The sequence below is a fragment of the Lissotriton vulgaris genome, chromosome 9 (assembly GCF_964263255.1).
Source record: "Lissotriton vulgaris chromosome 9, aLisVul1.2, whole genome shotgun sequence".
NCBI lineage: Eukaryota > Metazoa > Chordata > Amphibia > Caudata > Salamandridae > Lissotriton > Lissotriton vulgaris.
In genome coordinates, this window is record NC_141697.1 from 930665051 (window position 1) to 930737139 (window position 72089).

Genomic DNA, 72089 nt, shown 5'->3' on the forward strand with positions numbered 1-72089 from the left:
GCCGCTAACGCTCATGTCAACACCCGCTACAGTTACTGCATCTAACTAACGTGGCATTGTCAGGCATGACTCAAGGTGCTCTGTGTGATTAATCAGCTATCCTGTGATTATTTCTCCTCGGCGAAGAATTTTTAAAAAAACAGTTCCGTTTTGTAGCATTGTATGGAGAAAAAAAAGGGAAAACAACAAAGGGAAGCTGCTGTTCTCTACAACTGCTCTCCATGATATAGTGACGTCCGCAAGTGCTCCTCCACATTTATTTCAATGCCTGCTCCAGACATTGTGACTAATTTGTCGCTGCTGATCTGTGCAGTAACCCATTACTCTGACTTTCATTCAGTATCGTGCACCGACAGAGGTTGGCAGTTCTTTTGTCTGAATGTAAAGAACCTTGAACAGTAATGCTGGCTTTGTTTCCTCCACGTCTGGCACCGCAAACAAACAGCACTCATCACACGTTTTACAATCAGCACAATAGCAAAGCTCTTGCTTGTGCATCCAGATACTTGACTGTTTTTTCTATATTCATAACCTCCTAACGTGTGTGTAGTCTTGGATACAGACCAGACCCCATGTTTGAACAGTGCTCTAGTCTTAACCCATCAGTGTAATATCCTCAGTGGTCGCTTGCAAGATTTTACAATACCAGGTTTTCAATCTACTAATTTAGATAGTGATCTGTCTCCAATATCACCCCAGAAGTTATGTAGAATTTTTCCAGATTTATAGTGGAGAAGTGTGGCTCAATGGTTAGAGAGGCAGACCCTGATGCAGAAGTCTAGCCCCGGACCAGGGTTCAATTCCCCTCCTCGGCGGGTCTTGGGCTCAAAAATTCCACGGACCTGATAATTCTCGTCTCGGTGCCTATTCAAATCACGGAGTCCCGCTCTGCAACTCTAGGCAATAGCTTGCTTAATCTCCACAACGGCCCCCACAGCGCTAAGAATGCCTGGCCTCCACCTTGGGGGTGCTGCAACTCTAGGCAATAGCTTGCTTAATCTCCACAACGGCCCCCACAGCGCTAAGAATGCCTGGCCTCCACCTTGGGGGTGCCCAGGAGTGGACGCCTCACAGGGAAAGCCAGGACGGGTTCCACAGCGGTATTCGTACAAGCACCTTGAGACCCTTGCGGGTGAGTAGTGCGCTATACAAGTATCAATTTACAATTTACATAGTGCCACAACCCTACACATCAAAGTTCTCTAGACAGCAAGTGGACCATCAACAAGAGACCTCTCAACGTGCAGGGCCTCATGAACATGGCAGACAGAAGAGAAAAAGATCATAGAGTTGAACCAGGAGGGGCCATGGATCAGAAAGACCACAAGGAACAAAAATCAGGCCAAAAAAGAACCATGTAGGATCTGCTGACAGCAGACTCCTCAATAAAGGGGAAACAAGACTTCTTGAATGGACTGGGTACCATATTATTGAAGTTCAGAATCTCCATGACTTAACTCAGTCAACAAATATTAATGCTAAGAACCTTCAGTCGGAAATAGGCGGCTTCAGGCAAGATGTACGGGCACTGGCAGACCGGTTGGAGGAAGCAGAATCTCACATCAGTAAAGTCGAAGACAAACAGTGCTTCATCTCAAAATCCACTCAAATAGTGTAACAGAATATAATCTCAAAGAAATATCAGCCTTGGAAGATAGGAACAGAAGAGGCAACCTTTGAATATTCTGTTTACCAGTAAAAACAGAAGACAACAACCAATCTTATGCCTCCTCCTCCTAGAATCGGGGATCCATCAGGTTCTTGAACTAACCTTCGACCGAAGTTTTGAAATTGAAAGGGCCCACAGGATCCCAACACACGCCACCTCTATTTTCTCCAAGGGCCCTCGTTTTCAGACCGCTAAGATGCCAATAGACTGAAATGATCCTAGACCGTCTGAATAAAATAAGAGCCCTCTTCTGGAAAGACCACAAAATTGGCATTGCAGAAGACTATGCAAAACCTACAGTGGAACAAAGAAAGAAGTTTCTACTCTTTGCTCAGATCTATGATCTCTAAACATAACTCTCATAAGAGGCTGCTTACTGGCACCTCTTCTAGATCCTCAGCCAAACCTGCACTCAGAACCCTTCATTGGCTGCCAATACGGGAGAGGATCAAATTCAAGTCCTCTTGCCTTGTTCATAAGTCCTTACAAGGGAAGGGGCCCCCTATCTTAGGGAGTCTTATCTATCCTTATAAAGCCACTAGAACTCTTCGCTCCGATCATGGTAATCTAGCCAAAGTCCAGAGAGTTATGAGGGCCCGAACAGGGGGACGCCAATTCTCAGTTAATGCGGCCACTCTGTGGAATGCTCTCCCTATCAGGCTTCAAACTGAACCTAGCTATTCTAGATGCCGAAAGCTTCTCAAGACTTTTCTGTTTCCCCAGGACCCCTAATTAGCGGTGCTCTCCTCAGTTGTTCCCTGTTCTATAGCGCTGGGACGCTCCCGGGCAGCCATGCGCTTTATAAGTTCATTTTCATTTCATTTCATTTCTCTTTTAATGGACCAGCAAAGCTGAGGATCATCTTTGAAGGTACTCCACATATTTTTGATGACCCAAAGGATCTGGAAACCTTCACACACCAAATAACTGACACTCATAGGACACACTAACTGCTGGTTAAAATTGTATGATGATGCCCCTTACCTCTCTGTAATATCACCCCTCTGATGTAAAAAATATCTACAGATATGCTCGCTTGGCTCAGACAAATATGTTTCTTTCATAGTTTCTCTGTATACTAAGAGCAAGCTACTTCAAAAACCAAAAGCTAAACCAATCAGTGTTTTCAGTGCTTGTTTGTTAAAGAGTTATGCAAGAGCACTTCCCGTAAATGGGACAACTTAGGCTTTGTTCATAGAACACAGAAATGAAAGTTTGCAGTAGCATAAAATAACTTCCCCTTGTGTATTGAGTTATTCAGTGTATGTTGTTGAGGAAAGCTCCTTGCGGTCTTGATACTGAATGTGAAAGGAGGGTTAGTGCTAAGAGGCCAGCCCGCGGGGTCGGTGACACTAGAGGTCGTGGGGAGTGCTCTGTCCTCCGCACAGACTCCACACAGCCCAGCTGCAGAGGTTCAGGAAGCGTCTTGTGCAGCACTGACACACCATGGTAAGCGCTGTGATGTCTCACTTTGTTACTTATTCATTTTTTATCACTCGGGCATAAAGACAGATGTAGTAGGTGCACAGCCATATAGACAAATTGTATGCATTAGACCTCAAACGCCGCATATGCGTGTCTGAGGTGAGTGACTTTAGTTCTCTGGTGTGCATTTTTACACCTCGATATTTTAAAATGCCATAGCAGGACTGCTACTTGTTCTGTTAAAATGTGCTCTCAAATTCAAAACCTTTGAATCTCCCCAAGCAGCCAGGCAGCCAGGTCGGAAAATAATTATTTTTTAAATCAGTATGTCCTTTGTGCAAAAACTTTCTTAAACGGGAAAGCTTGCTTTTTCACAATGGCTTCAAACCTATGTTTGTTTCAGATTTCCATTGGTATCCGGGAAAACGCTTGTGAATGCCTACTTCCGTTCAGGAGAAGGTTTTTCTGCATGTCCAGCTCTACAAAGTGTACCGTTGCACATGCGAAAATACCTTTGCATTTGTGTAATAATCATTTTCCCCCCACTGGGAAAACATTTTTCACATTCTGATGAAACCCCTTCCACAGTACCCCCAACTATTTTGGGAGTTCCCCCTTCCCATTTAATTTACTCCTGTAAAACGAGTAAATCTTCGGCCACTTTCACTGTTGGACTCAGTTGGAAATAAGACTGTGAATGCTCTCAAACTCATTTGTTTGTGATTTTTTTCCCAATATTGTCAAGGCACCCTTCATGTGGTCAATAATATGTATGTGTAAATCCCTTTCTGAGTGTAAATTCAGGGTTTGTAGATCCCAGACCTAGACTTTGCAGCCGTAAAACAAGCTACTTGCGCGTGTGAGAGTTGCAGAAACATTTCTTATCATCAGTTAACTGAACAGGCCATGGGAGACCCATGAAGTCAGTGAAGATTTGAGCAAAACCCCAAATACTCTTCAATATTACTTCCACACTCTCAAGTAGCATTGTAGCATATATTATGTGTCTCTTTTGCTCCTCACAAGTTCTAACAAAATGAGGTAAATCTCGCTTTGGAGATGGGAACCCTGTAGATATGGAACCGGTCTAGGCAGGAGAAACACACAGGCTACCCTGTTAGAAGCCACAGGGTACTTGGGAAGGCTGTCAAAAAGCGTCTGCTTGCCTTCAACCATAACAAGTTTAGAGCCTGCAAACTGTAGAAAAGTTATTTGGTTGGAGGATATAATATATCTGAACAGTAGAACCGCTGCTCGGGTGATCCAACGCCAGCCTTTATATGAAAGTGGAATCTAAGACCAGTCACAGAAGTTAAACTTGTGCCAGATTCCCCCGGCACACAGCTAGAGGGGCGAGTCAGAATTGCATGCTGGCAAACACTATAAGCAGAAATACATTCTTGTCCTAGTTTAATTTAATAAGATGGCGGGACATCCATTTCTCAATGGATTGTGGAGGTGGACAAGTCAAATTCATGGGGGACGTTGGAGTGCAAACCACAGGTCCCGCTTGGCACTAAGAGCCAAAACATGTGCCGAACAATTGAACAATCAACCATGTTCACAAAGACTAGATGACCTGTGAACAAAGCACTGAAATAGCCAATAGGTCTGGGTTTAATGCACTTACCCTAGTAGCCTTAGCATATCAGATCAAAACACAGAGGAGCAAGCCAGCAGGAGTGACAGAGAGAGCAATAGTTGTAAAGTAGTCCCTCATGGAATTCCATTTAAGCTTTCTAGTGAAGGTAGATAGATACACGTAAACAGCCAGTAGCATTAGATGAGAGATGAGTACTTCTCTGGGCTGAGAAAATATGTGATTGAGAAAGAAATCCAGTAGTGGAAAGAGTGGACCCAAAGCAAGTATCTGAATGGGTGGACCCAAAGCCAGTAGTTGAAAGAGTGGGCCCAAAGCAAGTAGCTGAATGGGTGGATCCAAAGCCAGTAGTAGAAAGAGTGGACCCAAAGCAAGTATTTAAATGGGTGGACCCAAAGCCAGTATCTGAATGGGTGGACCCAAAGCAAGTAGTTGAAAGAGTGGACCGAAAGCCAGTATCTGAATGGGTGGACCCTGAGCCAGTAGTTGAATGGTTGGACCCAAAGCCAGTATCTGAATGGGTGGACCCTGAGCCAGTAGTTGAATGGTTGGACCCAAAGCCAGTATCTGAATGGGTGGACCCAAAGCCATAGGATAGCATTGGGTTACCTTATTGCTTTTGATAAGTGATAACTTTTGTTTGATAAAAGGTAGAAATGTCATGTCCTGACTCCAAAAAATGTTAAATCCGCTTTAATGGTAAACTTGGATTTTTAGTCACAATTCTAAAAGTGTCACTTTTAGGAAGTTCTTCATTTTCTTGTTCTAACCATTTGAAAGAAACAGTTAGTTATAGATTCCTTACCTTAGAATTACCTCCAGGCATCAGACAGGATCCGGAAAGTTTTTGGTCAGTAGTTCCCCTGCGCGTCGGAAGGTGGCGGTGGTCGACGCCACATCTGTCATCGATGTTGTGATCGCCGGGATGACGTCGTGTAGCTACATAGACGTGCCCCCGCACGCTGACGCTGACTTTTGTCGACTTCATTTTTGAGTGTTACATCGACTCTTGATGCACGAGGGATACCCAGTTTCAAGGCATGCCATTCCTGTTCCCGACTGTTGTTGGTGACGGATCCGCACAGCATGTGCCTCTTCTGCCTGGAGCGCGACCATGACCCCAAGTCGTGCTCCGACTGTCGAACCATGGTCCGAAGTCTTTGCGCTAAACGGAGTAGTCAGCTCCGCGTAGCGCAAAGGTCTCGGTTGCGTGGGAGATCGAAGGATCGATCGCAGAGTCATTATCACTCCTCTTCTAAGTCTTCGCACTCGGGGTCAGGTAAGTCGAAGCACAAGAAGAAGTCGAAGAAGCATTGTCGCTCTTCGACTTCCCCTCGTTCGTCGGCCGACGCAGGGTGCGGGTCGTGCTCCTCCCGCGACTCAGCGTGTGGAGTCTTCAGGGTCGACTCCGGCCTTCCCTTCCTTCCCGTGACTGGGAGCGACCCCTGCCCAGCTTTTTCAATTTTAAGAAGCGATGTATGCCATCTTTTTGCAACCCAACTCCGCCAGCGCGTCTTCAGGCCCCGCGGACTCAGCTGGGGGCCCTAGGCCTTTGACGGCGGCAGCTCCGCCCTCGGCACTGCAAGGCCACCTTGGATCCAGTCCTGGCTCCGGGTCAGTGCCGGTCGACCTCATTACGCCTTCACCAGCGCCGCCTCCACCGGCACCACGCCCGCTACCGACGATGACTGGCCCCCAGCTGGCGTCGACCCCGGCATCCGCCCTGATGTGGACACAGAGCCGGACTGGCGTCGGCCGACGCCAGGTCCGGCGCTGATGGGAACCTTTGTCCCTGTGTTCCACCATGGCCATTTTCTGCCAAATTGGCAGCCAGAGGAGGGTGAAGAAGACTGGGAGGAGTCTGGTGACCCTTTGACAGAGCAGTCGAAGTACGATCCGGACCGGAGACAGGAACTGGGGCATGCCTGTGGTCTGGATACCTCCACAGACCTAGGCATGTTGTCTCTTCCTACCGTGGCTGTGGAGGAGGGAGCGTCATACGCAGTGGTGTTGCAAAGGGCGGCCGAGGCTCTCCACCTCGAGCTACCTACGGTGGCAGTCAGGACTAACCTCCCGATAGAGGTCTTTCAGCCAGCAGTGAGTTCTTCGGAGCTCTTGCTGCCATTTAATGAACACCTCACGGACATCCTTTTAGGCACCTGGTCCAGGCCCAACACAGGGGATCCTGTGGACAGGATGATTGCCCAATGCCACCGCCCGGCCCCGGGCGACCCCACTTTCCTCTCCCAACATCCCACTCCTGTGAGCTTGGTGGTCCAAGCCTCTACTTCCAAAGGCGCCTTCCCTACCGCACCACCAGAAAGGGAATCCAAAAAGCTGGACCACCTTGGGAAGAAAATGTTTTCTTCGGTCAGCTTGGGACTGCGGTCGGTAAACACTGCATGTAGGTTGGCCCGTTACACCCACTCTGTGTGGGATACGGTGGTGCAGGTGCTACCTCAGTGCCCGGCGGAGGCCCGGGCCATACTCTCCTGTGCAGTTGCAGAGGGGAGAGACACAGCAGAGTTTACCATCTGCTTTGGGCTGGATATCGCCGCAGCACTTGGCAGCACGTTTCAAGGTCAGTAGCCCTTCGACGCTACGCCTGGTTGCTTTCGACTGGTTTTTCCAGGGATGTCTGATCCACACTTATGGACATGCCCTTTGATGGTTGTCAGCTTTTTGGCGAAAAGGCAGACAACGAGCTAGAGCGCTTTAAGGACTCTCGGGCTACGGCCAGGTCCTTGGGCCTCTCTACCACCCACCCTGCTAAGTCTGCCTTTCGCCCCTTTTGTGGCTACGGAAGGAGTGCCTCACTAAATCCTACCCAGGACCACAGGCTGGCGCAAGCTGTTCAGCCCCAGCGTGGCCGGGGACATGGGAACCACTGATGTGGTTCTGGAGGCCAATGGGTGGACCAGTCCACCACAGCCCCCTCTGCAGCAGCCTCAAAACCTTCCTAGTCCGACCTTTCAGGGCCACCAAACGCCAATGGGCGGCACGTTACGCCATCACATCCCCTACTAGCGCACCATTGGACAGGTAGGTTTTGCAAATAGTCCAAAGGGGTTACTCCCCCCCCCCCCCTTCGAGACTACCCCTCCCTCCATGCCACCTCAGTACCATTGCATGTCGAAGGAGCACCTGGCCCTTCTCCAACAGAAAGTTTCGGCACTCTTGGCCAAGGGTGCCATTGAGCGTGTTCCTGTCCCAGAAGTAGGTTGTGGTTGCTATACCCACTTCTTTCTGTTGATGCTCGCTCAAGTCTTGTCTGCCCTTGACCCTGGAGACTGGATGGTAGCGTTGGACTTGTAGGATGCTTACTTTCACATCCCTGTCCTGCCGGCCCACCGGCATTCCCTGCAGTTCACAGTAGGCCAACAGCACTTTAAGTTTACTGTGCTCCCCTTTGGCCTTACCAGCGCCCCTCAGTTGTTCACAAAAGTGATGGCTGTGGTCGCAGATCATCTGCGCAGATCAAGGGTTCCAGTCTTCCCCTATCTCGCTGACTGGCTGTTGAAGGTGGGTTCGCTCCAGGCTGTCATTTCCCACCTCCAGACTATGACTGACCTCCTGCATGCGCTGGGGTTCTCCATCAATATGCCCAAGTCACATCTGACCCCCTCTCAGAAGCTCCTCTTCATCGGAGCGGTTCTGGACACAACGCAGTTTCGGGTTTATCATCTGTTATGGCAGAGTTTTTGGCTTTATTTAGCAGTAATATAGATCATTAATCTTGCTCGCATCTAGTATAGGTATTCATAGCCTGTGTTGGCCCTTTTAAGCCCTTTTTTCCAGATCTAGAAGAGGATAGCTGCTTAATATGCCTTTATTCTTGACTTTCACCTGTCTATTGCCTATTGGCTTTGACATATTAGACACATTGGTATGGTTTATGTAGGTATTCTGACAGAGCTAAGGAGCATTTCACCCTTTTCAGGCCTACAGGCCTAGAGCTAGAGGGACTCCATCTTGATGAAGCTGAGAGGCTTTTCAGGGCAAAGGCAAAGTTTATAGTTAAGGCTGTTTTTCACTTGGAGAGAACCGGTCTGGGCCAGCCCTTATCGGTAGGCTGTATTATTCTCTGTGTTGAAGACACCACAAAAGGCTGGCCAGCTGGGTGTGTGTCCTTGATGCGAAGTGGTGCAGAGATCTGGTGGGCGGCAGGCTGATGGCTGGAACTTTCCTTGAGGAAACAGCATTCTATATCAGTGAAGTGCAGAGGCGGAGTCAGTCAGTCAAGCAGAGAGTCAGTCAAGCAGAGAGTCAAGCAGAGGGTCAGTCCAGCAGAGAGTCCAGCAGTGGAGTGGAGTTGGCAGAGAGAGAGAGAGGGTTCAAGCTGGAGAAGAGCTGAGTTGAATAGTGAGCTGGAACTGAAGGAAGCAGTCAGAAGCAGTTGCTTATCAGGAGGAGGTGTGAATAGCTGGAGTCTGAAGTAATGCCTTTTAGAAGAGACAGAGGAGAGATCGTGGACTAACCTATGGGAGCAGATGGAGTTAATTGGACATTGGCGCAGAGACAGAGTGAATAAGCTAGTGGAATGAACGGTGATCAGAGCGGCAGGAACCATTAAGATTGAAGATAGAAGGTGGAGACAGTCCGTGTGGGGGAGAGGAGTCCAGAGACAGAGCGATCAGCGCAGAGGTGTACCCAAGAGTGCAGGAGAGAGAGAGAGTCTGAGATGAGCCAAGGCACAGACGAGAGAGGAACCCAGATGACAGCTAGAACAAGACTTCACACTAATCAGGTGATATTGTTTTCATCACATTAGTTACACTTACACTTTATGTCTAATCTTTTCCCTTTCAGCGGAGTGTTCCTGTTATGTTTATTCTTTTCTCTTTCAAGCGGTGTGTTCTACCTATAGTCTTTGTCAGTTCTGTGTAAAGGTTTATATTGTACTAATAATAAATGACCCCATTAATTAGTGAATTAGTGTGCATGAGTTCTTTTATGATAAAGTTATCCTGGCTTCAAGCCAGTTGCTGTTGAGCCACTGATGGATTAAAAAGGGGGGTAGGAGCGCTTAAATCAAGAAATAACTCAGTCACATAGTGTGTATATCTTTATCCCCATACAGTGAGGTTACTCACTCCTGGTAAGTATTACTGTTTGAACAGATGCTACCCCTGATCAGGTAAGTAATAGTGAGGGAGAGAGGAGACTTGCAACCAAGGGACTAAGTTAGTACACCATCCCATAATATTATTGTAGTAGCAGACCCTTAGTGAAGAGACTTCCCAATATATATATATATGTATAGGTGTTCATAGGAATGTGGTCGTCGTTGATATGCGGCGTTAGTGAGAGCATTGAATATGAGATCAGTGTGGATACCCACTGGATTGTGGCTTGAATAAGTGAGAGCGTTAGGAGGTCGAACTAACGTGTAGTTTCGCAGGATTGCGAACAGTTTGGAAAAGGGAGCATTGGGTTCTGCAGGCCCGTGTGTAGACGCACCGGATTGTGTGTCATATCTGCCCTAGGGTAGAACGGTCTGGGTCAGGGTGGCTGCGAGACCAACTGATGTGAATAAGTGTGGTGTAGGGTATGGATATCCCTAGTAATCAGTGAGTATTCTTAGTATCCCTATAGATTTAGTGGTGTTCTTAATAATATGAGCTTGTATATTGCGAGTTCCCCATCCTCAGGTAGGTACCAGGTGCCTGGATAGAGGAGTCCTGAGGAGGGAAGGTGAGTACGTTCTGGCTGGGTTGGAGGGGCCCCTGGGGGCTGATCCCACCTACTCAGAAAATCCAGCCATAACATCATCCCGAACAGTGAGTCTGGGGTATTCGGGCTAAGAATCCGCTCTTTCAGCCCCTAACCCGGGTTTTGGTCTGGATGACCCTGAGGCTGCTGGGTCTCATGGTCTCCTGCATTCTGCTGGTCGATCCTGCCAGGTGGCATATGCGGGCCCTGCAATGGGACCTGAAGTTCCATATGGCGCAGCATCAGGGGAATCTGTCCGATTGCGTCCAGATCCCGGAGGGCACTACACGACAATTGCAGTGGTGGATCACGAACCAGGAGTGGGTCAACGGCAGGTCCCGCTCCCGTCCCCAACCAGAAAATACATTGGTGACAGGCGCATCGCTTTTGAGATGTGGCAGCCACATGGGAGAGGCGGAGATCAGAGGCCTCTGGTCTCCGGTGGAGTTCGGGCTCCACATCAACCTTCTGGAGCTTGGGTCGATCCCTCTTGCACTGAAAACCTTCCTTCCCTCTGTCCGGGGAAGAGTAGTGCAGGTGTTCACGGACAACACCACCGCCATGTGGTACCGCAACAGACAAGGTGGGGTGGGGTCGTGTACCCTACGTCAAGAGGCCCTCCGCCTCTGGACATGGCTGGAACATCAGGGCATATCCCTGGTGGTTCAACACTTAGCAGGTTCACTGAACGCCAGGGCGTACAAACTCAGCCGCAGGTGCATGATGGATCACAAATGGCATCTTCACTCAAAGGAGGTGCAAGGTCTCTTTCAACAGTGGGGAGAGCCTTGGTTTGATCTATTCGCCACAGAAGGGAATACGCAATGTCAGCAATTCTGCACGCTGGAATTTCCAAGGCGGAACTCGCTAGGCGACGCTTTTCGTCATGAGTGGAGTTGCAGTCTTCTATACACCTATTCCACTTTTGCCCAGAGTGCTGAAGAAGATCAAGCGCAACCCGGCCTAAGTAATTCTTGTGGCCCTGGATTGGGCATGATGAGTCTGGTATCCCGAGCTGCTCAACATGGCAATTGATCCTTCGATCAGACTGCCTCTTCAGGAGGGTCTTCTGTCACAGCAGCAGGGGACGGTCCTCCACCGAACCTGTCCAGTCTCCACCTCCCTGCTCGGAGCTTCAGCGGCGGCCGTTGTTGTCATTTGACCTGCCTCCCGAAGATGGTGATGTAATCTTAGCAACCAGGCGTCCCTCCACTAAGATGGTATAAGCCTGCAGATGGAATAAGTTTGTGGCATGGTGCACAGCAAAGTCTGTGGATCCCCTTTCTGCCCCTCTTTCTGAAGTTCTCTTGTTCCTCCTTTCTTTGGCCCAGCTCAACTCTGTTCTGGGCACTATTAAGGGCTACCTCTCGGCCATTTCAGCCTTTCTCAGGCTCCCTGATCAGCCTTCTCTTTTCAAGTCCCCTGTTGTAAATAGATTTGTTAAGGGCATTACTCATCTTTTTCCTCCTGTTCCCTTCATAATACCCTGGTGGGACTTGAACTTGGATCTGACATTTCATTATGTGCGCTCCCTTTGAGCCACTACATAACTGTCCACTATGTCTTCTCACTTTGAAAACTGCTTTTCTGGTGGCCATAACCTCTGCGCGCAGGTTGAGTGAGCTACAAGCTCTGTTTTCCAAGCCTCCCTTTCAAGCTGTTCATCCGGACAAGGTCATCCTTAGAACTAGACCTTCCTTTCTTCCCAAGGTGGTTACTTCTCTCCACATTGGCGAAACCATCACTTTGCCCACTTTCTTTCCGCCTCCGCATCCTTCGAAAGAGGAAGAAAGGCTCCACCGTATGGATCCAAAGTGTGCGCTTTTTTCTACTTAGATTGCACAAAACAATTCCGGGTGGACGACCAGCTCTTTGTTGGTTAAGTGGGCGCTAAGAAAAGTCGGGCCGGGCACAAACGGACCATCTCCAGGTGGGTGGTTCTGTGCATCAAAGCTATTCTTTGGCTAAGAAGAAGCCTGCAGTGGGGATGCGCGCCCATTCCACCAGGGCAATGGCAGCTACTACTGTTTTGGGATGAGGAGTCCCCTAAATTACATCTGTCAGGCAGCTACGTGGGCATCGCTACACACATTTACGAAACACTACTTCCTGGACAGCCAAGTGCGGAGAGGCGGCTTCTTTGGCCGTTCTGTTCTCTAGGACTTTCTGGTGTAAACTTGGTTTGCAGACCCACCTATGGGGTTGGTATTGCTGGGGTATCTATTATAAGGTAAGGAATCTATAACTAACTGTTTCTTTCAGATGAACAAGTTACTTACCTTCAGTAACAATATATCTGTAAGAAACATAAGTTAGTTATAGATTCCTTACACCCCCACCAATCCTCCCCGTTCTGCAAACTGAATCCTAAGGTTAAGGACATCATTTCAGGGCCCTAGTTTTGTGCACCAGTGGTCAGTGTCCTGTATGGCTCAGCACTTCTGGTGTGGAAAGTCATGTACAGAACTGACGTCAGCTCGCGAGTGCAGCGTCTCTGTAGCTACCGCAGTGTCATCCCGGTAACTGCGACGACGGACGCGAAGTCGACCGATGCCACCTTCTGACACGCAGGGGTACTGCTGATGAAAAACTTTCCAGATCCAGTCTGACACCTGGGGGTAATTCTAAGGTAAGGAATCTATAACTGACCTATGTTTCTTACAGAGATATTTTTTTTTATTTTTTTTATTTTTTTGAAAACCTTTATTGTGCATCAAATCAGAACAAATACGGGCCTACAACCATCTGGCCGGCCACGATAACAGTCGAGCATCAATGCAACTTTACGGCGACACAGTAATATCCTTCGTTATAGGCAAGCATTAAATGTGTTACACTGTAATGACCATATTACCATGTCTCAGGATCGGTGAAGGTTAATTTTAAGGTTTTCATCGCGACAATTAAGATCAGGTCGTACTACTCCGCACTAATACAAGCAAGAAAAAGAAAACTAGGTCCATGTAGGTGGGACTCGACAACCGACACCCGTATCAATCAGTGCGGCTAGCAACATGCAAGTTCCAGCCAGAGGATGGCCACTCAGTATGCATACCCCTAGAGGGGACGCAACATCCCAACTAACACCGCGCCACCACCCATCCCCCAGTCTGCCTAACACGGGCCTAGGAAAGAAAAAATTATATAATAACAAAAGGCACCATAGAAAATAAACACCAACTAAAATGTACCCCCCCACCCTACACACATGCAGAGGCTACGGCCTACCCCCCCCCCCTAGCAGAGTGTTTCATCTCCCCAAAAACCCGAAATGTAGTAAGAGAAGAGAAAATGAGAAGAAGAAAGAAAAGGGAAAAGGAAAGAGAAAAAGAAATACAATTCACATAAGACCGGAGGAGGGTCAATCAAGTATATCCAATTCGATTAACATACGATTAGCAACGGTACCCACGGCCGCCCAACCCCAGGCCCCGACCTAGTACCTAATCAACCCGTACCTCCAACAAGCGTCATCCACAGTCCCGGCCATACACATAGAAAATAGCAGCATGAGCGAACACATCATCAACCCTGTCCCCTTCGAACCGGCATGTCAACAGAGTCCAAGTCCAGATCAGCCAACGTGGATGGGGAGGGCCCCCGTGAAATCCAGTGCAGAAGTCGAGGTGCTCGCGACGGGGCAAACTGGCTTGGAGCTCGATGGCATGGGGCACAAGAATTCTCCACTGCCAAACCGAATACCGCACAACTGGGCGCAAGACCAGATGAAAGTTCCAGCGTAGCAGCCCGACGGAGCCCAAACAACAAGTCCAGAATGATGCGAGGTAGCAAGTCTCCAGAGAACAAAGGAGAAGGGCAACATGGCGTCTGAGACTTGAGCAACGGCCCTAGCGAAGAAGCAATGCCGCCGGACCCTCCCGAGGTGGAGCCGAGGGGCACTACAGCAGTCACGGAGGCGCGCCCATCCGTCGCCCCCGTACGCTCCAGAGCGGGTGATCCACCGTCGACCGATGGAGGATGTGGCGTAGTGCGCAGAGCTGAGGGGCCATCGTGACCAGCTGGAAGGATCTCAGTGAGCCGGGCCCCCAAATCATTAGTGATGACACGAAAGGTCATACGCAGATCCACAATTGCATCCAGGACATCCCGCAGCCCCAGCGGAGGATCCGGAATGGGAGATGCACAACTGGCCACCATCTTGTGCGCACGGCTGTAGAGCGCCCTGGAAAGCAAGCCTCACTCGTCAGCGAGCCGCCCCCGAAAATCTGTGCAATGTCAGCAGGGCACAGCTGGCACTGTGATGGGAAGGCAGCCGGTCGAAAGGGAACTTCTTTGATCAGAAAGCCGGCAAAGCAGGGAAACCCACTGGCAGGCTCAGGATTGCAGACGCGGAAAATGGCGTCCGCCGCGGGGGAGTGCAACAATGAAGCAATCCCGGCCCTCTTCCAGCGAGGCCGGGATACAGTGTGTGGGAGCCGACACAATGTTGCAGGGAAGGCGCGCTGGGCAGCCAAGCCGAGGAAAGCTGCAGTGAAGAAGCCCAGCGCCAGCCCGTAGAGTCAGTCCACCGGCTCCTCCCCCTCCGCAGCGGCCGCCGCTGTTGTTGTCGCCGCCGGCCGTCTCCGTACTCAATGTCCCTGCTGTGGCCACTCGAGAGGCCGGGGTGGAAGCGGAGGCTCTACACCCCCGGGATCGCTCCGCTTTCACCGGAGTTCGTCGCAGCGGGAGTAGGAGCGTCTCCGAGGTAAGTGGGGTTCACGGAGGTGCAGGATTTAAGTCAGGATTTCGAAAAAAGGCACACGGGTCGGCGGAGCCGAGGTGCTAGGCGGCCATCTCGGCTGCTGGCTAGGCTCCTCCCCCCCTACAGAGATATTGTTACCGAAGGTAAGTAACTTGTTCATTTCAATCAATCAATCAATCAAGGACATTTATAGAGCGCACTACCTACCCGTAGGGTCTCGAGGCGCTTGGGGGGGGGGGTGCCGCTACTGCTCGAACAGCCAGGTCTTGAGCTTCTTCCTGAAGGAGAGGTGGTCTTGGGTCAGGCGCAGGTCGGCCGGTAGGGAGTTCCAGGTCTTGGCGGCCAGGTAGGAGAAGGACCTTCCTCCTGCGGTGGCTCTGCGGATGTGTGGGACGGCGGCGAGGGCGTGGCTGGCGGATCGGAGGTGGCGTTTGGGAGCGTAGAAGTTGATTCGGTTGTTGAGGTAGCTCGGGCCTTGGTCGTGGAGAGCTTTGTGTGCGTGGGTAAGGAGGCGGAAGGTGATTCTCTTGTTGACCGGGAGCCAGTGCAGGTCTCTTAGGTGTCCGGAGATGTGGCTGTGTCGTGGGATGTCGAGGATGAGTCTGGCTGAGGCGTTCTGGATGCGCTGGAGTCTCTTCTGGATCTTGGCGGTGGTTCCGGCGTAGAGTGCGTTGCCGTAGTCCAGTCGGCTGGTGACGAGGGCTTGGGTGACGGTCTTCCTGGTCTCTGTGGGGATCCACCAGAAGATCTTCCGAAGCATGCGCAGGATGTTGAAGCACGACGAGGAGACGGCGTTGACTTGCCTGGTCATGGAGAGGGAGGAGTCCAGGATGAAACCCAGGTTGCGTGCGTGGTCCGTTGGTTTGGGTGCGGTGCCCAGGGCGGGGGGCCACCAGGTGTCGTCCCAGGCGGAGGGTGAAGAGCCCAGGATGAGGACCTCCGTCTTATCTGTGTTCAGCTTCAGGCGGCTCGTCGTCATCCACTCGGCTACTTCTCTCACCCCTTCGTGCAGGTTGGCTCTGGCGGCGGCGGGGTCGTTGGTCAGGGAGAGGATCAGCTGGGTGTCGTCGGCGTAGGAGATTATGTTGAGGTTGTGTTGGCGTGCGATGGCCGCGAGGGGGCTCATGTAGATGTTGAAGAGAGTCGGGCTCAGTGAGGATCCTTGAGGGACGCCGCAGATGACTTTGGTGGCCTCTGACTTGTACGGTGGTAGGCAGACTCTTTGTGTTCTTCCGTCGAGAAAGGATACGATCCATTCCAGCGCCTTCTCCTGGATTCCGACGTTGCTGAGGCGCTGCACTAGGGTGCGGTGGCAGACCGTGTCGAAAGCCGCGGAGAGGTCTAGGAGGATGAGGGCGACTGTTTCCCCGTTGTCCATCAGGGCTCGGATGTCGTCAGTGGCGGCAATGAGGGCGGTCTCGGTGCTGTGGTTGGCCCGGAATCCGGACTGCGATGGGTCGAGGGATCCATTCGTCTCGAGGAAGGTGGCCAGCTGTTTGTTGACGGTCTTCTCGATGACTTTGGCTGGAAATGGGAGTAGAGAGATGGGGCGGTAATTCTTGAGTTCGGTGGGGTCTGCTGTAGGTTTCTTGAGTAGAGCGCTGAGTTCGGCGTGCTTCCAGCTCTCAGGGAAGGTGGCGGTGTCGAATGAGGTGTTGATGATGTCCCGCAGGTGGGGTGCGATGATAGCGTCGGCCTTGTTGAAGACGTGGTGAGGGCAGGGGTCGGTCGGAGATCCGGAGTGGACGGAGTTCATCGCGTGGACGGTGTCTTCGGTGTTGACCGGGGTCCAGGCGCGGAGGGTGGTGGTGGGTGGTGTTGCTGCGGTCGTGTCGTGCGTCGGTTGAGTGCTGAAGCTGTGGTGTATGTCCGCGATCTTGTTGTGGAAGTAGGAGGCGAGGGAGTTGCAGAGGTCTTGCGAAGGGGTGATGTCGTTGTTTCCGGCGTTGGGGTTGGAGAGCTCTTTCACGATGTTGAAGAGTTCCTTGCAGTTGTGTGCGTTGTTGTCCAGTCGGTTTTTGAAAGCCGTTTTCTTGGCGATGCGGATCAGTTGGTGGTGTTTCCGGGTGGCGAGCTTGAGGGTGGTCCTGTTGTCCGGCGTGGGTTCCCTTCTCCAGGCTTTCTCGAGGGCTCGGCAGTCCTTCTTGGAGCTCTTGAGTTCGTCGGTGAACCATGGGGCCTTCTTGCTGCCGGGTCTGCTGGGCGGGGTCCTCAGTGGGGCGAGTTTGTCCGCGCAGTTGATGATCCACTTCGTGAGGTTGTCGGCGGCCTGGCTGGGGTTCGCTGAGCTGGCCGGAGGGTGCTGGCTCAGGGAGGCGGCGAGCTGGTCGGCCGTGATCTTGTTCCAGCTTCTTCGGGCAACCTGTTGCTGGTGGTGGTGGGTCGTCATTCTTTTGAAGGTGAAGTGGATGCATCTGTGATCTGTCCAGTGGAGTTCTGTGGCGTGGCTGAAGGCGATGTCTTTGCTGGATGAGAAGATGGCGTCGAGAGTGTGTCCGGCGAGGTGGGTGGGGGTGGACACCAGCTGCTTGAGTCCAAGGTTGGCGAGGTTGTCGAGCAGGGTGCTGGTGTTGTAGTCGTTGTTGTTCTCCAGGTGGAAGTTGAAGTCCCCCAGGAGGATGTAGTCAGCGGAGGGGAGGGCGTGCGGGCTGACGAAGTCGGCGATGTCCTCGCTGAATTGAGTGCGTGGTCCCGGAGGTCGGTAGATCAGGGTGCCTCTGAGGGTGGTCTTCGGGTCGGTGTGGATCTGGAAGTGCAGGTGTTCGGCGGAGGGTGGGGTGTTGTCGGTGCTGGTCGTGATGCGGATGGTGTTCCTGTGGATGATGGCGATGCCTCCTCCCACCTGGTTGGCGTTGCGGTCCTTCCGGGTGATCTTGTATCCTTCTGGGATGGCGATGGCGATGTCGGGCGCTGAGGAGGCGTTCATCCAGGTCTCCGTGATGAAGGCAACGTCAGGGGCTGTGGTGTCGAGGAGGTTCCAGAGTTCGATGGCGTGTCTGTGGACGGAGCGGGTGTTGAGCAGGATGCACTTGAGGTGGGTGCTGCTGGTTTTCGACTTGGCGGGAGCTGGTGCGAGGCAGGTCCGGATGCAGGTGAACTTGCAGGCGTGGCAGCTGAAGGGTCCGTGGGTGCGTCGTGGTGTGGCTTGGTGGCATCCTGGGAGTCGGCCGGTGTTGAGTGCGATGAGGGTGGCGGCGGAGTACGTCAGGCGGGTCGGTTGGGGTCTCCGAGGGCCAGGGGTCCTGGCACTGGGCGCGGTCCATTTGGTTCCTGCAGCCTGTGTCCTGAGTCACATGACTGTGATTAGAGTGGCAGTTGGCCTTTGTGTATTCCTCCAAGACATTGAGACAAAGGGGGACAAGTTGTGGATTGATGGGCCATCCTGTCAGTATGGGAGGTTCAGAGTTGCTCTCAGCCCCACTTACATTTCAAAGGAGATGCATCAGCACGCTCACAAACAACTTGAGGCCAGTGTTTTGTTACCTTAGACTTCTTGAAGCCTGTGTAGAGGAAGAGTGGGGAAAATTCCAGTACCAGATGGCTAACGACCTAGAAGTTTCGCCCACTTCAAAGGCTGGCATGGCGCCAGGTATAAATAGTGGACCTGCAGAGCTGCTCTACTGTATACTCCAGGGCCCACTGAGGCCACTCAGAAAATCTACCTTGTACTTGAGAGAACTGGCCTGATCCTACCAGAGGACTGCCCTGCTGCTTGAAGCCTGCCTTGTCCCCTCAGAGGATGGCTATGCTGTTTGAGGCTTACCTTAATGGCTGGCCTCCCATTCTGAGTTACAGAGACACAACAAGCTTCAACAACTTGAACCCTGCACCTAGATCCTGCCTTAAGTGAGTTCTACCCTCCAAGTTATCCCTAACGAGACCTGGACCCTTGGAAGTGCACAAACAGCCAGAAACCAAAACTTGGGAGTTAATATATGTTCAGCTTAAAAGTGCTCTGAAGAGGAGGGCGTGGCCAAGATGGCGGGAGTAGGAAGACGCTGCTGCTCGAGGCTCCCGAACCCGTCCAGGCCCCAGGCCTTTGAACCAGCTTGTTCTCCCCCCGCTGGTGCTAAACAGCGACGGGAGAGGTGACGAACTCCGTAGAGCTGAGTCCGGAGCAGGAATTGGCCCCGGAAACGCCCCGGACACATCTGCCCTGGTGTGGTGCGGAACGAGCCCTGGAGTCAGGGACGGTGAGGGCCTGTAGCCAAGATATGGCTCGGAGCGAACCAGGACCCAGAGGCAGAGGGATCCTCTAGCCGCGACGTGCGGTGCGGAGGAGCGGAGGTCCGGGAATGGCGAATACAGCTGGAGGTAGCCCGAGAGACACTGGTCGACCCTACGGGAGGCCTTCCTCCTGGAAATCGGCCCGACCCAAATCGAGGCCGCGGCTGTGGCCTACCCCGGAGGGGACTCCGCAGGAGCGCGAAAAGGAGCCGCCGGAGTGCAGGACGAGACCGAGGGGCCGCTGCTGCCGAGCCCGAAATTGGAACCGACCCAGGGGACACTCTGGACACGTCTGTCCGAGTGCGGTGGACGGCGAGCTCTGGAGCCGGGAGCGGCAAGGGACCGGAACCAGGAATCGGCTGGGAGTGACGAGGGAACCCGCAGCGGTGCCGACCTCTGCCAGGAGTGCTCCGAGAAGTGAGGAGGTGCCCCCCGAGACAAGGAGGTGAACCGGGACCCCCGGACGGCGCTGTGAGACCCGGCGGGAAGTACCGCTTGCGGAGGCCAGTAGCGGTCTAAATCGAGGCCGCGGCTGCGGCCTATAGCAGGAGAGACCGGCGAGGGAGCAGAGACTCGGCAGAAGAGCGGAGCCTGGTTGCCCAGCTCGGAGGTAGGAGCATGACCACTCATAAGAGCCGCCGCAGTGTTAGAGGGAGGCAAAGGCAAACGGGCATCGAGAGGCAATTCCCTGGGTTTGGGGGGCCTGAAGAGGACGCCAGCCGGCAGAGCTTGAGAGAGGACATTGCACTGAGGGGCCGCTACCGCTTGCTCCCCGCAACCGATCGGGCCAGAGAGATTGTCAGCAGCCTCCCCGGGAGCGGAGTTTGGGAGTAGCAAGGGGGACCCGAGGAGGACGCTGCCTAAGTGGGCCACCAGAGACAGGAGGTGAAAACACGTGGAGATTGGCGTGAGAGAACGCACGGACCACCCCGCGGCGAAGTCCCGGTGAACCCACGTACTGTGCAAGCCCAGGGGGACGAGGGGTCAAAGGGACTTCCCTCAGACATAGCGGGGGAGGAGAGGACTCAAAGCGAATCCGCCACGATTGGGACTCACGGCGAGGAGGGCTGGACACTCCAGGGGCACTGAAATAGCCAGAACAATTAGCAACCCCGGCAAGGACTGACGCATGGACACTGCTGCGGCCTAATTGAAGGGAGGAAACAACGAACCAGCACAGCTGGAGCACACCGGTTCCCACTGGGACGAAGGGAGTAGAGCGGAAACCTGCGGAGAAGCATTCGCTCAGCGGCCTGAATCAATAGGTGGTAAAGGAGAGGTGTGGTGGCCCTGCAGCCAGGATGGCGGGACAGAAAGGCAGTAAGAGGGTGGAACGCACACTCCCTGAGATGCTCAGCAGAAATCAAACCAGAGGAGAAAGGAATCAGCCTTCTCCAAGCTCTGTGGGAGGCTCACAGGCAGCAGGTGGCGGGGAGCCTCCGGTCACCAGGTCCTTTTTGGAATCCCTTTTTGGCACTCTGAGGGACGATTTTCAGGCCCTGAAACAGGAGGTGGCAGGAAAAGTGCGCAAAGTGCGTAGGGAAGTGGACGGCCTGGGGGAGAGAGTGGCCACGGTGGAAAGCACTACGCAGCGGCAAGACGAGGAACTTGTGCAACTACAGCAAGAAGTGCTGCGCCTTAGAGACCAACAATTGGACCTTCAAGCACACAATGAGGACTTGGAAAATAGGTCTCGGCGAAACAACGTAAGGGTTCAAGGAATTCCATCAACAGAGGAGGGCTCAGATGTGGCGGGCTATCTACGGGACCTCTTCAGAGACATACTGGGAGAAGCTGAAGACTTTCCCATACGTATAGATGAGCGCACAGAGTGGGACCCCGAGGCGCACATCGGCCCCGCCACCGGACATTCTGGCCTTCCTCCCTGACTTCCCGTTGAAGGAACGGATTATGGCTGAGGCACGGAGGAAGCCCTCGTTAGCTTTTCGTGGTCATCCTGTGGAGCTATATCAGGACCTGTCCGCTATCACTCTCCAGAAACGTAAAGCATTTAAAATAGCGACGGATTTCCTGAGACAGCACGAGACGGCCTACTCATGGGGCCACCCTTTCCGCCTCATCTTCAAATGGAACGGCACGATGCACCAACTGCGATCACTGCAAGAGACATGTGAAGTATTGGGGATCACCGCGGAGGAGGAAGGTTCCGCCACGCCAAGACGGAGGCGCTCCACAGGCGAAGGCTGGCACAGGGTGTCGAGGCGCAGGCCGTCGGCTACATCCCGGAGGCCGGACTCACCCACCATCAGAGCCGACATGGCAAGCGCCATCCTAGAAGCTTCCAGAGACTCAGCTGCTAATGGTGACATCGCACTGACAGCGTAAGATTGCTCCGGGGGGAGAACTACATAGCATTGCTGTTGCTGCAGGCTTTGGGACGAAGGGGGGGGGAGGAGCTGAGGGGTGAAGTATGTGGCCGGACGTCCACTCAGATACTACACCACAGACTTGCCCACTTGGGGCATGACTGGGACAATACATTCAGGGGTTTCGGAGGGTTGGGAGAGAGAAGTGGGAAGGGGGAGTTTGGAGGGGGGTTGGTGGAGAGGGAGGGAGTTGTTGAGGAGTTGCAGGGGGGCGGGGTTGGGAGTTGGTTGCGGGAAGGGAAGGGGGGGGTCCATCCAGTGCTCTTGATGTGCTCGCGCTGCCCCAAAGGGGGCATTTATGTCCGTTTGGCCCATGAACTGTCACTCACTGATACTGCCTCATTGCTTCTAACATATTGGTTAATCACTCATGGCGACACTTAAAGTAGTGACCCTTAATGTCAAAGGGCTCAACAACCTAGTTAAGAGGAGAGCCACCTGTCTCTATTGGAGAATACGCAAGCAGATATATGTCTCCTACAGTAGACTCACCTACTAACGCGTGATTGCCATAGGTTGCGATCGCGCAAGTTCCCCACACAGTTCTTTTCCTCGAACACTTCCAAAACAGCAGGGGTGGCAATCCTGGTATCTGGGTCCTTCCGGGGGGAGATCCTACACAAATTCGCAGAGCAAAAAGGGAGACTTTTGGTATACAGGTTCAAACTGGGGTCCCTGGCGTTTACCATTGGGACGATATACAGCCCGAACGAGCATCAGGAACGCTTCCTTAACTCTGCACTGGTGGATATAACAGCGTCCCCAGACAGACACATCATTCTAGGGGGAGACCTGAACATGGTGCTCGATTCAACTATGGACAGATCAACTCAACGTTATCCACAGACTGGGGAACTGTCGCAGGCAGGGAAGACCCAACTAGTGGACCTGGATCTCCACGATCTTTGGCGCCAACTTCACCCCACAGATAGGGACTACTCTTACTATTCACATGCACACAAGACATACGCAAGACTAGACCATAATATAGTCACCGGACCGGTCCGTGACCTAGCCACGGCGTCTGAGATTGGAGTCCTTTCTCTGTCGGACCATGCGCCGTACTCAGGGGTCTTCACTCTGCCGCCGGTTCAAGCTTCTCGCGGGGTATGGAGTCTCAGGGACACTCTCTTGCACAAAAAAACAGTGGTGAAACACATTACAGAGTCAATCAGGGAATACCAGTCTCACAACGATAACGCGGATACCTCGCTAGCGATTCAGTGGGCAGCACTCAAGGCAGTCTTGAGAGGAGAATTCATTGCCGTCTCCTCGGCAGAGAATAGGGAACGGCGACAAAAGCGAGACGACCTCACGCAAAAGGTCCGGGAACTTGAACAAGTGCATCACTGCACAGGGGCCCCCAGGATCTGGAGACAGTTGAAGGAAGCGAGGAAACTCCTGTTGGCACTGGACATGGACAGGGCGGAATATGCGGCGTTGCGTCTGAAGCACGCGTATTATACGGGAGGAGATAGGTGTGGTCGACTTTTAGCAAACAAACTCTGAGTGGCACACCAATGTCGCCGGGTAAAAGAGAATGTGGCTAGTGATGGAGGTTCAAACACGCGTTGCTTGGACCCCAAGCTTCACTTTCACACAGCACTCTCTGGTTCTTCATTCAATGTAAAATGAATTTCGTCACATATTATTAATGGGATTGTCTTTTATTGTTTCTCTTTTGATTTATCATCTTTAGGTAATTATTTCATCATTACCCTCGTTTTTTCATGTAGTCATTTCATATTTAAATGTACATTTGCCCAATGCATTTCAAGCAATAAATGCCCTTCCTCAGGGGACTTCGTTCTGAAAGAATAACAATATGTCGGTACATTCTCACAACCATATTTTCAAAAGCATACACAATTAATATAAACAATTTATGTCTGTCTTTGATTTATCAACCTTATACCCCTGTGATAAAAACCGTGATTTTTGTCTGTTGGTACATGTTTTACTTTTTACAGAATTAAGATGCATGCATACGTGAACTACCCTTCACTAGGATTTGTCACTGACCTTCTCTCTAATGTTCTTGAGACGTGTGCATCTGAAAAGTAAATGAACCAAATGTTCAAGATAACCCACACTGTCAGAAGTTTACACTAACGCGTTTAAAAATCCGCGTTCACAAACTATGCGTCTACATCTCCTATTTGCTTCTTACCGGGTGTTTTCGCTGTTCCGCGTTTACCGCGATTCCTTCTCCCTTCCGGGTTCGTGTGTGTTTCGGCGTGCGTCGCTCTATCCTTAATACTCTATGGTCGCGTAATCACGTGACATGTGCCTCAGTGGGTGAGCAAGCTAGAAAACGGACGTGGTTTGTTTATGTCTAATACTATCTTGGCTGACGTGTATGTAAAACCTCGGTTTTAATGTCAAACTGTGCAATGTGGCTAATATCGTTCACTGTGTTTAAATCAGGTGAAAAATATAAGTGATGATAAAAATCGAATTGTGAACACTAATGATAATTAATGACAGCATAATACAAATATTCTTAATGAAAGTGCATATATCTACTCCATGTCTTCCAGTCACATCAACCTATATTTACATCTTATGTTCATCTTTAACAGTCTATATGAAGCAACTCAGTTCCATCCGTTCATTTAGTCCTTTCGGATGTAATGTACATAGAAAATTCATCCAAAATGTTTCTCTTCTTAACAGTACATTACTTGTGTCTGTACCCGCTTGTGGTTTTATCATCTCCAATATACAGAATTTGAGTTGCGAAGGATTGTGCCTTGCTTCATTAAAATGCACTGCCACTGTGGACTTGGGGTTCTTCAGTCTGATATTACTCTTGTGCTCCGTGAGCCTGATTTTTATCTTTCTCTGGGTTTTGCCAACATAGGACAATCCACATGGGCATCTTAGCATGTATATTAGATTGCTGCTGTCACATGTTCCTGTTACTTTTAGTTTAACCGGTGTTCCTCTTGTAGGATGGTTGATAACATTCCCTTTAATTATGGCTGTACAATTCCCGCAATTGTGGCATGGCACTGTTCCTTTGTGGTTCTCTGTTTGTAATGTTTTTGGGTGTTTAATGAGCTCTTTGATATTCTTGGTTCTCTCATATGCAAATATCGGAGAATTTGAGAAAATCCCTTTAAAATCTTCTTCCAACGCGAGTAATGGCCAATGTCTTATGATGGTTCTCTTAATGTTGTAACTGCGTGTTGAAAATTTTGACACAAATACTGATCTTTGCTCATCTTTTTTTGTTTTCGCTGTTAATAGATGTTTTCTTTGAAGTTTGTCCGCTCTCTCTGCAGCGGCATTCAGAATGGGTTCCGGATATCCTCTGTTTTTGAATTTAGTGAGTGTTTCTAGCTTATGTTTCTTGTATGTTTCTTCTGTTGAGGCAATCCTTTTTATCCTTACTAGTTGCGAAAATGGCAGGTGTTTTTTCAGTGGTGGTTGGTGGAAGCTTTTATAATGTAAAAGATTATTTCTGTCTGTACTCTTCGTGAAGACACTTGTGGTTAATTGACCTTCCTCATTCAATATAGTCACGTCCAGAAATGTGATTGTCTTTTTGTTGATGGTGTGTGTAAATTGTATTCGCTCATTGATCTCATTCAGTTGTTGTAATGCTTCCTTTAAGCTTTCTGTGCTTCCCTTCCATAAGATGAAAATGTCATCTATAAAGCGTTTATACAGAATTAGATTGTTTTGCCACATTTGATGACTCATTATGTTGTCCAGCTCGAATCTGTACATAAATGTGTTAGCGTACGTGGGTGCCGCACAATTTCCCATGGATGTGCCCGAGCATTGTACATAGTACTTGTTTTTCCATATGAAGTAACTATGAAATAGGGTGAAATGAATTAACTCCATGATGAATATTTTTAAATGCTCACTTTTCTCTTCGTTTACCAGAAAACTCTCCACTGCTCTAATTCCCAGATCATGTGGGATTGATGTGTATAGGGATTTTACGTCCACTGTAGCCATGATCATGTCTTTTGTGAAGTTTCCCTTCTCTTCCTCCAAGATGGTCAGAAAGTGGGTGGTGTCTTTTAGATAAGTTGAAGATTTCTGTACAATGTTTTGTAGGTGTTTATCTATAAATTTTCCTATGGGTTCATGTATAGACCCTATGGTTGATACTATTGGACGTAGTGGCGGTTTGGTTGCGTGTTTGTGAATCTTGGGTGTCATATATATATATGGTACTGAAGGGTTGATTTTTATCAAGTATTCTTTGTCTCTTTGATTAATGATGCCCTTTTCTAGAGCTTTCTCCACAATGTTCTCTAGAATTTTCATGAATTCCTTTGTAGGATCCATTTCCATTTTCATATATGTATCCTGATCATTCACATGAATTTCCACCTGGTTGTCATAGTATTCCGTGTCCATGATAATGAGGGCGCCCCCTTTATCTGCTTGCCTAATGGTAATGTCTTGGTTGTTTGCTAGTTTTCGTAAGGTTTGTCTCTCTTTTTCAGTCAAATTTGTTTGTTTGGGTTTGGGTTTCTTGAAGGTTTCTTCTATTTCTTTCATTACAACTTTTTCAAAGGCATCCAATACCTTGTGGCTCACTGGGGCCAAATATCAGAATCAACAAAGGAGTGCAGAACCACACCCACAGAGGTTGCTAGTGATGGAGGGACGGTTACAGACGATGCCCAGATAGCCGAGACCTTCCGCCGATTCTATGCCGAGTTATACACAGGGGATCATCCGGCGGTAAGAGAGATGGAGGATTATTTGGATACGGTCACCCTTCCATCTCTGGCACCGACGCAGACGGTGTATTTAGAAAGGGAGATCCAGGTCGAGGAGGTGATTGCAGCCATCTCCAGACTCAAGCATGGGAAGGCCCCGGGCCCGGACGGCTACACCACACTCTTTTATAAAACATTTTGTACCACGCTGGCGCCCATTCTCGCTAGACTTTTTAACTCTTTTTCTACCCGGGAGCTATTCCGCCTGATCTCCTACAAGCCACAGTGTCGGTCATACCCAAACCGGGAAAAGACCGGACCCAATGCAGCTCGTATTGACCGATCTCCCTCCTAAATGTTGACCTCAAACAGTACACAGGGATTCTTGCAGCCAGACTGGCGCTCCATCTGCCGGGACTGGTAGAACCGGACCAGGCTGGCTTTGTACCTGGATAACACCAAAAGAGTGGTACACATCTTGGAGAAGGCCTCCCGAATCCCTGGGGAGAGAATGCTGTTGTCCGTCGACGCTGAGAAGGCGTTTGACCGGGTGCACTGGCCTTATTTGGAGCGAGTGTTGGAGAGAATGGGTATAGGAGAGAAATTCTGCTCTTTGGTGTTCAACTGCTATAGGTTCCCATCAGCGGTGGTGCGGGTGAACGGTTGTAGCTCCCATAGGTTCACTATCGAGAGAGGCACCAGACAGGACTGCCCGTTGTCCCCGTTACTCTTCGCTCTGGATATGGAACCGTTCGCCCAGAGAATACGCCAGAACCCACGCGCGACCGGCGTAAAGATGGGAGGATATATCCACACGGTCAGCCTTTATGCGGACGATGTGATACTGACCCTAGAAGACCCGAGACGGGCACTCCCCGCGTGCATCAGAGAATTAGAGGCTTTCTCGGCGGTGGCGGGTTTTAGAATGAACATGGGGAAGTCAGTTGCATTAGACATCTCCCTGACAGCTGCCACGAGATCGGAATTGCAGGGGCTCTTTCCCATGCATTGGTCATTGCACCAGGTGCAGTACCTGGGTATCCTGCTGGCGCCCACGCTGCCGGCAACAGTCACCGCTAACTATGCGGCTCTAGGCAAAAAGATCAAGGAGTAACTGGGGAGATGGGGCAAGAGCATGATATCCTGGCTTGGCAGGGTAGCGGCTGTCAAAATGACGATCCTACCCCAGGTTCTATACCTGTTTCGGGCACTACCGCTCCAGGCGCCCAAGGGATGGATCCAACAGACACAGGCGGACCTAGCTCACTTCATCTGGTAAGGCCGCAAACCGAGGATGAAGAGGGTTCTCTCTACGCTGACTCCTGAGTCAAGGGGTCTAGGTATTCCGGACTTACGAAAGTATTTTCAAGCAGCGCAGCTACGGTACCTGGTGGAGTGGAGCAAGTGGGAGTCGGATAAGCACTGGCTGTTCCAGGACCAGGCGGTCGCGGGCCGTCCACTACAGGAGGTGCCCTTCCTGCGCAGGGCACACCGCCCTCCTAACCTTTACGTGTCCTTTGTCACGCAGGCCCCGTTGAAAGTATGGGATGCCACCAACAAGGTCCACGACCTCACCACGTTCCCTTCACTGTTCACACCAATAGTGGACAACCCGGACTTTACACCTGGGACGGAGTCGGGAGCCTTCACACACTGGCGCACGGCCGGATGTAGGGCGCTCTTTCAAATGTATGGTGCAGAAGGGATCCTCCCCTTTCAGAGTCTCAAAGAAGACTTTCAGTTGTACGAGACGGACAGGATGCGCTATTGGCAGGTGCGGCACTGGGCGCTGCAGGCACAGGTGAGAGAGTCGGCTGACAGAAAGTTGCTGCCATACAAAAAATGGTTGGTAACGCGCACCTCAGACGCGAAACTAATCACGGATCTCTATAGGCTGCTGCAGCCTCCCCCTTCCACTTTCATAACCCTGGACGAGAACGATGGAACAGGGAACTGGGAAGGACATTAAGCCATAAAGAATGGGACCAGATTTCGTATTGAGCAAGGCATTCTGCATATCATATAGGACTCACCGAAACATTTACTAAGGTGTCCACATATTGGTATTACACCCCAGAACGGCTACACGAGATGAATCGACATGTTGAAAACACCTGTTGGCGGGCGTATGGGCAGATAGGCACACTTACACATGTTTTATGGCACTGCCCGCTGCTACACTCTTATTGGAAAGAGGTGATTGACGAGATCGATGCACATTTTGAAATAGAGCTACCCCGCCTCCCGGCATACATCCTATTGGGTCTCCCAAACGGTTTAATGTACCCACTGAAATCCCGTAGAGGTAGGCAAATTGCTATAGCACTGGGCTCAGCAGTTCAAAACATCCTAATACACTGGCGCACGACTGTCACCCCCTCCACTATGGTTTGGTTACACAGACTGTGGCATGTCCTGGGCATGGAAAAACTATTCCTCGTGGTGGCTGGGGAGGTGGAACAATTCAAGGAGCTGTGGCAACCATTCCATGCACTGCTAACAACGGAATTTAAAGAGCTCACATGTCCAAGGTACCTAAGATTACTGAGACTAACACCAATGGCGGATCACACTGCTTAATGGTCAACTGACCAGGCATGATCGGTGATGATGGGCGGTGGTAGGGAGACGAAACAGGAGGCAAGCAAGGCACTGGATGGGGTAGGGAGGGACCGGGAGGGGTAGGGGAGGGTGAGGGAGTTGGGGGGGTAGTCTTACAAAATTAGAAGGGGTACAGAGGGATAGCTCTATCTTTGTTTTTTGATCTTTGACGGAGCGTACAAGAGCGAAGCCGAAGGGGCCCTGTTAAAAGAACTTAGGATATCACGCACTCCTTTAGGACTGGCCCCACCGCACATAGCACTGTAACCAGGGCGAGTAGCAATACAGTGAGTGATGTTAATGATCTGTATAATCTTATTTTGAAAGAGCACATGCTCAGTACTTGCTTTACAGAGTTGTACCGTCACTCAGTGCTTAATTTGTGCTGGTGCTTTCCAGTGCTTAGCACCTGCACATATTTATCAGGGCCGATTCTACAAAATACAAGATATCTGCAACTCTGCAGGACATAAATTTCCTCACTGACTCGGCACAGCACATACCGATCAAGACCATCTTAATCGTAATTTATTTACAGCCTGCATGAATCAATCCAATATGCAGATCAGATACGATTGATTCAGTCGTGATGATCACGATGCACATTTTGAATTTGTTTTCTTTAATTAGGCGCAGCCGTTGCCGGTGGGCGGAACACAGATTGGGCAGGGGGCTGGATTTGGATCTGCTGGGGTAGGGCTGTGGGGCGGCACCATGCGTAGATTGTTTTCAAAATTCCTGATTGCTCAGGGCAGGCCTTGGAGTCATCACTGGGTGGTTCACTTCACAGTCGACTTCATACGCATGAAGTGAACTGTGAAATGCGTGAACCACTAAATGACGAGTCCAGGGCCTGCCCTGAGCAATCATGCCTCCGGCACCAGGCACGGGGCACCTGACCTCTACAATGCCAATGACTGGACTGAGCCAGGAGGAGAAGGCTGGAAGAAGGGCAGGGGCTGTGCAGGGCCTTTAACTTTACTTTAACCCAGTTGCAAGCCTAGTCTCCAACTGTGCCATTAAGGACATTGTACTGACTGAGTGACTGAATAGACTGAGTCCACCACATCAGTATCAGGTGATCGATGCTTGAAGGAGCTGGGTGTTTTTCCTGATTTTGCCTGTGCTCCAACGTGCTGCTTCCCTGCTGAGTTGTATCAGTCCTATCTATGGTGTATTCAGTGGGTATGCTGCCACTTTCAGAGTGGACAGGTGGAAAATATGAAAACTCCTCATCACGACATACCACATTTGCATGAGAACTCCCAGAGAGGCTGCTGTGTAGTCACTGCCTGTGCTCAACATACTGCTGCCGGCTGAGCAAAATAACATGTCATGCTCAGGAGGGTACTTGCTGATCTTGCTATCTTGGTGCCCGATGGCAGTTACAGATATGATTGTTGTTTCATGACTTGTATGGAGATGTTTTATCATCTATATTGATAGAGCTTTTTAATGTATCATCAATATTGCTGCCAAGCCATGCCTTCCTTGGACCGGAAACAAGCTTCCTAGGACCGGTTTCTGGCATTCCATCCGTCTTCAGCCAGGCTTGCTTGAATCCAGTGGCAAAGTGAGCAAGACGTGAGTCCCTTGCTCACTTTGCCACTGGATTCAAGCAAGCCTGGCTGAAGACGGCTGTAATGCCAGAAACCGGTCCTAGGAAGCTTGTTTCCGGTCCAGGGAAGGCATGGCTTGGCAGTTCGGGCTGGACTGTTCCCATGAGGCACAGGGTCAGACGGATTTGCATATGGCCATGTCTGAACTGGGGTGGCAGAGTGGGCTAAAGAACGGTGATGGATTAAACCCAGATCTGTTTACTGGGTGTGAGTGTTTGATTGGTTCAGATCCTCCATCCATCACCACCCCCTTTTGTGTCACTTAATTGACAGCAAGCTTACTTCACATAGGGAGCTTGCCCAGGAGGTGGATCTCTGGATCAGCACCAGAGTGTCCAAAAAGGTATCTGGGAGTGACCCAAAGAAGGTTGGTTCAAGTCCCCCATCAGAGTCAGGGGGAGGTCAAAGGTCACACAGACAAGTCCCAGAATTAGGTGGGGGAGAAGGGTTCATATGTCCCTTCTGAGAAAAAAGGGGCCATTCTGGTGGAAGAAAATTGTGAAACTACAATTTTTTCATGTTAAAAGGTTGATATAATCCATGCTATTTACACATCGAAAATGCAGTGTGTAACTGATGTTTAAGAATTTATAACCAACTGAATATGGTATCAAATAGAAACCAGGCCAAATAACTAGTATTTGATTTGCTAAATATTGCTCATCACTTGAGTAATCTATGCTACTTCCAGAATGATATCTTATTGGAATCTGTTACATTTTTATTGCCAATGTTGTGGTCGAGAATATTACAACCTGCTTCGATATTTTGAACCATTGCACAAACTTGCAAACTGTGCTATCAGAAACTCTTGAATCAAAGTTTGAACCAAGTTAAGAACTAGGATATATCAACTGCAATTAGAATTCAACACTGATAATTTTAAAACATGTAAATGAGTAAAGATTTTGTTCATGGTAATACAATAATTTAAATTATTGGCCTTACATAATTAGATCTCCATTGAGAAAAAGTGTGTGAGAATATGGCGGAATCGCTGATTGCAATAGTGATAATAAAGAAATTCCTTTTGTTCACTTTTCAGTGTAGTTGGAATCCTAAGAATGCTAGCCGAGACTCATATGATTTCATATAGAGAGGCTTTCCCCGTGGTTAGTTATTATTTTGTATAGTAAGTATGTTTGCTTATTGTTGAAGTATCATAGTATTTAAATACAAGATAATTCACAAACAACAACAAAAATTAAATTAACCATGGTCTAAGTAAAATGAATGTTTGAGTCCATACAGTCCCAAAAAATCTTTTTATTCTCCAGTTTATACGGTCAAAACATCAAAATTTGCTGACATAATATAATATGTATTATTATAGCTAAAAAGGAAAAAAACTACATTCTAAATCGAGCGGCAGCACGAGGATGTTTACTGTTTCACCTTAATCAAGCATAGCATGTGTTTCTGGGTAATCCAATATGGTTGCAGGAGATAGTTTTCACTTCCGGGACATACTGTGTGGCCAGAGTTTGGTACACATTTCAAACTGACTTAATATTATGCCATGCATTAACATCCAACAGAATTAATAAAAACGCAGGAATGTGTATAAAAAACAAAAAATAAAGTCTCGTTAATACACATTTTTGAAAGAAAACTAAAAGGCTTGGGGGACTCTGGCCGTAGTTGCGGAGCTTTTGGGGCATACCTGCTGTTTGACTGCCTACCTGTGAAGCTCTGCTCTTCCCGCTGTCAGCCTCCCCTGCCGCCGCCCACACCATCACGCGGCCGCTGTTGGGGGAGACTACAGCTCCCAGGACTCTCGGCAGTGACACGCCCACCTGCAATGACTCTCGCGTCCAGAGGCGCTCAAAAGGGAGAGGCCCCTGCGGCGGAGCGGGGGACTCTGGCCGTAGTTGTAGAGCTTTTGGGGCATACCTGCTGTTTGCCTACCTGTGAAGCGCTGCTCTTCCCGCTGTCAGCCTCCCCTGCCGCTGCCCACACTATCACGCGGCCGCTGTTGGGGGAGACTACAGCTCCCACGACCCTCGGCGGTGACACGCCCACCTGCACTGCCTTTCGCGCCCGGAGGCGCTCAAAAGGGAGAGATTCCTGTGGCAGAGCGGGGGATTCTGGCCGTAGTTGTGGAGCTTTTGGGGCATACCTGCTGTTTGACTGCCTACCTGTGAAGCGCTGCTCTTCCCGCTGTCAGCCTCCTCTGCCCACATCATCACGCGGCCGCTGTTGGGGGAGACTACAGCTCCCAGGACCCTCGGCGGTGACACGCCCACCTGCACCGACTCTCGTGCCCGGAGTCGCTCAAAAGGGAGAGATTCCTGCGGCAGAGCGGGGGACTCTGGCCGTAGGTGCGGAGCTTTTGGGGCATACCTGCTGTTTGACTGCCTACCTGTGAAGCGCTGCTCTTCCTGCTGTGAGCCTCCCCTGCCGCCGCCTACACCATCACGCGGCCGCTGTTGGGGGAGACTACAGCTCCCAGGACCCTCGGCGGTGACACACCCACCTGCACTGACTCTTGCGCCCGGAGGCGCTCAAAAGGGAGAGGCCCCTGCGGCGGAGCGGGGGACTCTGGCCGTAGTTGCGGAGCTTTTGGGGCATACCTCCTGTTTGACTGCGTACCTGTGAAGCACTGCTCTTCCCGCTGTCAGCCTCCCCTGCCGCTGCCCACAACATCATGCGGCCGCTGTTGGGGGAGACTACAGCTCCCAGGACCCTCGGCGGTGACACGCCCACCTGCACTGACTCTCGCACCTGGAGGCGCTCAAAAGGGAGAGGCTCCTCCCTTCTCGCGGGACGCGCGTAAGCGGCGCCGGGCGAAGCCCGGGCAAAGGGCGAGCCGTCTGTGGCCATCAGGGGACGGAAGTGGACGGGACGGGCCACCCCCCTTACATCCTCCAAGGACAACCACGTAGTGTGGTCAATATACCAAAGGTACTGTTACTCGGACCAATTTTTGCTTGGCTATTATTGTTCCCATTTCTTCTTTTGGGGCTAGGAGGGAGCGCTCATTAGGCAGGGACTACCCTTCCTTTATTTCTTACCTGTAAAAATGAGCCACACGGGTAAAAAGCAAAAGCCCGCTGCACCTCGTCCCAATACCAGTTTGCAGGCGGCAAGACCACAACCTCTTCCTATTTTAACGACTATTGATAAGATGTTGCAAAAAACTATCGGGGTTGTGGTAACCGCAATAGAAAATACAGAGAGAAGACTATCAATTACTACTACTGTTTCCCTGCCCGAACAAGTGGGGGACTATTCAGCTATTGTAATTAACCCCCCTGATTCAAGCTCCTTCCTTACATCGTCCTTTGCTGAGTTGCCCTGTGCCCAGGCTCCTATAGAGGCCCCTATAGATATAGAGGTTAGCCTGCCTGTTGTGAGTTCTCCCCTTCCCCCGGTAATCACTGTAGTAAATAAACCACGCCCCAGAAGCAAGAAAGCCAGACTATCAAAAAAACTAGGTAAAAGGAGTATGCCTAAACACGACCTTCTAACAGCTACTATTAGTACTTCGCTACCGACTGTGGGTGCACCGGTCTGGGCTACCAACTTGGTCGCTGATCTTCAGGCCCGTATGGAGCAGATTATTGGTACACATATTAAACCTTTGGTATCTAAGATAGATAGACTAGTTTCTACCCATAACAATATGGGTGTAGGGACAACACAGCCCACTAATCCAATGGGGAACCTTGCTTCTAGTGAGCTTGGTGGTACAGCAAAGAATAAACCCAATGATAGGGCAGTAGTGCTATACGGAATAAAAGTACATGAGTTCCATCGGCTTATATTGAGCCTGCACGTGACCCGCTTAGCCCCCCACTTAGCCCCCCACTTAACACTAATACACTTGCTCAAAACCATCAGGTAGTCGGAAATCCTATCCCCACTCCTGATAAAACCAAATCTACGTCTAGTGAGGGAAAAATAGCAAGTGAAAATAGCAAACTAGTGAGGGAGGCATCTGCACACCGAAACATAACCAATAGAAATGTACCATCTAAAGTTATTTCATTGGAGTTGCCTATCATCAATCTCCCCCCTGAATCCCTACCCTATGTCGTAGTACTTACACCGATTTAAAAAACAAGTGTATACAATGGCTCAATGTAAATAGGCCTTTACCTCCAAATGTTTCTGGGGAAATACTTACTGTCAGAAGAATAGAATGGATTGGGAGAGGACCCAAAACAATTGTAGGAGATAGCGTAGTGATACATTTTAGGGACACCTCCGCTGTGGAATACATTTGTAGTATATCTCCCAGTAGACCGAATACTCATATCCGCCCATTCCACTTGTCTTATTTCTACCCAGTTCCTCATTCGAGGTCAACCTATTCTAAAAGTGTCCATTACAGTGAGGGCCATAGGGGTCCCCCATATAGAATGCAACAGGGGCTAACAACTTGGGAGGACACATATCCATATAATTCCTCACTCTCATTGTTAACTCACAGGAATAGGTTCAGTGTATTGGAGGGGGTAGATTGACGCCTAGCGAATGTGAATTCTCCACTAAAAATTGTTACCGGAAAATTTATAACTGTTACTGCACTGGAGGAAAATGACACAACTACTTCCCCCGGAGAAGATACAATACCCCATTCCTTGATTAGGGAGGGAAGTAAAGAAAAGGGGGAACTGGAGTATCAGTTGGGAGCTCGGACTCATATGGGGTATGCTTCTAGTATGGAAATAAAGGATGTATTTAGTGTGGAAATAAGGGATGAGAAAACCCAGTTAAGGACTGCTAGTAGCGATAGCCCCCCTGTAAAAGGAATAGGGAAACCACAAGCTAATGTAGAGGTTGCTGATGGATGTCTAAAAATCCTCTTGTGGAATATAGCTGGGTTGAAAAATAAATTGCTCATACCCGAGTGGGGCTCCTTCATGTCAACACACGACATCTGCCTGATACAGGAAAATTGGGCACTAGAGGAGAGTGTTAGCCCAGGCTGTGCAACCTTCGATATCCTGGCTGTAACTAGGGGTAGAGGCCGCCCATCGGGCGGCCTATCGATTTGGATAGGCACTCATTTGGGCATCCAGGCTACCCAAATACAAACTAATTCTCCAGACGTCCAATGTGTGCTATTATCACCCCAAAACAAGCCTAAAATAGCTATAATAAATATCTTCTCAAGGCCAGTTAGGAACGGGCAGGAGTCAAATACAATCAATGCACTGGATCTTTTTATCCAGGCACTAGACCCCTCAATCACTATAGTCCTCGGAGGTGACTTTAATTGCCAATTCGAGCCTTTGGGCAGTCCTAAGACGGGCGACCAGGATGATGAAGACTCATTTTGGCGCATCCCCAACCCCGTTGGTCCTGCAAATCAAATCTTTTTCCCTTGCAACGTCTCTGCGGGCGTGCAATGGGAGATTGGACCCTGATTGTCCAGGGTCAGTTACGTTCAACAGGACAGATCAAACTTCCATCATTGATTATATTATGATGGAAGCAAAACACTGGGATAGCTTGAAGGAATTTAAAGTCTTACCGAGGCAAGATAATGATCATAATGCCCTTGTCCTAACTCTTAAGCCAGGGACCTTTGGGTTGGCAAACCCAGATCCCAATACCGAGATCTTTCCCCTTATGGTTGCAAACAACAAGCGCAGGGTTAAATGGCCCCACTTCCAGGACTCCCCTAGCTGGCTTGCCAAAATATACCAGATCGCTGTTCCTCGAATTATAGATATGGGTGATCTGGCTCTTAACGGGCAAGCCGTTGAAATTCATAGGCAGTTGGCTGTGGCACTGGGGGATGTGTTTTGCCCAGTAAGTGGAAACAAACAGCGTGGGACTAAGACGCACCCTTGGTTTGACGACACCTGTAAGAATGCAAAAAGGGATCTCCTCACGGCAATTAAATCCAAAGATAGTGTAGGAATTAGGCTATCTAGACTCCTTTATAAAAAGGCAATTATTAGGGGCAAGAGGGAGTGGGAGGAAACAAGGTGGGAGGACTTCAGATCTGCGCTCCTCTCTAAGGACGCCAAGTCGTTTTGGGCCATCGTTAGCTCAGGTGCAAAAGGGGGAGGACAGGCCATTTCCCCGAATATTGCGCCCTCAGTATGGGAGGCACATTTCGGAGCACTTTATAGAAGTTTGGAATGTGACGATTCTTTGTGCCTTGGTCCCAACCATGCACAAGAGCTTAGTATGACAGGGACGCATGATCAGATCCTGGTCCAGGATCTATGGCCCACCCGCCATACCCCACCACAGACCCCCCCACGAGCATCGACTGGTGTGGGCCTCGAGCGTGGGGTCGCGGCTGGACCACCTGGATACTCTGGAGGCGACTCCCCCCGAAATACCAGAGGGTATTACCCAGAAGGAGGTGGAATCTGCCATAGAAAGACTGCCCCCAAACAAAGCTCCGGGCCTTGACAGACTGCCCGGAGACTTGTTTCACTCCCAGCCAGAAATCTGGGCACCTTACCTTGCTACCCTGTTCAATGCGGGCCTTAGGGGGTCTGACCTACCGGACACCTGGTTGGGAGCTGAGATCGTCCCCATTTATAAGAAGGGTTGTCCGCTAACCCCATCAAATTATAGGCCCATTAACCTTATAGACACAACTCAAAAACTAATGGGTAGGATCATATTGGACAGGATACAAGGGTGGATGGAGGAACGTGAAATACTGACTACTCTCCAGGCCGGATTCAGATCTGGCATCTCGACCCTGGACCAAATCTTCAGGCTCCAGGTCCTATTTTGGAAAGCTGCAAGAATAGAGGGTGGCAGCCTCTACCTTGTCTTTGTGGACCTGTGGGCCGCTTTCGACCTTGTGCCCAGGGAAAGATTGTGGAAAGTCCTGGGAGATTTGGGCCTCCCGCCCTATTTACTTAACGTCCTGATTAGATTTCACGCTGGAATCTATGCCCAGGTTAGGTGTGGTAGACATGGGGATCTCTCGGCCCGTTTCCCTGTATCTAGGGGTGTCCGACAGGGGTGCATCCTGGCCCCCATGCTTTTTAGTCTTCTCATCAATGGCCTTGTGGACGCCTTAAATGATGTTAAGGACAATGATGCCCCCTGGTTGGCTACTGGTCGTGTGCCCGCTCTGATGTTCGCGGATGACACTCTGCTGTTATCCAGAACATCAATGGGCATCCAGCGGGTTTTGGACGGGTTTGTAGCATTCTGTGCCTCGCAGGGATTGGAGGTCAACCTGGAAAAAACAAGTTTATGATCTTCAATCCCCCGAGGCACACCCGTCCAAACCCTGCCCTCCACAGCATCCCCCTGGAACGGGTCAAAACTTTTGTCTACCTTGGCATCACTCTGACAGAAGATTTTGAATGGGGCCATCAAATTTCTAAATCTGCCCTTAGACTTTCACAGATAGCAGGTGGTATAGGTAAACTCCATAAATCATCAGATTTCAAACCTGTTGCTCCTGTCCTTGAGATCTATGGACTCCAGGCCATGACAGCAGCTATGTATGGCGCTGAACTCTGGGGGGACATAAGAACACATCGAGCCTCCTAAGGGTTGAACAGTCCTTTATGAGGAATCTGGTGGGCCTACCACAAAGCACACCACTTATACCCTTGCGACTTGATCTGGGCCTCGAGTCCATTAAGGAACTGGTAGCTGCACGGCCCTTGCTCTACTGGAGAACGTTCTGGTCTGTACCGGAGCTGTCAGCCTACAGAGCAGAATTTTTGGAGATCTGGGGATAAATAAAAAATAAAAACATTCCTTGGTTATCCCACATCAAGGCTCTTTCCATCTACGTAGGGTTGCCCCAGCTATGGGAGACTCCTGAGCTGAGATGCCCAAGGATACCTAGGTCACAGTTGCTAACCTTGGTGAGACACCAAAACCTTCTTGCTCTACAACGCTCAACAACCCTGGGTAGGCTGTCCGCCGAGTTTCTGCTAGTAAAAATTGATCCTCGGAGGGAGGAATTCCTAGATCTAGTGCAACCCCCTCTCGCGAGGAAACTATACACTCAACTGAGGCATGGTTGCCTGCCTATCAGGGCATTCACTTCGAAATGGGCCAAAACAGAAAGAGGAACCTACCCAGCTTGTAAATGCACCCGAGAAGATGTTGTCCATGTTATGTTTTTTTGCCCAGCGTATAGTAAAATATGAAAATGTTGGCTAATCCCATTATGTAGAAATTTGGGACTTAGGCAATGAGTGCAGACATGTAGAGTTTTAACGTACGACACCTCCCCCCTATTGTCTTCGCTGTTTCCCGTTTCCTACATGTTATGTGGCGTAGAAGGAAAGGTTTTCTTTAAGGTTAACAGAAGCATTCTGGATCAATTGACCTTCTTTATAAAATACTTTTATCAGATTTGTCTTTTGATAACTTACTGTTTAATAACTTTTTATCTTTAATATCAACTCCTCATATTTATTGTTTTTATTACTGTGCTTTGTATGTATTTTATCTGCACTTTTATGGTCTACGACCGAAATAAAGTTATCAAATTAAAAGGCTTAGCTCATTAATGGAATTTTAAACAAAAATGTTTTTTATCTCTTAATTTTTAGGCACGCCTGTACCATGGGTTTAAAAAATGTGAACCTCTTCAATTACAAACACATTTGAGCTGAGTTTGTTTCTAGGATATATGAGAAAATGTGGAAATACTTTAATTATTTCAATGAAGTAGCCATGATACTAATATTTGTATGGGTCTTGCTTTAACAAAATTCATGGTCTTATAATTGGAAGGACAACCAATAAGAAAAGGAATTCTGTACATCACTTCCGTAATGTTTTATGGGCTTTAATTTTGCAAATTCAAAAACTATGGTGCCTCTGATACATATACGACTGCTGTATAACTCATGAAAAGGTTGATCAGATGTGCACAAACGATAGCAGTGCAATCTGTTACCTAAACATCAGTTGGTGGATGGAAATGGAATTGTGCAAAATGTCCCAGACATTTTGAATTAAAGCAGATCAAGATGTATAAGAAATAAAAAGCATATATTTTATATTGAATTCTTGCCTTTGGAGACTGTGGTGAAGTCTGTTGCAGCCAGGGACTCCATGTCCCAATATCCAGGCGAGGAGGAGGAGCCTGCACCCAGCTGACCCATGCCGCGTGTCGTAAAGGCTCTGATCATCTCCTGTGTTGTGGGATGCTATTCTTGCCTTTGGACACTGCGGTGAGGTGTGTTGCAGCAGGGACTCTCTGTCCCAATATCCAGGTGAGGAGGAGGAGCCTTCATCCAGCTGACCTGCGTGACACGCCCGGTCCATGGGCGACCCGTCGACGCCAATCGGAGACCAGAGGAGGCTGGGCTGGGCCCCCCTCTTGGTTTTCTTTTCTCTGTTTTTGGGACTCAGGTGACTGGCCGTTGGTCAACCTTTGTCATCCCTTGTCATACTCATCGCCATCGCCTAAAATCGTTTTGAGAGTAGGAGCTTCTTCAGCACTTTTGGGGAAGGTTGCATAAGGGTTGGGACTATCAACTGGAGCGCCCGGGTCTTGGGCTCATAGTAGGCATTCTCGTACAGATAAGAGGTCTTTTTACTCGTTTTAGAAGCGTGTTGGGCTCTGTATGTGAATTGGTTGGAGCAGTGGCCTGAGCCTTCTTGCCCTCATTCCTGTCTCCCTGTTAACATCGTTCAGTGCTGCTGGATACATCCCCTTTGGTCCATTGCCACCCCTGTGGCCACCTTTTATTGTGGGAACTACCAAATTCCTCATCTACACAGCTCGTCAGACAAAGTTGGACTATTTTCCAGGGACGCCTGGGTTGTTATAATGGGGAGAGATAGGCATGTGTTACCCCCTGCCAAGGAGTATGTGAATACTGGGTCTACTATGAATGCTTTCTTGCAACGAGCCATTGTGGTCCTGGATAAGGAAATTGAGCCGGCCACTCGGCGACTATCTCGATACCCCGTAACTTTCCCCACCCAGTATTCTTCATTACCCTCACGACCAGCATATTTGGAACAAGTTTCCCCTGCGGGCCCAGTAGAAGTGGCACTGGTCTTGACTGAGGGTGCTTGCTTGTTCTCCCCGACTCCCCTTCGACATGTCAGCGCTCAGCCACCAGCGCCTCAGACATTGTACGTAGCCCCTGGGGCAGGCCCTGGAGTGGGGATGAGAGCAAGAGCAAAAGGAAGTGCCCTTCGATTGGGGGTCATGTGAAGCGATGAAAGAGTATCACTTTGCACCTTAATCCCTCAGATTCCCCAGCCGAGCCCAGCCTGGACATGACGGTTTTGCTCGAAGCTCTTAAGGTTGCCCTGCTATCAGCCTTGGATCTTAAACTAGACCTCATTTCACACCGTTTCCCGCAATTGGTAATGATTTGAACAAGTTAACTGCTTTACTACACGGTGACCACACATTACCACTTATTTGTCCCCAGCCCCAACAGTCCTGACTCTTAGTACTCGCTGTAACGGGCAGGAGCTTGGCCCCAGGTCCTTACCTAAGTCAGTGTCTGAGGTGTAATCTCAGTGCATATGCCATCCAGTGCCTTCAGCATGCTCATCTACATGGGCTCCATCACTGAACAGGACATTACCATTAGCACTGGCAGCTACTCATAATGATGGGGGTGCCTCACATCTTAAGCAGCACCAGAACCCAGGATCTGAAGCAGGCGGTTCAAACAGGATGTCTGACAGAAGGCTGGGTGGGATGCATTTAGGAGAATCTAGTAATTCTACCCAGAGATTGTGTACTATACACCTGCCACCAGAGTCGACACTACTCATAGTGGTTTTAGCTAACATCCCTCGACTTGCCCCGGGTGCAAAGGAAGATTTTGACCAACTGAAGAACAAAGTTGTGCATTGGTTAAACCTAAATATTGCCTCAAGGTTGTGGGTGAAAAATCACATCATAATGCTCCGTAGAACATCATGGGTGGGCAGTGCCAAGAAAAACTGGGTTGGAGACTGGGTAATTATCAACTTTAATACCTCTTTTTTGGTAAAGAGCATCTTAAGTTCGGCAACGCAGTTCAACCACAGGGGTCGTAACTCGGCCATTGTGGCACTCCCACTGGGTTAGTTATACAGGCCTTTGATCTACCCACAGCCTCTATTTGGAAATACCCTGGGGCCGTCCTCGGATGTAGGTTTCAGGAGCCAGCAGGAGGTAATTCCAGGTATAAATACATCTAATGGGTTTGCGCCCCTCAGCTCATTAGAATGTTGCGATTGACTGGATGTTGATCTGCCCGAATCAGATGCCCCTTCATTACAGTGTTTGGTTGGGCCATTGGGTTCAGGCAATCAAGACTGTAAGGGGTGCAAGTTTATTTCCTGGAACATCGCAGGGCTTGCAAGAAAGTTTGACGACCCAGATTGGGTGCTTTTTTTGTAAGAGGCTTCAATGCAATTTGCCTTCAGGAGACATGGGCTGTTGAAAATAGATTTTACTTGGAAGGTAATAAAACCCTCATTGTACCAGCTACTCCCTCTGTTGCAGAAAGAGCTAAGGGGGGTTTGGTAACTTTTGTCTCTTTAGCAGTCCTAGGTAACTCCGTTATGCTGCCAAATTTTTCTCTTATTTTACAGATGACGTCATTATCCAGTGGGACAAGCAGGTTATTGCTTTTAAAGGTTTACAGCGCGGTAGCCTACCTGACCAAAGCATGCCATATTACACAGTTGGGCTCTTTCCTGAGGAACATGACCCAGAGTAGGCAGAACTATTCTAATGTCCTTATTGCAGGAGATTTTAATGTTCATATGTGATCTCAGGCGTGGGGGGGGGGGGTCAAGATATGGGATGTGCATGCCAGGCCAGCTCTACATACTGCATACAGGTCACAGTCTTCTGGCCTGGTACTATGGCCTGAGGTACTAGTATCACAGCTGAAGGCAATGATTACATAGGTGGATCAGGGATCTGGCATAAGATGGGTATGTGACCGTGACAATGCTCAAACTAAAGCATAATTAAGATACATTTTCTAGCCCAGCCTGAAGAAGGGTTTCCAACCCTGGGTCTGATTCTGATGGGGCAGGAAGGGCTCTGACCGTTGATTGGAGCCCTTCTGCCCGCATCTGAATGTGCCATTCGGTTTCCTTTCTGACCAAGCCATTCCAATGGACATGGTTGGAAAGGAAACCGACTCAGTTATCCGGATAGCTTCCGACAGGGCCCAAGAGCCTGTCCGCCATCCAGAAATCCTTTAGTACTCCTCAGGCTGGCTCTTTCCTGCCGAGGGCGTAGGATGGCAGTTTCCCACTGCCGTTTTGTGCCTGCCTTTCTGACACAAAAAGGCAGATGGAAACTGTTTTTGAAGGCCCTCAGTATGGCCCCCATGGGTGCGGGCCACCTTGGGGTGCCTGCCACAGGGTGCAGGGATGAACTGCACCTCTGCAGTTAAAAATGCAAGCATGCATTCTGTTTGGAATGCATGCTCCCATTGTTAAGTATAGGATTGCGATTGTTCTGTCGACTCCTACTTGCAGATCTGGAACCGACGACAATAGGTCGTTCGGTTCCAGTACCTGTTCGATGTCTGACGAACTCTGGTCCGTCCGACATCGGAATCGTCCCCCAAGTTGTAAAGGAGGGAGATCAAGGAACATAATGAAGGTTATTGTTTATATTGCCAGGGCAATGTATCAATAAATCTAAAATCTATTTTACATGAAAGTTAAATGAGAGTACTTTGGTGACCTTTTGAACCCACGTCAATGGTATCATCATGAAATAAAAAGATACTGTGTATAATGATGTAAACCTTTCACGCTAAATTAGAATACAACATTCTTGGAATCTTCCTAAAGGTTATGAAGTCCTTTTTTCAATCATAAGTATAAATAAGTATTTTTCCTGCAAAAACATTGGCCAGCAAACTTAAAAGTATATTACATTTGAATTTACCATACCATGTATTCGACTGCTGGGATTACAAATCCCTATGGAAAATGGTTTCTGCAAAAAGGCTGTTTAATTGCTACTTACAAATAAAATATGTTATATTTCTTTTGTTCTTAGATCTCCCTATGTAACAGCCTGCTTTTCAAGATTCATTCAATAGGGATCATACTAATTGCTTCGGCGACCCTCCCTCAATTTCTGCCATGTGATGACACCAACAACTCCACCCTTGTGAACTGCCGGAACAGGAATTTAAAAATTATTCCATCCATTAAATCTCAAAATGTGAGGAAGCTGGACCTTAGTTGTAACCACCTTGAACATATAGCTAATTACTCTTTATCAGGGATTCCCAATCTTCTGTCTCTCAATTTAAGTTGGAACTGTGCACCTGGTAAAGTGCGAGCTGAAGGCGAAACATGCGAATTGACAATCGAGCGCAATGCTTTAACTGGACTCTGTTATTTAGAGAATCTAACACTTGCAGGTAATAGCTTGACTGAGGTGCCTTGGCTGCCTCCTAGCTTAAAACTGTTGGATTTGGAAATGAACAATATAGTTATGTTGGGATTTCACAATATATCCGGCTTAGTTAATCTTAGACAGCTCTATCTTGGCATGAACTGCTTCTATCGGAACCCATGTAACTCTTCATTTACTTTCTTGAAGGACACGTTCAAAGATGCAAAATCTTTGAGAAAATTATCATTGAAATTTAACAACCTTACAAGTGTTCCTTTAGGCCTTCCACCTAATCTGCTCTATCTCGACATTTCAGAAAACCAAATAGCTGAAGTAAAGCACTCTGACTTTGACAATCTTACCAAACTGGAATACCTGGATCTGCAATGGAACTGCCAACGATGTGACCATGCTTCACAACCTTGTTTTCCATGTGCTAACAACTCTGCCCTTCAGATACACCCTGATGCATTCAATCACCTCCAAAACCTTCGTGCTTTGATTCTCAGAGGTAACTCTCTGCACAAAATCAAGACTCTTTGTTTGTGCCTTTAACCAACCTAAGATCATTGGATGTATCCGACAACTTTCTGGCATATGATATTGCAAATGGGACATTTTTCTCCAAGCTTAGTAAAGTCACAAGTTTGCGTCTGAACTATAACTTTGTGCCTGGAGTGGTATTTACAAAATTGAGGCTCTCTCCAGCCTTTGCACATATGCGCTCACTAAGATACCTTTATCTCGATGGATACTTATTTGGGCAATTGGATAAAGAAGGAATAAAACCTCTCCTGAGGCTCCGAGATCTACAAATGATAACCTTCAGAACTAACCTCATTGACCAAGTAAACTTGACTCTCTTCGCTAACGTCTCAAGCCTGAAGTTCATTGATTTGTCTCGAAATATTTTAACACTTGCCGAACTATGTGAGAGAACCCAATGCTACACAGAAACCTCGCCACTAAGCCTGTCGCATGAAATAACTTTTTCTGAATACTATCCTCACTGGAGGTATTCAACGGGAGGTAGGGACACCCTTCAACACCATAATTACTATTTTAACTTTCCATCCTGCAGAAACTACAGCAGGTCGCTTGACTTGTCCTTCAATAACATCAAAGAAATTGAATCAGAGTTCTTCAAAGGTCTGGACGATATCCAGTGCCTTAATCTTAGCTGTAATTTCATCAACCAACGATTAAATGGGAGTCAATTTTTACATCTAAAGTCACTGAAGCTTTTGGATCTTGCAAATAATAGAATTGACTCTTCCCATAATCATTCTTTCACTGAGATTCCACATTTGGAGATACTGTACCTCAATTATAACGAATTCCAATTCATGATAAACGATTTTTTTCATAGTTTTGATTTCATTGAAAATCTGAATTCCCTTAAATTTTTAAGCCTTTCTTTCAACACCATAGGCATCAGGATATCTACAGAGCTAAGGAGTAATTCACTTAAGGTCTTAGTATTCAGATATAACAGGTTGGACATAATGTGGAAGGGAGGGACATATACCTACCTGAATTTATTTACAAACCTTCATCAATTGGAAGTCTTGGATATTTCTCTAAACAAACTACAGACTGTGCCATACACAGTCATTGACAATCTCCCTAAATGTTTGAAAAAGTTATACATCGCATTTAATGAAATCACTTTTTTCCACTGGAAAAACATAAGCTCCCTTGTCAGCTTGACCACTCTGGATCTTAGTCATAACTTCCTGACATTTTTGCCAAAAGAACCAGTTTATTGTGGAAGCAATTTCACATTTCTAAGTTTGGAATCCAATAACATTCACACCCTGAACCAGGAATTCTTCTCTGCTTGCAGTACCTTGAAATATTTGATTCTTAAAAACAATCGTATCAAGTTGATAAATGAAAACAGTTTTCCAGAAACACTCCTTTCAAATTTACAATACCTTGATGTGAGTGGAAATCCATTTAGGTGCACATGTGATGTCCACTGGTTCATTAGGTTTTCTAAATCTGCCAAACTCAAATTGAAGCATGCCTCTACTGGTTTGGTTTGTGATTTGCCAGAGTCAAAACAAGGGCAGAGTTTGTATTCCATTGACCCTCGATCATGCCAGGACATATATGGTAACCTGGCATTCATTTCCACAGCTTCAATTGTAGCATTTTTCATGCTTTTTCCAATACTAAAGAAACTGTTTTGGTGGGACATCTGGTACAGCACCAGAATACTCAAGGCAACATTTAGAAAAGAAAGTAATTCTGTAAAAAATCCAGATGGTAGTCAATATGATGCATTCATTGTGTTTGATACTCAAAAGTATGCTATTGTTGATTGGGTGTACAATGAACTTTTGTCACACCTGGAGGGGAAAAAAAGGAAACATTTTAAACTCTGCTTAGAAGAAAGGGACTGGGTTGCTGGCAAATCCAGAATTGAAAATCTCTGTGATGCTGTTTATAAGAGCAAGAAGACCATCTTTGTTCTTGATGCTAATGGATTTGAATGTGGGCTCCTAAGACATACCTTCTTTATGGCACAACAGAGGCTGCTCGATGAGAAGATGGATGTAGCTATTCTTGTGCTGTTAGATAAAGGGATCAAGATGTCTAAATATTTACTTTCCCGTAAAAGAGTGTGCAAGAAGTCGATCCTTCACTGGCCATGTAATCCAAAAGGTCAGCCATATTTTTGGCACTCCTTGCGTGTCCTGCTAACAGATGATAGCAAGCAATGGTATGACTCTAAGTTAAGAAAAAGCATTGATGGTTAGACTCAATTAAAATATCATGGGTTTTTGGTGTTTCTAGAAACATTTAACATTATCTGTTGCATGTGTCTAAATATGACTTATCTTTATCTTTCGGAATGGTGCAGTGATTGCAGTGAAATTTAAGTGTTTGGATTCTGATATGCCAAAAATGACATTTACATGAGTTCCTTATCAGTGTGTCAGTTCTTTAGGTGTGTCACCATATTGAGTTGATAGTATTGATTTATAAGAATATAAATGTACTATTTTTACCTCCAAATCTTATTACTTGGACTATACATACATTGTCAAGGTACATAGATGTGGGGTTAGGCATAATAAATCAATACTTACCTATATATCCTTACATTGATTATACTGTGGTAGCTGATATTGAGCAGTCAGTATTCTTGTAGAGAGGTACTTTTCACCTCGATTTTCTGACATACACCTGGTTAATAGTACCTTTGTTGCAGGGATTCTGCCCAGGAGCAGAACTATGTGTGGGACTATAGAATAAAGATAAAACAATATCCCAAAAGGTATAAATGTAAAGACAATTTATATCGCATGCACAAGGCATTACATAGATCAGAGAAAGGAGACACTTATTCAAATGATTTTGAAAAAATACTTTTTTTGTAATTTTGATATTCAGGCAGAGAAGGCAAAATTCATGTAGGAATAGTTATGTACAGCACACAAAGTAATTGAGGTGACAACCGGAAAAAACTTGGTGCACAATATGTACAAGTGATGTGTGGCAACTCAAGTGAAAGAGTGAACAGCGGCGGACGGCGCAAGGTGAACAAAGTGAAATATTTACAGTGAATAGCTCAAAAAGTGACATGAAATCAGTGACTTTCTATAGTACAATTCGCAATTTCAAATGGAGTCAAAACAGAATGCGCCTGTAATTTGCGCTGTGAGGTCTATAGAATGTCAGCATGTAGGGGCTGAATCACCATACCCCATCGGCTTCTATGGGCTGGAGTCTGACTAGCTCCTAGTGCCTCACTTGCCCTCCTAACCTTTCAAGAGAGACATGCAATTCGGCACCCCAGAACACAACACTCCTCACCCTCTCTGGATCCCGATAGCAGATCTGCCCCTTTCATTCTCTCACTTGTACTTGTCCACAATAAATAGAAAAGAGACACAAGGAAAGTTTATAATGTTTATTTAAACTATTGTTGCACTACAACTAGCAAACAAATACAGGTCAGTCATGACTTTAGCTTAGCTACTAAACTGTATACAATAAAGAAACATGTCATATTATCTAACAGATTTGCCTAAATTCACCCCCACTACGAAAGCTTAAATGACTATAGATTATAGGTCTCTGGGCTTAGCAGAGGACCCCAAAATGTAGCATTCATAGATAGTTGTTCTACATCCCAGCTGACGCAGCTCTCTTGTCTCAGGACCTTTGCGCTGTCTGCCAGTCTCCCTTCTCGGTGTGTTTAGAACTACATGTCCCAGGTTATATGACATAACGTGTTTTCAAAAACAGCTTCTTGGTGTCTCTATTATGCCTTGGTGCTAGTATACAACCACAGAGACTAACAAAGAGCAGTATTGTTTGACTTTGACTAGGATGTGCAGACTAAATCCATGGAAAAGGTCAAAATACAAAAACATGTGCCAACTGTAAGTGAAAATATAATTTGTCACAAAACCAAGATTGTGCTTTGGTAACATGTGCAAAGCAGAAGCGGCCTACAACGTGCATAGTTAGGCTAACATGGGGAAATAACAATGTCCATGTGGTGGTCCTGTGATAAATCTCTATAAACATTTATATTGTGGTTTATTGGCATTCAAACGTTGTACGTATCAATTGCTTGCTTTGTAATAATGATTTATCTGAGTAGGATTATGTGTACATTTTCCAGTTAGAGAAGTCAACATTGAAATCGAGGACCTTAAATATGCAAATCATTGCATGTCTAATGGACATGTTTCCAGTATTGTTCCCCACATGATACCATAATGGAACTGTTGATAAACAATGTTTAGAAGGCTATTACAAAACAAAAATGTGCTACCTGTATCAGGTAGTAGAGCTATTATGTTAACAACCTACTGTGATAAATACCTATTGTATGAGTGTGGAGGGGAGTTCAATAAACACAAACCCTCTGACAAAGCATCTGCATTTACCTGATTTACCACCCTCTCTCAACACAATCTTCATGAAACACATCATCAACTTAATGATTGACCTCTTGCATGTCTTGTGAGCAATTCTTGCACACAATTCTGGGTTTTTAAGGTTGGAATGCAGAACAGCATATAGCAGCAGTTTTACCTGAAGATAAAACTAGGTGGTAAGCCTGGGCGGAGTTTGCAGTGCACAAAAAACTGTGCTGCGCTACATGGAGCTCCGCAAGTAGCATAGTGCGTTAGAAAAATGCAGTTTTAATGAGATAATTTACTGAGAAATCCGATCACCCGCATTGAGAAATCGCGCCAGGAGACAGATTTTCCACACTCGTGCTTGCCAACTTTACATTGACAATCATGAACGAGGATAACCCATGCCGGGAGGTGGATTTTCCTTGCACGCGCTCGCTAACTTGACGTTGACGAACTTGAGCAAGTTAAAAAACTCTGCTCAACGGATCAGAGTTTTTCGGAACTCCACGAGCTCCGCAGAGTGCGGGACTTAGTTTCCCCTCTTCTGATCTGCTTCCTCACATATGCTCCTCCAGATAATACGTGGGAGGATTTACGCGTGGATACACCTTGGGTCCAAGCACCAATTTAGGTGAATTCACAGTTTTAAATTAACTGGAAAGATCGTTTCCACTCGATTCTTGATTTTGTGTTAAACTTAAACTGACCCTGTTAACGTCTTAGATGGTGAATACTATCCCCACTTTTGATTTTCAACAGAAATAAAAATAACAGTAATCTCAACACTTTGTAGACCACATAAATTTATACGGAGACTTATGATGCACTACCTTCTTAACACTGCTTCTATGTCTTTAGTTATAAAGGTTACTAGGGATGTCCCAGTCATTGGTTGGCACAAACTTGGAAAAGAGTTACATGAGTTTGTCAGATAATAGCTTATGCAGCGTTCTAATAATTTAGCAGCTTACTGTGGCAAATACCTATAGTACCTACCACCCTCCCTTGAAACGGATGTATGATGTTACAACGCGATCAAAATGATCGCGGTACATCACAACGCATCTTTTACAACGCAAGCGGTTACCACGACTTGTGCTGTTGGGTGCTGGACTTAGGAATAGTAAGATTTACTATTCCAACTTCAGCCTGCGTACAGTAGGGAATGTGTTGGAATAGTAAATCTACTATTCCTTAGTCTAGAGCGCCCTCCAGTGCAAGTCGTGGTAACGACTTGCGTTGTAAAAGATGCATCGTAATGGCACTGCGGTGTTTTGACCGCGTTGTGAAGGTTGTGTACCCTTGAAAGGATTTCTTTCTTAAATACTTTATCAATTTGATGACCTCTTGTTTCTTACTTGGGTAATTTCTACATGCCATTCTAGGTTTTTAAAGTCAGAATGGAGAATAATGTACAGTTTCAGTTTTCCCTTAAAATAAAACCATGGGACGCTTACTGCTTAATCTTTTGGATAAGGACGGACCCCCCCCCAAATAACTCTTGTGTTACTAGGGATTTTACTCTGGCTCTTCTTAACAAGAGAAGTGTATCGAAACAGCCTTGGTAAGGATTGTACCACATCGCCCTTATTTTCAGTTTAGCTTTTCTTGTATTTGTAGTTTTGCGATGAATGGTACTGTCTCTGTATTACAAATTGTTGTTGATGTACTGTGCTAGCTAAAATGGATTGTGGTTTTATTCTTATGTTCCTCGACAATAATGTATATCTTCAACCTGGTTGATTTTCTTTGCATGTTATATTTTCAATGGGAAACATCACTTACAACGCAACTTTTACAACGACATACCATTACAACGCAACTTTTACATCGCAAAAACTTTTACAACGCATGTATTTACAACGAATGTTTTTACAACGCAAGTACCTTTACAACGCTTACCATTACAACGTAAGTATTGGTAAGTATATAATTAATTTTTTATATGTTATATGTTTGGGGTAAAGGGGTATTTTTAGGGTTCAGGGTCAGTTTTGGGTTTTTGGGTAAAGGGGTATTTTTGGGGTTCAGGGTCAGTTTTTAGTTTTTTGGGTAAAGGGGTATTTTTGGGGTTCAGGGTCAGTTTTTAGTTTTTGGGTAAAGGGGTATTTTTGGGGTTCAGGGTCAGTTTTTAGTTTTTGGGTAAAGGGGTATTTTTGGGGTTCAGGGTCAGTTTTGGGTTTTTGGGTAAAGGGGTATTTTTGGGGTTCAGGGTCAGTTTTGGGTTTTTGGGTAAAGGGGTATTTTTGGGGTTCAGGGTCAGTTTTTAGTTTTTTGGGTAAAGGGGTATTTTTGGGGTTCAGTGTCAGTTTTTAGTTTTTGGGTAAAGGGGTATTTTTGGGGTTCAGGGTCAGTTTTTAGTTTTTGGGTAAAGGGGTATTTTTGGGGTTCAGGGTCAGTTTTTAGTTTTTGGGTAAAGGGGTATTTTTGGGGTTCAGGGTCAGTTTTTAGTTTTTGGGTAAAGGGGTATTTTTGGGGTTCAGGGTCAGTTTTTAGTTTTTGGGTAAAGGGGTATTTTTGGGGTTCAGGATCAGTTTTTAGTTTTTGGGTAAAGGGGTATTTTTGGGGTTCAGGGTCAGTTTTGGGTTTTGGGGGTACAGGGTAAAAATTAAATTTAAATTAAATTACATTAAATTATATTTTTTTTAATTAATTTACGATTTTAAAATTAACATATACTTACCAATACTTACGTTGTAATGGTATGCGTTGTAAAGGTACCTGCGTTGTAAAAACATTTGTTGTAAATACATGCGTTGTAAAAGTTTTTGCGTTGTAAAAATTGCGTTGTAAAAGCATGCGTTGTAATAACATGCGTTGTATCAACATAGATCCATTTTCAATAAACAGATTTGAAACAAAATAAAACCATGTTGTGCTTTACTCCTTCTGACAGGGGAATAAATTCGGAGGGGGGGGGGTGTTTGGGGTGTTACACCCCCTACTAAATGTATTTTCTGGTAAATAGTTGGGTGCAGGTATTTTGAGTCATGTATGGTGTGGTATCTGTCGGATTTCAATACAACCTTTTACATACACACAGACCAAAACATACACACCCTGTCTTTCTCTCAGTTTTGAAAGTCTCTAAAAATGTTGATTATTTTACAAAATATTGTGATGTCTCTCACTTCGTACCCCTGCCAATCTGCATTCCTCTACCATTTCACTGCCCCTTAAGCCACTCTCATGCACCCTGCTTGTAGTATAGGGTATTTAACTTAGAACAAAAGGAGAGTGAGAAACAGAAGCAGCTTGTCCCTTTTCACTAATAAATGTAATACAACAAGAAGAACGGCTCCAAAAAAGTTTACTGCACTCAAAAACAGTTGTGTCAAACAAAAAAACTACATGTTTTTTTAAAAGAACCCAAACCCACTAACTTAGTAGGTGGCAAGCTTCATTCTTGGGTTCCCACCTAGGGTGCCAAATGCATCCTAGGTGTGCTTTGATGTCTGATTACAGCACAGAGGGTCTTTTTTAGTGTTGAATGGTGAAAGTAGTGAAATTCAAACTGTCTCCAGGATCCCTCTCATGACCAGGAGTCTTTTCATAGTGGGGTCCTGTGGCAGGATAAAAAAATGAAATGTGGATATAAAGGAGATTTCATTGATCTTCTACATCCTAAAAAATCGGTCTAAATTTGCAGGCCTTAAGTAAAGTGGAGGCACACACACTAAGGTGTGCTAGTCGATGGAAATAAGTTTCTCTTTATTTTCCTTTTTTTGGGGCAAATCAGTAACTCATGGTTATCACCCAGCAAGTTGTGCCTATAAGAAAAAGTTATACACAATAGTTGGTAAGCACAACCACACAGTCGTTGTTAACGCAGTATATGCTTAGTGCGCTGATTCTGTGCATAATAACTATGGGCCCGATTCACAGAACTAACTTAAGACAAAATCCTAAACTTACTACCATTTTTGTATTCAAAGAAGGCACTTACTCATTTTGATATTCACAGAAGACACTCACTCATTTCGGTATTCACAGAAGTTAGGAGCCCTAACTTTAGGACTCCTAAATGCCTTCTGTGAATACCGAAAATCTTAAAGTTAGGATTTTTCTAAGTTTAGTAGTAGTAAAGTTAGCACTCCTAACTTTAGGACTCCTAACTGCCTTCTGTGAATACCGAAAGTCTTAAAATTAGGATTTTCTCAGTTTAGTAGTAGTAAAGTTGAGAAAAATCCTAATTTTAAGACTTTCGGTATTCACAAAAGGCATTAAGGAGTCCTAAAGTTAAGAGTCCTAACTTTAATACTACTAAATTGAGAAAAATCCTAATTTTAAGACTTTTGGTATTCACAGAAGGCATTTAGGAGTCCAAAAGTTAGAAGTCCTAACTTTACTACTACTAAATTGAGAAAATCCTAATTTTAAGATTTTCGGTATTCACAGAAGGCATTTAGGAGTCCTAAAGTTAGGAGTCCTAACTTTACTACTACTAAATTGAGAAAAATCCTAATTTTAAGACTTTCGGTATTCACAGAAGGCATTTAGGAGCCCTAAAGTTAGGACTCCTAACTTCTGTGAATACTGAAATGAGTAAGTATCTTCTGAGAATACCAAAATGAGTAAGTGCCTTCTGTGAATATGAAAATGGTAGTAAGTTTAGGATTTTGTCTTAAGTTAGTTCTGTAAATCGGGCCCTTAATATCTATGCGAGTGCACTTAATTAATTTAGAATCATACAAGTAATCATCGTGTGGCATGCAAAAGGAGATTCATGGGTAGTCAGTCATAAACTTTACCAAAGAAAAATATTTTCTTTTGCATGCATTGTAAAGGCCCTTGCTCAATTTCGAGTCGTTAACCCCTTATACTTAAAATGCAATCATATCATTAGTTGTTAGAATGTTGCAAGAAAAAGTGTGTGAAAAACCCCTTCTAGGCAGAGAAACGTAGTGAGTGTCTTAGGTCGATAATTCCTATTGATTATTTGTTTGTTCTGCTGTCAAGACGACTAGATTACTGATTGATGAGAACTTTGTCCTGTCACCTTTACCTCCCTTTACCTCAACCCAGCCCGAACTCTAAAATTACCCTTACCTACCTTTACCTCCAGCCACCCCTGAAAACTAAAATCACCCTTACCTCCCTTTACTGCTACAGAACCCTAAACCCTAAAATAAGACTTACCTTCCTTTACGTCTACCCACCTCTCAACCCTAATATCACTCTTACCACCCTGTACCTCTACTGACCCCTAAACCCAAAAATCACTCTTACCTTCCTTTACCTCTACCCATCCATAAACCCTAAAATCACTTTTTTTTAAACAAATTTTTTATTGATAGATCACGTTGAAATCGCAGAGCTCTGTTCCCCAGAGGCAACTGCCAAAGCATGTGAACGTACATAACGCATTGCAATCCATCACGTCTTTTACAGCAAATATAAGTAGGAAAAGAATGCAATTAACCACCTTCCCTCCCGCCCCCCCAACTCCCTTCCCACCCCCAACCCTCCCGGACCCCCCCCCCCCGGCACGGTTCCATTCGATGTCAACAGTTTGTGTACACGTATCCACTGGCACAGCACGCTCAAGCATCCGGTCCTGTTCCGGCGGAGGCTCAAGCCAGATACCCCTGATATCAGCCCAACGTCTCCAGATTTTATAATGTTTCCGAGGGCAGCCCCGGGCAAGAAATATGGGCTTCTCCATCCCCATACAGAAATCAAGCCCCCTCTTCCACGCCACTAACGTCAGAGCCCTCGGATCCTTCCATGCCTTTGGTATATCTCTTTTGGCAATCATGAGGCCTAGTAACAACAAATGCCTCTTGTAGCAGTTACCCCCCACTCCATCCAACACATGTAATAGTCCCAGATGCGGCGTGCAAGGAAGCACCGATCCTAGGGCCTCAACCAAACCATTCCAGACCCCATTCCAGAACCTGTCTAAGTGGCCACAACTCCTCACATCCACACCTAGTACAGATTGGGGATGCAATGAGGCCTGCCTGCCACAGCCTCCGCCGAGTGAAATACAACCTGTGCAAGTATTTAAACTGAATCAGTCTCAGGCGGACAGAGATGGCCGCTCCTCTGGGGCCTGCCAGTGCCTCATTCCAGTCTTCCTCTTCTAACTCCCCCACATCAGCCTCCCAGGTCCCTTTAAGTTTCTGCCGATCGGAAGAGCAGTGTATAATCAGGGATTGGTATATTCGTGATATTTTTTGGTCTCAATGTCCCCCATAAACACCCGAGCCTCCAGCAGACTAAATTCGGGGAGAGATGTCAACCCCTCTAGTGGAGAAGTGTGGCTCAACGGTTAGAGGCGGCAGACCTGGAGGCAGAGGTCGGCCCGGGACCAGGGTTCAATTCCCGACACGGCCGGGTGCAGGACCAATGTCAGTGGGCCCTATAAATCTCGCCTCGGTGCCACTCTAACCATGGGGTCCCACGCTGCAAATCTCGGCAATAGCTTGCTTAATCTCCACTCTGGCCCCATCACCGCCGGGGATGCCTGGCTGCATCTTGGGGATGCCCAGTAAAGGGACCATCTCACAGGGAAAGCCAGGACGGGTTCTCCATTGGTACAGCGCTGGGACGCCTCAGGGTAACCACGCGCTCTATAAATCCAACATTCATTCATTCATTCATTCATTCTATATAGGGGGTAATTGCATGTCGGAATTGTAAATATCGGAAGAACTGAGCGCGGGGCATATGGTATTCAGCACTCAATTCTTGGAACGACATAAGCGACTGTCCCAGCCATGACATCTCCCAGTCCAGAGATTCCGATAGCATCCCACCCCGCAAAGCCCTGAAAAGCTGCCAGGTCGGGGAGGCGGCCGTTTCGCCAGAGAGGAGTTTCTTCCGTCAAAGTCTGCCACAAACCCATTCGCCGCAGGGCTTGCCGCCAAACATCAAATACCACCTGCGTCACTGACTGCAGTGTTCTACGCCTCTGTTTCGCATATAGCAATGTATGGAGTGTGTGGGGCTCCATAAGGGACCGCTCCAGCGCATAGGCCGGGTCCCCCCTGTGTCCATACCACCATTCATTCAATTCAAGGAGATGCGAGGCCTGATAATATGAGCGAACATCAGAAGTTGCCAAACCCCCACTATATGTCGATCGGAAGCATGTGCGAAGTGCTACCCGGATCGCGCCATCCACCCATAGGAATTGTCCCAGAGTCGAGTCTACTTGCTTAATCCATGAGTATGAGATAGGATAGGGATGATTTTGTAACTGATAAAGTAGTCTAGGCAGAGCCACCATTTTAAAGATGGCCGACCTACCATAGATTGTCAGTGGCATGCGGGACCACACTTTGATGTCAGCCCGGGTGCGCTCCCAAACCGGCACCACATTGCGCTCCCAGGATACCGCAGGGATCTCCGACAGGAACATCCCAAGGTATTTGATGCCACCTACTGCGCGGATTAACATACAGGCCCGACGTCTCGCCGAAAATTTGTAGGATATGCATAAGGCGGGGCCCCGACCTATTAAGGTCCGTTAAGAAGAACAGGACATCGTCCGCATAGAGTGCGAGTCTATCTGACAGACCACGCTCCCACTCAAACCCCCGCATCTGCGCATCCATCCGGACCCACGCAGCTAGCGGCTCCATAGCCAAGGCGAATAAGTAGGGCGAGAGGGGGCAGCCCTGCCTGGTCCCCCTCCCTATAGCGAAGCTCGGGATGACACCCCCGCAACGCGAACTGAGGCCGTCAAGTTTGTGTATAGCAACCGCACATAGGACACGAAAACGGGACCCAGATTCAGTCGGGGCAGAAGCGAGAACAGATAAATCAAGCTAAGCGAATCAAACGCCCTGTCCATGTCAGCCAGGAAAAGAGCCGCCCGCTCCCCAGTGGAGCGAATCGCCGCCACCGCAACATGAGCCCGCCTAATGTTATGTTGCGTCAACCGATGGGGCATGAATCCCGCCTGGTCCGGGTGTATGAGATCCGTAATGTATGGCAGCAGCCGATTAGCCAACTCCTTGGCCAAAACTTTGGCCTCCACGTTCAATAGGTAGATTGGATGGTACGAGGCATGTTGGTCCGGTGGTCGACCAGGTTTGTGAAATACCACAACCTCAGCATGCATCCAGTCGGGGGGCAGACTACCGCGCTCCCTTGCCTCCTCCACCTCCGCTCTGTACTGGGCCCCGAGTTGTGGGTGGAATTTCTTAAAAAATTTGCTGGGAAAGCCGTTAGGGCCTGGGGCCTTACCTGTGTTCAATTCCTTCAAAGCCGTACCCAATTCATCCTCCGTTAGCGGAAGATCAAGGCGGTCTCGAGCCTCATCTGAGACTGCTCGCGGCGGCAGATCTGCTATGAATTTGTCAACCAAATCCGCGGACATGCATTCACTTGGGGCATATAGGTCAGCATAGTATGTTGCAAAGCTCTCCGCCAGCGCCCCAGGGTCTGTGATCGGGGATCCAGATCCATCTACCACCCTCAGGAGGGTGTGAGCCTGGGTCAGGCCCTGACACAGTCTATGGAGCATCGTCCCTGATTTATCCCCCCATTGGTATATACGACTGCAGGTCGCCAACCACATCTGTCGTGCCTCATCTAAAAATAACGAGGCGCAAGACTGCTGGGCAAACAACAACTGCCCCACAGTCTGGCCTCCACCCTCCAAACCTTGCGTCTCTCCAGATCCCTAATCTCGGCCTCGGCCCGGTCCAGGTCCTCTCTACGTTTCCTCTTAGCCGCCGCACACCAAGCTATGTCTATGCCTCTCAATGTGGGTTTCATGGCCTCCCATAAAGTCGCCTTGTCCACCACCGTCCCCTCATTCTCAGTCATATAATGGGCTATGGCCTCTCTCATGTGTATTTGGTAGTCTACCAGTTGCAGATGCCATACGGAGAGGCTCCACCGAAATGGCTGCCGCCGCTGGTCCAGGCGAATAGTAACGGTCGTTGGAGAGTGGTCCGACAGCCCACGCGGCAGTATTTCGGCGGACTCAACCCTTCCCCGGGTCGCCGTAGGGACAAATATGTAATCCAGTCTAGAGAAGGATTTATGTACTGCGGAAAGAAAGGTATATTCACGCCTTGACCCATGGATGTGTCTCCAAGTGTCCACCCAGCCCAGGTTCCTGATCATATCACTCAACTTGGTACCTCCAGCTGCCATTGTCCCCCCCCCAGGCCTGTACCTATCTCGTGCCCTGTCCACCACATCATTCCAGTCACCACCCACTGCTGCCAGGACATCTGGGAGATCCGCCCACACTGCAATTATCTTTTCAACCAGGGACCACTGCAATGGGGGCGGGGCGTAGACACAAATCACTTTTTTAAATAACGGAAATATGATGTTATTGAAAAAATTAAATGTGTACCTGCGTGGAAAAGTGCTGCGTAGTAAATGTAAAAATACTTACATGTGTGGTACTTACCTGCACGGTAAAGACTGTGTGGTAAAGGTCCTGTGGGGTAAAGGCTAGGTAGTAAAACCAGTTTTCCCTCAGGCAGGTCACATCCCTCCCTCCACCTTAAATACTCTACTGATTTCACCCTAGCGCCCCTAAATGTTTTGAGAAAACGTTTGCTTGCTTTATGCCCTTTGGTATGTTCGGCATGCACTTTTGTCTGTTTGACAGTTTCCTCCTCCCTTCCCTCATACCTTAGGTGCTGTCACTTGCAAGACATTGTGTTTACTTACTGGGGAGGAGGGGGGGGTCACAGGCCGCCCATTGCTCACTGCTGTCTGGCATCATCATTGTGACGCGGGAGGCCAAGAACACTAAAGGGCATAAGCTAGTGTTAGGGGTGGCGAATAAAGGAAACACACACACTCTGCATTACAGCTTGGCCGGAAGTCCCGAGCGACTCCCAGGCCGTTTATTTATGCTCTCTGGCCACGCCTGGCCAGAGAGTGATACATAGTACGAAAGATGTTCCAGGGCAGGCAAGGCCTTCAGGGACAACAGCTAGACCGCTACATCCCATTCCAACTCGGTTTTCAAATAATCATAAATTAGGATACCTTGAGGCCCATAGGAACCAATGGCAATTACCGAATCGGTAAATACCGATTCGGTAAAATTACTGATTTTACAAGGGGAACAGGGTGTCACTTTGACACCCTGTTGCACCCCGGATTCAGGCTTGTGTGCCATGTGACACACATACATGCCCTTAGGGCATGTATGTGTGCCACATGGCACAGGTGTACATGCACAGATGTGCATGTACAAAGGAATTCGTTATTTACCATCAAATAGTATTTGATGGTAAATAAAGAATTCTTAAGGGCCTGTGGCACTGTTTTCAGTGCCACCTACATCCCATATTACCGATTCTGTAAATTTACCGATTCGGTAATTTACAGAATCGGTAAATTTACCAATTCGGTAAATTTTCAGAATCGGTAATATTTTGGCCCCCTACATCTGAAACTCCAAATACAGGTCGGTAACGGCCGAAATCGGCCGTTACCGACCGGTACTTGCCGTCCTACATCTGGCCCTTGGTGTCCCCATGCAAAATCAGCCAGTCTCTTACTTGGTTGCGGGTTCCGCCGGAGGTCATAGCGATGCTGGCCATCTCTCAGATCTCTTTGAGGATTTTGCCAACCTTGCACCTAGGTGGGGTAGTCCAGCCTCGGGGATTCTTGTGTTGGCTCTGTTCTCCCACGCGGAGGCGAGGCCTCGACATTCACACTTTCCGGTGCTTCCAGTATCTCTCCATCTGACCTCAGTATGTCCTCGCCTGGCGATGTTGCAATAGGATTTGGAACTTTCTTGAACCATGATATGTTCCTTGTTACTGCCTCTCCTTCTTGTTCAACGGTGACAGCTGTGCCCTTCGTCGATTGTACTGTCCATAGACCGGGCTCATATGGAGTTCTGAATTTTCCTCCACTCTATCGATTCCGAACCAACACCTTGCAGCCTGGTTCTAGTGTTCTAACTTTGGTCCTGCGCCGTTGACTAGCTCGATCGTTGGTTTCCTTTCTCTTGGACTGTGTCTGTTCTGGGTGGTAAGGTTCTGGCGTCCAGCCCTCCGCCATCGGCAGCCAATCTCGCCTCGGTCCAGTGAGCATGGGCGACCACGGAGACCGTTTGGTGGTACTGTGGGGTGTACTGCGATATTCTCTCATGAATTGGTATAGCACAACTTCCGGATCCTTGTTTTCGGCTACAGCTATCCGCAAGATCTTGTTCAACGTGCGCATGAACCTCTCTACTTCCCCATTCGCCTGGAGCTACTGTGGGGTGATCCTTTGGTGCTTAATCCCTAGGCATGCCAGCCAATCCCGGAATTCACCCCCTTGGAATGGAGGTCCATTATCTGTCTTGAGCACTTGTGGTAGGCCAAACAAGGCAAATGACTTTTCCAGCACAGGTCGTAGGTGGGTGAACGTAGTGGATGGCAGGACCTCGACAATGGGATACTTGGTGTAGCTATCAACAAGCACTGCCGTGACTTTCCCATCAGGGAAGCTGCCTAGTCTAGGCTCACCCATGACCACGGTGACGGTGCGGGGTCTTCGGTAATTACCGGTGCTGACACTTTCGCTGCACTTGTAAGTTGACATGCTGAGCAGTTCCTTATGAGGTTGTCTACATTTTCTTCTAGGTCGGGGAACCACACCTTCTCTCTCATTGACGATTTCATCTTCCCTGTGCCTTGGTGTCCTTCGTGTGCCAGTTTAGTCGCCCGTTCCTGCAACCCTTGGGGTATCACGATCCGCCTGCCCGTAGCACTATTCCATTTTCTGCAAGGCTTAGCTCGTTGTGTACTTTCCAAAACTTCCCTAGTCTATTCCGCTCTTGTTCTCTCCATTCTTGAGTGTTTTTAAGGAATCCATCCCAGGTGCTGCTCTGTAATGATTCGACCACTCTCTGGAGGGTCGTGTCCATGTCCATGTCCATCTGGCTTTTGATTTCTTCGATTGTCAGCACTTTCGGGCAGGCCCATTGAGTCACCATGTTAATAAACTCTTCTGTCTGCGTCTCTTGTTCACCACCGTCGTCAGATTGTGGTGCTGGATGGCAGGAAAGAAAGTCTGTCGGATTTTTGGCACCTTGCCTGTAGACATGGTTCATCTGATAGTGTTGCAGCTGAACAGCCCACCTCTCAATTCTCGGTGGTGGATGCGGCGCTGTTCCTTTAAAGAGTGGTACTAATGGTTGGTGATCAGTGACAACTCGAAATGGGTGCCCGCTGACATAGAGGTGAAAATGGTTGCAGGCCCATTTTATCGCCAGCGCCTCTCTTTTGATCTGGGAATACCTGGCTTCTGTTGCAGTTAACGACTTGCTGGCAAACGCGAGGGGAACCCACACTCCAGGGGCGGTCTCTTGGGTGAGCAGTGCTCCCAGCCCAACCGGACTAGCATCTACCAGTACCTCTGTGTTGCGGGAGGTGTCGGAGTAGGCCATCGTGGTGCGGTCTAGCAGGGCAGATTTAAACCAGTTTGAAGGCTTTGTCTTCCTCTGCTGTCCATTTCCAGGGGGCGTCTTTCTTTGTGAGACTCCTTAACGGCTCTGCGATGGTCGCTAGATTGGGGATAAATATTCCACAGTACGTCGCCATCCCTAGGAAGCTTCTGACTTCTGTGGCACTCTTAGGCCCCGGGGCTAACTGGATCGCCTTGGACTTTCTGGGATCTACTTTCACTCCATCTGAACTGAAGACGTACCCAAAAAATTCAATAGTCTTTTGGAAAAATGTACACTTGTCTTTGTGAAGGGTCGCTCCTACTTCTACTAGTCGTTGCAGCGTTGCACATAGTCGGCGGTGGTATTCTTCAAGGGTCTTTGAGTGTATTAGGATGTCATTGCTTACATTCAATACCCCTTGGAGGCCTGATAATGCTTCTCTTACTGTATTTTGAAAAATTTCTGCCGCTGAGGATATGCCAAAATTTAGCCGTCTATACCTGCGGAGTCCTAAGTGTGTTGAAAAGGTGGTTATATATCTGCTTTCCTCCGCCAGTCTCAGTTTATGGTATCCTGCGTTGAGGTCCAATTTTGAGAACCACTGGGCACCATTCAGATCTGCTAAAATATCATCTAATGTTGGTGTTAGGTGTCGCTCCCGCTGTTTAGCCCGATTGGGCATCCTCATGTCAATGCAAATTCTTATCTTCCCTGGCTACTTCGGTTTCTCTGCAATCACCATGGGGGACACCAACGGGGTTGGTCCTTTCACTTTTTCTATTACCCCTTGTTGTTCCAGTTCCTTGAGCTTGCGCTCTACCAGTGGCTGAAGGTGAAATGGAATTCTGCAATGCCTCAGTGCAATTGGTTGGACTGCCGGGTCAATGTGTAACTTCACAGGGGCTCGTTTTATATTCCCTAGCCCATGGAAGAGTTGCAGGAACATCTCCAGGAAATCTTCCGTCTGTAGCAGCTTAACTGCATTAGCGAATGCAATTAAGTTGAGGTCTTCCGCCGTGTGACTTCCTACTAGTATATCCGCTTCGCGGTCTACCACGTGAAAAGTTGTCACTACTTCTTGACTCTCTGATCGTATTGTTACTGTCAATTTTCCTTTCAAGGGAAGTGGTGTTTGACTTCCTTATGTGAAGATTCGTATTTTAGAAGGGACCAATGTTGGCTTCGGGCTTAGTCGTTTGTAGTGTTGCAGTCCCATTACATTTACGGTCGCTCCCGTATCAATCAGTCCTGTTACCGGGCATCCATCAATCAAGATACTGCACTTGGGCTGGGGCCGTCTTCTCTTCTTGAGGTACCCTGCGAACGAGACGAAATAGCATTCTTCTTTGTCTTCGGTAGAGGAATCTTCGAGGTGGGGTGTCTGTGGGGACGTTGCCTTGACTGAGCGCAATGTCGTTGGTTCGTCCAAAGTTAGGTGTCTTACTGCACCGGTCATAGTGCGCCTTCTTGTGAAGTTTCGTCCACGTGCACCCCCTCTACAAACGCTTGAAAAGTGATTTGGGATGCCACACTTCATGTAATGTTTTTCCTCTCGCTGGACAGCTCTCCGGTGGATGTTCTTCTTTGCCACAATATCCACATTGTGATTTCTTTGGTGTTCGAGCCGGCCACCTTCCTCTTTCTCTGCGCTTCGTCGACCGCACTGCATCCACTCGTTCAACTTTGACGCTGGTCGGCTGTTACGGTTGGTGACTAAACGCGGCTTCCATTGCCGACGCTCGCACATCTGAGAGCTCATGTGAAAGTGCGAGGACTAGTATTTCATCCAGAGTTATGTGGGGTTGGCGCAATATTAATGTTTGCAGTGTTTTGTTCCTGCAGCCTTGTATGAGTTGAACTGTTACCTCCTTCACTTGGTCATTTTCATCGCAGGTACTTACTAGCTCCCTGAGACGCGCATGGAAGGCATCCATTGTTTCTCCGTCTCGTTGTCTTGCTTGCCTGAACTTGAAACGCTCATAGTGTTCAAGTTCAAGTTCAGAAATTTGTATAGCGCACTACTCACCCAGAGGGTCTCAAGGTGCTATGGGGAGGGTGTGCATTATTTATCGAATAGCCAGGTTTTAAGTTCCTTTCTGAAGGAAATGTGATTCTGTGTAAGGTGGAGGTGAGTGGGTAGAGAATTCCAGGTTTTGGCCACCAAGTAGGAGAAGGATCTTCTTCCCATGGTGGATCTGTGGATGCGCGGAACTGCGGCGAGGGCTTGATTGGTGGATCTAAGTTGGCGGGTGGGTGAGTAGAAGGATAGTCGTGTGTTGAGGCATTCGGTCCTAGTTTGTAGAGGGCCTTGTGTGCGTGGGTAAGGAGACGGAACGTTATTCTCTTGTTGACGGGGAGCCAGTGGAGGTCTTTCAGGTGACCGGTAATGTGAGCTTGGCGAGGGATGTCCAATATGAGTATGGCTGAAGCGTTTTGGATGCGTTGGAGTTTTTTCTGTAATTTGGCTGTGATTCCGGCGTAGAGGGTGTTTCCATAGTCCAATCGGCTAGTGACCAGTGCGTGGGTGAGACTCTTTCTTGTTTCGGTGGGGATCGAACTGAAGATTTTTTTGAGCATACGAAGTACGTTGAAGCAAGAAGATGAGACGGCGTTGACTTGTCTGGTCATCGAGAGGGAGGAGTCTAGGATGAAGCCTAGGTTGCGTGTGTGGTCTGTGGGTGTGGGTGCTGAGCCCAGGGCCGATGGCCACCATGAGTCGTCCCAGGCAGAGAGGGGGATGATCCTAGGATGAGGACTTCCGTTTTGTCTGAGTTAAGTTTTAGGCGGCTGTTTTTCATCCAATCGGCTACTTCTTTCATGCCTTCATGAAGATTGGTTTTGGCGGTGTTAGGGTCTTTGGTGAGGGAAAGGATCAGCTGGGTGTCGTCAGCGTAGGAGATGATGTTAAGGTTGTGTTGTCGCGCGATGGATGCGAGGGGACTCATGTAAACGTTGAAGAGGGTGGGGCTGAGTGATGATCCTTGTGGTACTCCGCAGATGACTTCGGTGGCCTCTGATTTGAATGGGGGGAGTTGGACTCTCTGGGTTCTTCCGGCGAGGAACGAGATGATCCAGTCCAAGGCTTTTCCTTGTATGCCGATGTTGCTGAGGCGTTGTATGAGGGTGCTATGACCGACTGTGTCGAAGGCGGCGGAAAGGTCGAGTAGGATGAGGGCAACTGTTTCTCCGTTGTCCAATAGAGTTCGGATGTCATCTGTCGCTGCAATGAGGACAGTTTCGGTGCTGTGTTTGGCTCGAAATCCGGACTGTGAGGTGTCGAGGGAGTTGTTGGATTCAAGGAAGGCGGCGAGCTGGCTATTGACGGCTTTCTCGATGACTTTGGCTGGGAATGGGAGGAGGGAGATGGGGCGGTAGTTCTTAAGTTCTGAGGGGTCTGCTGTGGGTTTCTTCAGGAGGGCGCTGAGTTCGGCGTGTTTCCAGCTTTCTGGGAAGGTAGCGGAGTTGAAGGAGCAGTTGATGACATCACGGAGGTGGGGTGCGATGGTGGAGTCTGCTTTGTTGAAGATGTGGTGGGGACAGGAGTCGGTTGGCGAACCTGAATGGATGGAGTTCATTAGGCAGATGGTGTCTTCAGTGGTGATTGGGTTCCAGGCGCTAAGGTTGTCAGAGGGCAGTTTAGGTTCGGAGGTGGGAGGAGTGGACTGTTCTATGGAAATGTTCTCAAAGCTGTTATGTATGTCGGCAATTTTGTTGTAGAAGAAAGAAGATAACGAATCGCAGAGGTCTTGGGAGGGAGTAATGTCGTTTGAGGCTGCGGTGGGGTTGGTGAATTCTTTGACGATGTTGAATAGTTCTTTGCTGTTATGGGCGTTGATGTCGAGTCGGTCCTTGAATGCTGATTTCTTGGTGGTTCGGATCAATTGGTGGTGTTTGCGGGTGGCTGTCTTGAAGATGGTCAAGTTGTCCGTGGTTGGGTTTTTTCTCCATGTTTTCTCGAGAGTACGGCATAGTTTCTTGGATTTCTTAAGGTCATCGTTGAACCAGGGGGCCTTTTTGCTGCCCTGTTTGGTTTGGTGGTTTTTCAAGGGTGCTAATTTGTTAACGCTGTGAGTGATCCATTGTTTGAGTTTGGTGGCGGCTTGGTTTGGGTCCTATGAGAGGGTGGGAGGGTTTTGGTTGAGCGATGTGAGGAGTTGGTCGATGGTGATTTTGTTCCAGTTTCTTCGCGGAATAGGTTGTGGGGGGTTGTGGGTCGAGGTGGTTCTGTAGTTGAAGTGAACACAGCTGTGGTCCGTCCAATGGAGAGTTGTGGTGTGATCGCAGGAGATGTGCTTGCTGGAGGTGAAGATTGGATCTAGCGTATGTCCGGCTACATGGGTGGGAGTGTCAACAAGTTGTTTGAGTCCGAGATTGGCTAGGTTGTCCAGAAGGGTGGTGGGTCAAAGTGGTGGGGGTCAAAGTGAGCGTCAAGCGCTCTCACAGCTGCGTTGTAATCCGTATCAGCTCAGGTGTTCGGAAGGTGCTTAAATAACTTATAGATTTCGTCACCTGCAAAATGTAGTAGCAATGACCTTTTCACTGCACCATCCGTCTCCCTGGTGGCTATGAAGTAGTTGTTTAACCGACTGACCCACACTCTCCAACTAGGTGACGCAGTTGCTGGTTCAATCAGCTCGCTGAATGGTGGTAACGCTGCGATCTGAGTGTGTACTGGGTACTGGGGGGCTGGTACTGCCGCTGCCTGCTGTCCTGCTGGTGCTGCTTGCTGTTGATTCCCTTGGTTTGACATGTTGTGCTCTTAGTTGCCCTTCACTGGTTTTATTTGGGATATTGGCTTTGTCCTCCTGATGATTGGTAATGTTAATTGTGGGCTGTCGCCCTCTTAACTTATTTTTGCTGTTAATACTGTCCAATTGTCTTTACTTTATGCACTATCAGTAGTGTAAGTACCCTTTTATTATATATATATACAGGCCGGACTGGTCATTCCGGGCACCGGGCAATCCCCCGGTCGGCTGGATGGGGTGGGGGCCGGTTTTGTGACAGGGGGCCGGTTCTGTTGTTGGGGCCGATTTGGACCGAGTGTGAGTCACGGTCGGTCCAAATCGGCCCCAACAATAGAACACAGTGCTTACATTAAGCACACTCAGGCCGCCTGTCTGACTGAGCCCTGTGAGCACGATTCATCGTTCTCATGCTGGCAGTGGTGCTCCGACGCGCCGATTTCAAATCAATGATTTCATTATTTATGGCAGGCTAGGTTAATACTATGATCAGGCGGCAGGCCGCCGCCGCGGCGCCGCCCTATTCATTATAATTCATGAAACTCACACCCCTACACCACCTGACCTGTCTGTCACCGGACCATGATGCTGATGATGTCGTTGTAGACGTCACGTGCGGCGCGCAGAGGTCCCCGCCTCCGCGTCTGCGCGCCGCTCCTTTTTTTTTTTAAGGGTGGGGTGGTCTGCTGGCTTCCTGGTAGTGATCAGGGCTCATATGCATGATTGAGAAGAAGTGCGCGTGATTCTGAGGGGAGGCGGAGGCAGGCATTCAGAGGCCAAGCCAGAGAGGCTGACCGGGACCGCCAGGAAAGAGACCTGTACCCCGCAATTTAATTTCCCCTGTCCGCTGCCCGCAGGTGGGTACACCAAATGCAAAGGAATGAGGGCCAGATAATCGCTGCAGTGTTGCGTCAGATATCGGGGTGCGAGGATGGTTGTGCTGCCACTCGCTCACGCCTGAGCTTGTGGCGTTGTGGACTATCTGCGCCTGCCAGGACTCTCCTTGCTCGTAAGTACAGGTTGTTTGTTCAGTGTCACGCTGTTCGTTCACTTCCGGAAGAGCAGCATGGACTTTGTCCGGCACTTCTCGGGTGAGGTTTGTAATTCGCGGCCGATATTAGCAGTGAATGGAGACTCGCGCGGCAACACAGATTGTCAGCAGAGGAGCCAGGAATAGGGTTCCGGAATCCGTTAATCTTGAGAGACCTTTACAGCTCTCAGTTACACATCTCTCTCATCATTTTTACCACAGGGGGCAATTTGAGCACAGCACGACTCCTGTCCCAGGCTTTCCCTATCAGGTGCATTTGTTCACATGAAGCAAACACTACATCACCCAGAGGCCCTTTGGTGTGTTACATGGACTCCTTGGTCGTGATGTCAAGGTGTGATCTGTCAGCTCTGCGGAGCTCAAGCTGATATCAAGGTTTACATTTTAAAATGGAATAGTCTGTGGTCAGGATGTGTGACAAGGGACTGGTATGTTAGCAGCATGGTGGTCTACTGAACCCACTGCGTATGTCTCTTTTCTCCTGAATGTCGAGGCTGGAATTTACTACCGGGCAACTCAGTCTGCACTACACATCTATGGCCCAAAATAAAAACTTTAATATATACGGCTTCTGAAGCACCTGCGCAAAATCAAATAGATGTGTCCATAGAGTGCAGACGGTGACAGGCACTGTTACAATACTGAACACGTATTAATCATCAGAGAGGCCAAAGATGGAATGGGCATAGATTGTGCAGTGGCAGTTCTGCCACAACACGGTTAAGGGGATATTGTAGGCAGTGCGAAGGAGCTGACATGTGCACACCAGGGCGAGAAATTGGGGGGTTCAACCTTGGCTTGCTCAACTGTTCTTTCTTGTGGCCTCGGGAGTCATGAAAGCAGTGACCAGAACAGGCAGTAGTTTCCATTTCTTGTCATCTGCTTGACCTCACAGCAGAGGGCAAAGGTTGGCCCAAGGGGACAACCCTGTGTAGTCACTAGGGGTCAAAGGGCGAGTGTTGCCACTTCAGCACCCCCTGGCATTTTGGCGGGGTAGAGTGGCTTGCTTTTCCAGTCCCTCACACAGTTTCCCTAGAGCAGTGAGTCCCAAATAAAATACAAATAAAACGTTGGCCCTAAACCCAGCAGGTCCTGTCGCAGCAGGGAGCACACTGGATCGTACTCCCACAACCAACTGAGATGTAGGCTCATAAAGAGCTGCCATTCTTCCAAGTCTGAAATGGGTGTGTTACTCTTACAACGCAACTATTACAACGTAATGCTGTTACAACGCAGCTATTACATCGCAAATACCATTACAATGCATGCCATTACAACGCATGGCATTACATAGCAGATGCTATTACAACGCATACCATTACATCGTAAGTATTGGTAAGTATTTAATTTTTTTTTAATTTTATTTAATATTTTATAATTGATTTAATTATTATTAATTATAAAAAAAATATTTATTTAGTTTTTAAATATTATAAATTAAATATATTAATTTAAGTAATTTTTTTAATAAGTATGAGTATAGGAGTATATGTTTTGGGGTACAGATGTATATGTTTTGGGGTGTTTGGGTATTTTTAGGTTTTTGGGCTGGGTTTGGGTTTTGGGGTACAGGGGTGTTTTTAGGTTTTAGGGCAGGGTTTGGGTTTTGGGGTACAGGGGTGTTTTTAGGTTTTAGGGCAGGGTTTGGGTTTTGGGGTACAGGGGTGTTTTTAGGTTTTAGGGCAGGGTTTGGGTTTTGGGGTACAAGGGTGTTTTTAGGTTTTAGGGTAAGGTTTGGGTTTTGGGGTACAGGGGTGTTTTTAGGTTTTAGGGCAAGGTTTGGGTTTTGGGATACAGGGGTGTTTTTAGGTTTTAGGGCAAGGTTTGGGTTTTGGGGTACAGGGGTGTTTTTAGGTTTTAGGGCAGGGTTTGAGTTTTGGGGTACAGGGGTATTTATAGGTTTTAGGGCAAGGTTTGGGTTTTGGGGTACAGGAGTGTTTTTAGGTTTTAGGGCAAGGTTTGGGTTTTGGGGTACAGGGGTGTTTTTAGGTTTTAGGGCAAGGTTTGGGTTTTGGGGTACAGGGGTGTTTTTAGGTTTTAGGGCAGGGTTTGGGTTTTGGGGTACAGGGGTGTTTTTAGGTTTTAGGGCAGGGTTTGGATTTTGGGGTACAGGGGTTTGTGTTTTGGGTTACTTAAATTATGTTTACCATTGTTAAATTAATTAAAATATGTTTAATAAATTAAATTAATTTTATTTCATTAATTACATTTTTAAATTAAATTAATTAAATTAAATAAATGATTTCAATCAATTAAATTTCATATCAATTTTAAAAATATGTACATTAAGTTAATTTTATTATTTAAATTAAATTAAATTATTCCCATTTTTTATTTAAATTACTTTTTTTAAATAGATATTATTTTATTAAATTAAATTATTGGCTATTTTAATATTTATTTTATTTAAATTAATTAAATTAAATTAATTAAATTAACTTAATAATATTTTTAAAAAAAGGTATACTTACCTATACTTACGATGTAATGCCATGCGTTGTAATACCATCTGCTATGTAATGCCATGCGTTGTAATGGCATCCGATGTAATGGATCCTGCGTTGTAAAAATTCCGTTGTAACGGAATGCGTTGTAATATTTCGCGTTGTACTGACACCAATCCCTGAAATGAGATAAACTGATTTAACGCCTATCGTGATTACAGAAGATTGGAGCTGAAATAACAAGACTAGACCATGTTGTTAAATCGCCGATGCGGCCTCGTCTGCCCACCCACCGCCTTTCTGGCTGACTGCAGAAAAGGGGCGCACCGGCACGTAATACACGAGGCACCTGGCTGATTTTAGACAAAGCGCTAATCTGATTGCATTTACACAGCGCTTACTGCTCTCAACAACACAAGGCGTTAAAGTGCTTTACGGCGGGTACCATTTTAGCTCAGAACCAGGGCCGACTTTTGGCATGGGCGAGCGGGGCCCAGGCCGCCAATTTTTAGAGGGGCGTATGGAGCTGCCTGTATTAAGGTCCTGAAGACAGTAGAGTCCCTGTCTCCTGGCTCCAGTACTGCTGCAGGTACAGTTTCAGCATGCTTTCTTCCACTGCCTTCTCCTCTCACACCCCCTCCTGACACACACTACTAACCCAACCCTCTCCAATAAATAACCTGGCCCCAACGAAAAATGCGAATCTGTGCATAATTCAGTAGAGTGGGGGAGAGGCAGGGGTGGTAAAGATGTGTTCAGAGGCCAGTCACCTCTATTTACGCAATCAGCAGCGGGCTGCCCTGTGTGCACAAAATCCCCCCCCCCCTAACCTTATTTATTCACCAGCAACGAGGGCTCCAACTGTCTACTTTTTTACTACCCTGAGAAAGGCCGACTCTGCTCAGAGCTCAAGGTTAAGGATTATTCCAGTGTTTATTGGTTACTTTTGGTTACTGGAGTAATCATGTGCTCTTAAGGAAACCATTCCATGTATTTACTCCTGTGATTTGGGGTATATTAAATTAAGGTTTTGTTGGGTGTATCTCTCAGACACCACTTTCGAAAAAAGGCACTATTACTTCAAATAACATTAATAAAAGGCACATCTGATGACTCTTTGGTTCAGTTTGCTAAAATTACGTTAATACTGCCTGGGTTAAAGTTTCACCCACTGGTAACAGACCTGAACAAAGCAACTGAAAAGAGACCAGTTCATCTTTGCAAATGGTCTGTCATTTCACAACTATCTTGTCGTTGTTTAATCTTTGATGTTGTTGAGCTAAATATGTTTTGCTGTAGAAATCTGCAAATTGTGCAGTAAATGGTGGCTTATGTGGCAAGTGCAGTGAATCCAAAATTTATGTTAAAAAGGCCTCAGAATTGTATAATGCCAGTGGTCCTATAGAAGAGGGCGCACACCTTGACACTGTGTGTCTATGGGCTGTAAGCAGAAGATGTTAGATCATAAATAAACACCTGAGGCCCGATTCACAGAACTAACTTAAGACAACATCCTAAATTTACTACCATTTTGGTATTCACAGAAGGTACTTACTCATTTTGGTATTCACAAAAGGCACTTACTCATTTCGGTATTCACAGTAGTTAGGAGTCCTAACTTTAGGACTCCTAAACTGAGAAAAATCCTAATTTTAAGACTTTCGGTATTCACAGAAGGCATTTAGGAGTCCTAAAGCTAGGAGTCCTAACTTTACTACTACTAAACTGAGAAAAATCCCAATTTTAAGACTTTCGGTATTCACAGCAGGCATTTAGGAGTCCTAAAGTTAGGACTCCTAACTTCTGTGAATACCAAAATGAGTAAGTGCCTTCTGTGAATACCAAAATGAGTAAGTGCCTTCTATGAATATCAAAATGGTAGTAAATTTAGGATTTTGTCCTAAGTTAGTTCTGTGAATCAGGCCCCTGTATTGTTTCTTTCCTGGTCAGGAGGTCTAGCAAATGTTTCCGGGTGACCCCAACTTTGGTGAAGATATCCCACCCATTCATGGCAGGCAAGTGCCACATTCTGAACATTTTACTTATAGTGTCCCTATTGCAGCAGGGCCAATATACCTGTGAACTAGGATCATCTGTAAAGAAGGTGTTACTATCTCCTACCACAGGCATGGCCTCCCGCCCTCCCTGCGGGAGTATTTCCAGGAGTGTCCCACACCTAGACTGCAGCTGTGTAAGACTAGTGCACATCAATGGATGACGTGACGATGGATGCAGGAGAGCCCCAATTGCCATGCCCATGAACTCATGGGACTCTGAAGGACTGACCAGTGGTCCAGTGCTTAATGTGTAAAAAAAAGAAAATGAGTGTCGAGGGTCTCGTCAGGAGGCCACTGAACTAGCTATTGTCCCTGCCAGGGCCGTGATGAAAGTACCAATACAGCTTTTAACCATCACACTCCTAGAAGAATGAAAATTTGACTATTCCAGGCTCCTAAAGCTACAAGAATAGCTTGGTTGGCAGGCATTAGCCATTTTTAAATGCATATTGAATAAAATAACTACTGTTGTTTTCATCTTAAAAGTAGACAAACAGTGCCAACATGTGCCAGATTGTCAGAAGGGCCGGTGTTGACAATTAAGTGCTGAGCCCCGGAAACCACAGGCTCAAATTAAGCTATTCAGTGGTCACTCGCAGCTTGGGCATGGCTAGGCTG

At 47.7% G+C, this 72089-nt stretch overlaps 1 pseudogene across 1 annotated transcript; it reads left to right on the top strand.

The window, feature by feature from the left end:
* The first annotated feature begins 2989 nt into the window (after positions 1-2989).
* Positions 2990-46835, top strand: LOC147692550 (toll-like receptor 7 pseudogene; annotated as a pseudogene). Its single transcript, XR_015300046.1, has 2 exons — positions 2990-3118; positions 43574-46835. The product of XR_015300046.1 is annotated as a toll-like receptor 7 pseudogene (transcript).
* Positions 46836-72089: the final 25254 nt, after the last annotated feature.